The sequence below is a fragment of the Triticum urartu genome, chromosome 5 (assembly GCF_003073215.2).
Source record: "Triticum urartu cultivar G1812 chromosome 5, Tu2.1, whole genome shotgun sequence".
Taxonomy (NCBI): domain Eukaryota; kingdom Viridiplantae; phylum Streptophyta; class Magnoliopsida; order Poales; family Poaceae; genus Triticum; species Triticum urartu.
In genome coordinates, this window is record NC_053026.1 from 76281624 (window position 1) to 76353712 (window position 72089).

General features: G+C 47.2%; 1 protein-coding gene across 2 annotated transcripts; it reads right to left on the minus strand.

Annotated features, from left to right (window-relative positions):
- Window positions 1-10659: 10659 nt before the first annotated feature.
- Window positions 10660-20849, minus strand: LOC125507968 (disease resistance protein RGA5-like). 2 transcript variants are annotated; one of them, XM_048672512.1, is made up of 3 exons: window positions 19771-20849; window positions 11041-13054; window positions 10660-10910 (listed from the first exon to the last, which is right to left on the minus strand). In XM_048672512.1, exons 1-2 carry the CDS (start codon window positions 20586-20588, stop codon window positions 11080-11082), a joined length of 2793 nt encoding a protein of 930 aa, XP_048528469.1. In that variant the 5' UTR covers window positions 20589-20849; the 3' UTR covers window positions 10660-10910; window positions 11041-11079. The 2 variants fall into 2 exon arrangements, with proteins under 2 accessions (XP_048528469.1, XP_048528468.1); XM_048672511.1 differs by having other exon boundaries at window positions 10660-10913; window positions 19771-20848.
- Window positions 20850-72089: the final 51240 nt, after the last annotated feature.

Genomic DNA, 72089 nt, shown 5'->3' on the forward strand with positions numbered 1-72089 from the left:
ATGTGGTGAATAAAAATATAGCTCCAAGTAAAGTTACCGATGAACGAAGACGAAAGAGGGGATGCCTTCCGGGGCATCCCCAATCTTAGGCTCTTGGCTATCCTTGAATATTACCTTGGGGTGCCTTGGGCATCCACAAGCTTAGGCTCTTGCCACTCCTTATTCCATAGTCCATCGAATCTTTACCCAAAACTTGAAAACTTCACAACACAAAACTTAACAGAAAACTTGTAAGCTCCGTTAGTATAAGAAAATAAAACACCACCTCAAGGTACTGTAATGAACTCATTATTTATTTATATTGGTGTTAAACCTACTGTATTCCAACTTATATATGGTTTATAAACTATTTTACTAGCCATAGATTCATCCAAATAAGTAAACAACACATGAAAAACAGAATCTGTGAAAAACAGAACAGTCTGTAGTAATCTGGATCAAACGTATACTTCTGGAACTCATAAAATTCTCAATTAAATTTATGGACCTGAGTAATTTATCTATAAATCATATGCAAAAAGAATTAACTAAATAGCACTCTCCAAATAAAAATGGCAGCAATTCTCGTGAGCGCTAAAGTTTCTATTTTTTACAGCATGATCGCAAAGACTTTCCCCAAGTCTTCCCAACGGTTTTACTTGGCACAAACACTAATTAAACACATAAAACCACATCTAAACAGAGGCTAGATGGATTATTTATTATTAAACAGGAACAAAAAGTAAGGATCTAAAATAAAATTGGGTTGCCTCCCAACAAGCGCTATCGTTTAACGCCCCTAGCTAGGCATGATGATTTCAATGATGCTCACATAAAAGATAGGAATTGAAATATAAAGAGAGCATCATGAAGAATATGACTAGAACATTTAAGTCTAACCCACTTCCTATGCATAGGGATTTTGTGAGCAAACAACTTGTGGGAATAAGAATCAACTTGCATAGGAAGGTAAAACAAGCATAACTTCAAAACTTTAAGCACGTAGAGAGGAAACTTGATATTATTGCAATTCCTACAAGCATATATTCCTCCCTCATAATAATTTTCAGTAGAATCATGAATGAATTCAACAATATAACCAGCACCTAAAGCATTCTTTTCATGATCTATAAGCATAGAAATTTTATTACTCTCCACATAAGCACAATTCTTCTCATCAATAGTAGTGGGAGCAAACTCAACGAAATAACTATCATCAAATTGAAAATTGAAATCAAGATGACAAGTTTCATTGTTATCATTGTTCTTTAAAGCATACGTGTCATCACAATAATCATCATAGATAGGAGGCCTGCTTTCATCATAATAGATTTGCTCATCAAAACTTGGGGGACAAAAAATATCATCTTCATCAAACATAGCTTCCCCAAGCTTGTGGCTTTGCATATCATTAGCATCATGCATATTCAAGGAATTCATACTAACAACATTGCAATAATGCTCATCATTCAAATATTTAGTGCCAAACATTTTATAGATTTCTTCTTCTAGCACTTGAGCACAATTATCCTTTCCATCATACTCACGAAAGATATTAAAAAGGTGAAGCGTATGAGACAAACTCAATTCCATTTTTTTATAGTTTTCTTTTATAAACTAAACTAGTGATAAAACAAGAAACTAAAAGAATCAATTTCAAGATCTAAAGATATACCTTCAAGCACTCACCTCCCCGGCAACGGCGCCAGAAAAGAGCTTGATGTCTACTACACAACCTTCTTGTTGTAGACTTTGTTGGGCCTCCAAGTGCGGAGGTTTGTAGGACAATAGCAAATTTCCCTCAGGTGGATGACCTAAGGTTTATCAAACCGTAGGAGGAGTAGGATGAAGATGGTCTCTCCCAAGCAACCCTGCAACCAAATAACAAAGAGTCTCTTGTGTTCCCAACACACCCAATACAATGGTAAATTGTATAGGTGCACTAGTTCGGCGAAGAGATGGTGATACAAGTGCAATACGGATAGTAGATAAAGGTTTTTGTAATCTGAAAATACAAAAACAGCAAGGTAACTAATGATAAAAGTGAGCATAAACGGTATTGCAATGCTAGGAAACAAGGCCTAGGGTTCATACTTTCACTAGTGTAAGTCCTCTCAACAATACTAACATAATTGGATCATAAAACTATCCCTCAACATGCAACAAAGAGTCACTCCAAAGTCACTAATAGCGGAGAACGAATGAAGAGATTATGGTAGGGTACGAAACCACCTCAAAGTTATTCTTTCTAATCAATCCGTTGGGCTATTCCTATAAGTGTCACAAACAGCCCTAGAGTTCTTACTAGAATAACACCTTAAGACACAAATCAACCAAAACCCTAATGTCACCTAGATACTCCAATGTCACCTCAAGTATCCGTGGGTATGATTATACCATATGCATCACACAATCTCAGATTCATCTATTCAACCAACACAAAGGACCTCAAAGAGTGCCCCAAAGTTCTACCGGAGAATCACGACGAAAACGTGTGCCAACCCCTATGCATAGGTTCATGAACCCGCAAGTTGGTCACCTCAACATACATCAAGTGGCACGCGGTATCCCATTGTCACCACAGATATCCATGGCAAGACATACATCAAGTGTTCTCAAGTCTTTAAAGACTCAATCCGATAAGATTACTTCAAGGGGAAAACTCAATTCATTACAATAGAGAAGAGGGGGAGGAGAAACATAAGATCCAACTATAATAGCAAAGCTCGCGATACATCAAGATCATGCCAAATCAAGAACATGAGAGAGAGATCAAACACATAGCTACTGGTACATACCCTCAGCCCCGAGGGAGAACTACTCCCTCCTCGTCATGGAGAGCACCGGGATGATGAAGATGGCCACCGGAGAAGGATTCCCCCTCCGGCAGGGTGCCGAAATGGGGTCCCGATTTGTTTTTGGTGGCTACAGAGGCTTCTGGCGGCGGAACTCCCGATCTATGTTGCGTTCTGGAAGTTTTAGGTCACGTGGGTATATATGGGTGCAGGAGGTACGTCGGGGGAGCCATGAGGGCCCCACAAGACAGGGGGGCACCCCCACCCTCGTGGGCAGCTCCCATATCTTCTGACATGGGGTCCAAGTCCATCAGGTGTGTTTCCTTCCAAAAATAACTTCTCCAGTTGATTTCGTTCCGTTTCGACTCCGTTTGATATTCGTTTTCTTCAAAACATTGAAATAGGCATAAAACAACAAATCTGGGTTGGGCCTCCGGTTAATAGGTTAGTCCCAAAAATAATATAAAAGTGGATAATAAAGCCCAATATTGCCCAAAACAGTAGATAATATAGCATGGAGCAATCAAAAATTATAGATATGTTGGAGACGTATCAATGTCTCATTTGATTTTGTGCAATGTCGCACGAATGCAGATGCCTAGTTTGGGAGATGTGCGTTTTGAAGAATTAGTTAGTAGTGATAGCCATATGACAGAGTTGGGTAAGTGTTCTCGTCGGTTGCCTATTTCATTTTGTGTCTTGTCAAACCTGAGTGGTTAGCGTGTTTGTAGTACCTTTTGAGTTTGTATCATCTGGTACCTTAGTAGAATTCGAGAGACTATTGTTTATGATACTTTTGTCAGACGGGCCACATGTTTGCAACCCAGTGCTAGTTTACATTAACTCCGGTGTTGGTGTTATTTCACCTTATGTTTTATTGGCATTGTTTTCTGAGTCTCTTTCTTGTTGCTTGTTGCCACTGAATACTTGCCTGATTTCCCTGAATAGTATTGTTAAAGTAAACATTTGCTCAACACTGCAGATTCTCAGTAATCACTGAACTCTATGCTGAATGTAAATCTTACCATTAAAGTTCAACTCTTCTGATTGTTGTAATGATTTTGAATACATTTATCTAAGTAATACTTGGCACATGTATTTTTGAACTCATTATATGCTCGAGATGAGAAATCTGAAGACTTGCTGCTAAATTGGAACTTTGTTGAAAAACTGAAACAATATGCTGTAGATAGATTGCTGCTAGCAGCAGGGCTTCAGTGATTCTGAAACACTCTCAATTGCTGCTGCAGATCATCATTTGTTGCATCCTTGAGAAGAAACAAAAATTGTACCATGCACTATGTAGTGTACCGCTGTGTCATTTAAACCAGGCATGTTTATGTATGTGCCGCCGTCACACCCCTGGATATCTTCGTCCGACGCGGCGTACTTCGCTCCACCGGCAATACCCGTTTCCCCATGGGCACTGCACCCGAGGACCTCGAGGATGAGCTTCGGTCCGGTGAGCAATCGACCTTCAATCGCATGCCTGTTTCTTGACGCATCTCGCTTGGCAGCACCACGTTGCAGTTTTTGTTTCTACGACACTAGACCTAGATACCGTCCCCTCCTTGGACGAGAACGACCACGAGTCCGTGGGAGCACAATTTTCCCATAATTTATTTCACGCGTTTTGGGGTTTTTAAGATTTTGCTTACGTTGTGTTTGGATGTAGGCATTCAAGGCTGGAAGTCGGCATTGGTATATGCCATCCCGAATATGTTTGGATGGCCTAGACATTCGGCCGTGGAATTGATCCTTGATATCGAAGCGTTCTTGTTTTCAGTTGCCCTCCCCGTCTCTCCCCTCCACCAATTCGGAGCCCACGACCACAGTTTTCATCGATATTCCCCTTCCTGCGTGGCCACTGGCCTCCCTCTCCGTTGTCGACACCTCGTGGCGGCCTAGCAATGTTTCGCCAGCCCCCACCCCACTGTATTACCGCCCCATCCTTTTTGTTGAACATGTGTACATACGTAGGTCTGGGTTTTGCATGCTGCACTTGTAGTGTCTGTCTTCCTCTGTATGTACGTGTATCTTAGGAGATAAGACACCGATCGCACCCCTTGTATATATATATGTATATATATGTGCCTAGTGCACAATCAATGAGATATCGATGCACCAAATCATTCGCTACATGGTATCAGAGCAAGTCGATCCTCCCACTTCCGCGTATCCTAGCCGCCGCCGCCTCGGGCCGCCGCCGCCGCGCCACGCCCCGCCGCTACTCCCTCCCCGCACGCGCCTTCCCTCCCCACGCGCCTTCCCCTTCCCGCCGCGCCGCGCCCCTCCACCGTTGCGCCGGCCCCTTTCCCAACCCTAGCCGCCATGTCATCCAACGCCTCCTCCATCTCCAACCCTTTCGTCGGGCCGGATCCTGCTGAAATCCGCGACATCAACATCCACGAACGCGTCCCCGTCGTCCTCGATGCCTCCAACTCCACGTACTTCGCGTGGAAGACGTACTTCTCGCTGCTCTTCCGCGAGAACAACCTCGTGGATCATGTTGACGGCACCGTCGACTCCCGCGCCATGATGGACGGCTTCGAGTGGACCGAGATCGACGCCACGCTCGTCCGGTGGTTCTTCACCACCATCTCCAAGGACCTGTTTCACACGACCGTGAGTGATGGTGACGACGCCTGCGCCATGTGGGTTAAGCTAAACGGCCTCTTCACCGACAACAAGCTTTAGCGTCGTGTTTTTTGCAGCAGGATTTTTTTGACTGTCACCGGGATGTACAGTCCATCGATGACTACTGCCGCCGCCTGAAGACGTTGGCGGATGAGCTCCGTGACATTGGCACCATAGTTGATGACGACCTCCTCCTCTGCATGCTCACCGCCAGCCTCAACGAGGACTTCGGCAATGCCGCCTCCAACCTCACCTTGATGCTGGAGCCATCCTTCCCCAAGTTTGTGGCGTACTTGCGGTTGGAGGAGCGCCGGATGAAGGCGGTCAAGAAGCGTGTGCAGCATCACGCCCTCACCGCCGGTACCTCCCGTGACGCCCCATCACTAGCCGCCCCGCCCGCGCCACGCCACCAGCCGCCGCCGCCCGCGCCCCCGCGGTATTTCCCCCTATCGCATGCGCCTCTCGCTACCCCTAGCAACAGCAGTCGGGTGGCGGGCGCCGCGGCAACCGCTGCGGGGGCGTTCGCAAGCAGCAGCAACATGTGCCGGGGGCGGGAGGGCTCGTTAGCAGCAGCAGTAGGCCACCCCTCCGTGGACTTATGACACCAACTCGTGGACATGCTTCGTCCATGCATACTCGATTCCGGTCCCTTGGGCCTCGTCTTGCGAGCCACCAGGCGCTCTTCGCCGCGCAGAACGCCGCCCCCTACAGCGGCTACGGCGCCACGCCCCTGCTCGCGCCCGCCTACGGCGCCGCGCCCCCGCCGGCCTACGAAGGGTCTTACCCTCCTCAGGTGCCGCCGCCGTGAGACCCGACCCTTCTCGCCGCCCTGCACTCCGCTCCGTCACCAAGTACCTACGGTGGCAGCGGTGACTGGTACATGGACTTGGGCGCCACCGCTCACATGACTGCTCATCTCGGTAACCTCACGTCCGCCACTCCCACTCGTATCATCGTTGGTAACGGTTCCTCTCTACCCATTACACATGTCGGTCATATGTCGTTTCCTCCTACTTCTACTCCCATTAACATGTCTAATGTTCTTGTGTCTCCTAACTTAGTTACCAATCTTGTTTCTGTTCATCGCCTTGCTCGTGAGAACCCTATCACCGTGAATTTCACGATATCGGCTTTTCTGTGAAGGACGCCCATGCACGGATGGTACTCCACCGATGTGACAGCCCGGACGAGCTTTACCCGGTGCATCCCTCCGGTGCCACTACCACCCGTCCCACCGCCCTCGCCGCTAGTGTCGATCTTTGGCATGCCCGCCTCGGTCATCACAACTCCACAGTTATGGTCAGATTCTTCAGAGTTTTTCTTTGTCATGTAATAAGGTTGACGACCACTCTTGTGAGGCCTGCCGTCTTGGAAAGCACGTTCATCTCCCCTTTAGCGAGTATACAAACATTTTCACTTTTCCATTTCAGTTACTGCATAGTGATGTTTGGACGTCCCCGGTTGCGAGCAACATGGGCTATTTATACTATTTGGTGATATTGGATGATTTTCCCATTATGTGTGGACATTCCTTCTCCGCCGCAAGTCTGACGCTCTTGCCACACTCACGGCCTTTTATTCATATGTCACCACACAGTTTGGTCGTCCTATTCTTGCTTTGCAAACTGACAACGAAAAAGAGTTTGATAACGTCGACGTCCGCAATCTCCTTGCGTCCCACGACACTATCTTTCGGCTCACTTGCCCCTACACGTCACAGCAGAATGGACGCGCCGAGCGCGTCATCCGCACTCTTAATGATTGTATCCGCACGTTGCTTTTCCACTCCTACGTGCCTCCTCGGTTCTGGCCGGACGCGCTTGCAACCGCCAGCCTCCTCATTAACATTCGCTCGTGTCGTCCATGCTGGAACTACACTCCTCACCAGCTCCTCTTCGGTGTGGTTCCATCTTATGATGGTCTTCGCATTTTTGGGTGTCTCTGTTATCCTAGCACCGCGTCCATTGCTCCTCACAAACTCGCTCCCCAGTCACTTCCTTGCATCTTCTTTGGTTATCCTCCCAACACCAAAGGTTACCGGTGCTATGATCTAGTGTCCCATCGCATTTTCACTTCGCGGCATGTGTACTTTGATGAGCTGGTGTTCCGTTTCAGCAGGTACCGTCATCCCGGCGTCTCCCGCGGCGCAGTTCGCCCCTGCCTCCACCTCCAGCGAGCCGCCCAGCCACGCCACCAGGCTCGGCCTTGCCTGCACTCCCAACGCCGGCCGCCCCCGTCGCTGCGGCCCCCTCAGCCGCCTCTGTCATCGCACCCCCCGGCCGTCCCCATCTATGTGGCCCCTGGCGCCGCCGCGGGTGACCCGTCGGAGCCCTCGGAGACCGGCTCTACTTCCTCCTCGCCGGTCCCTCTCTCGGCTCCGACGGCTGCGGCCGCACCTCTCACCGGTGTGGTCACTCGGGCTCGGACTGGGACATTTCGTCCTAGCACGCGCTACACGTCCAACGAGTACGCGTGTGCTGCATCTACCTCGGCCCCGTCCCCGCTCGCCACCTCCGCTCGTGCAGTCCTTCGGGATCCGAACTGGCTAGGTGCGATGCATGAGGAGTTTGACACCTTGCTGAGCAACCGTACATGGCAGCTTGTCCCGCGGCCTCCCCGTGCTAATGTCATCATTGGGAAGTGGGCCTTCCGCCACAAGACTCGCCCCGATGGCTCTCTCGAGTGCTACAAGGCGCGTTGGGTGGTGCCCGGCTTCCGCCAGAGTGCCGGCGTGGACTTCACCGACACCTTAGCCCCAGTTGTCAAACCGGGCATGATTCACGCTGTTCTCCAGCTTGCTGTTTCTGGCGCCTAGCCGGTTCACCAGCTCGATGTTTCCAATGCTTTCTTGCATGGCCATCTCCACGAGCAGGTGTTTTGTGAGCAACCTACTGGTTTCGTCGACACCGATTATCCGGACCATGTGTGCTTGTTGTCCCGTTCTCTTTACGGGTTGAAGCAGGCGTCTCGGGCCTGGTACTAGCGAACCGCGGCCTTCCTTCAGCAGCTGGGGTTCTGGTCCACACGGTCCTATGCCTCCCTGTTTGTTTACCACCAGTGCGCCGCCACCGCATACGTCCTCCTGTATGTCGACGACATCATCCTGACTGCATCCTCGCCAAAGCTACTTCAGCAGATCATAGCTCGCGGCGGCACCGAGTTCGCCCTCAAGTACTTGGGGGCTCTTCACTACTTCCTCGGCATCGAGGTTGTCCGCCGTGCCACTGGCTTCTTCCTGCACCGGCAGAAGTATGCTTACGAGCTTCTGGAGCAAGCCGGCATGCTTAATTGCAAGCCCACTTCCACGCCTGTCGATACGAAGGCTAAGGTGTCCGCCATCGAGGGCTCTCTGGCGTCCGACGCTCCCTTCTACCGCTCCATTGTCGGTGCACTTCAGTACCTTACACTGACGCGTCCGGATATTCAGTACGCTGTCCAGCAGGTGTGCCTCCACATGCATGCTCCTCGTGATGTCCATTGGGCTCTGGTGAAACGTATTCTCCGGTATATACGTGGCACCATAGCTATGGGCCTCACCCTGACGGCATCTCCTGACACCAGCCTTGTCACCTACTCCGACGCCGACTGGGCTGGGTGTCCCGAAACTCGGCGATCTACTTCCGACTACTGCGTCTACCTCGAGCCCTTTCTGATTTCGTGGTCGTCCAAAAGACAACCCACGGTCTCACGATCGAGCGCCGAGGCCGAGTACAGGGCTGTGGCCAACGCCGTCGCGGAGTGCTCCTGGCTCCGACAGCTACTTCGGGAGTTGCTATGTGAGGTTACCAAGGCCACGCTTGTCTACTGTGACAACGTCTTCGCGGTCTACCTCGCTGCCATCCCTGTTCATCACCGATGGACGAAGCATATTGAGCTCAACATTCACTTCGTTCGGGAGCACGCCGCACTTGGTCTTGTTCGAGTTCTGCATGTGCCCACCGATCAGCAGTTCGCCGATGTCATGACAAAGGGGCTACCCACCTCGACTTTCAAGGGCTTTCGGTTCATTCTCTGCGTCACCGGCGACGCTTCGACTGCCGGGGAGGGGGGGGGGTTGAACATGTGTACATGTATGTAGATCTGGGTTTTGTATGCCGCACCTGTAGTGTATGTCTTCCTCTGTATGTACGTGTATCTTAGGAGACAAGACACCGGTCGCACCCTTTGTGTGTGTGTGTGTGTATATGTATGTATATGTGTGTGCGTAGTGCACGATCAATGAGGTATCGATGCACCAAATCATTCTCTACACTTCTGAAGCTCTCCCGCCAGCCTGCAGCTCACGGACATCACATCGCCGCCTGTCTCGGCCTGCTCTCCGCGCCTTGCTCTGTGGCAATAGTGTGTCGCTATAGTAGGGCTGCTGCCGGAGGTACTCCCGTCTTCCTGGAATTGATCGCTCTTATGCCCTGGGAGGTCTCCGTGACATGGAATCTGCCCGCATGTCGACTGGAATTTAATCCCTCTTATGCCCTGGGAGGTCACCGCGACATGGAATCTGCCCGTGTGCAACACAGTTGTGCTTTTAGTTTCTGTATTTCTTCTCGGTTTCCGTTTTTTTGGAAAAATGTTCATCCAAATCTATTCACTGTGATTTAGTTTCGAAAATCTTAACACGCGAAAAGCAACAGTGAAACGGTTCTTTATTTGGACACACGGTTTAAGGGATAAAACGTTTTGATATAATGAATCTAAAAAACTCACAGGTTGTGACAAGTGTCTATCGCATATGTAGTTCGTAACTTTGTTACCATGAGAGGAGATGGAAGTGATATTTACATAAGGTACCTCTTAAGTAGTGATTACGCAGCTTTCCCTTGAAAATGATTGAAGGAGGGAGCTTCTAAAAATAACATCCTCCATTATTCTTAGTTCCGTAGCAACATAGTGTTGGCAGTGCCTTCCCTGACACTCCGGATTCGCTGACTTGCCGTGACCAAGTGAGCCACGCTACATCACCGTTACCTTAGCCCACACAGGAGCCATCAGATTCCCATTCAACGCTCAGATCAATGATACCGTGCACCGCTACAGTACGCCATCTACAGAAGCAAACAATGAACTGCTGCGTCGGTGAACAGTGCTCGTCCATAGTGGATCGATCTGGGCCACTCTTATTCTATCGGACGCTTTACACTGGCTAAGTCAGGCTAATGTAGCTGGAACTTAGCCACACAAAGGCAGCGAATCCGAGCCCCTGCCCTGAATATGATCATACGCCAGGACTTTGCCGAGGAATAAAGAAGCATGAAACAAAGGGAAAGTTGTGTATTCTGAATGATACAATATTTAATCTTGAAAGTTGGATCACGAACACGAAACCAATTTGGTAAAGCCTAAAAAGGCAACCCCAAACTTGTGCCTGTTTTATGAAGGCATAGATGATTTTATCTGATTAGAGAGAAAAAGCTGAGAGACTGCATGGGTAAGTTGGCATAAGCGACGTCTTCTCCTTCAGTCCACGCTCCTCCTTGTCTCGGGAAATAGTTGCCAAGTAGTCTTCTGTTCATCACGGTATCGACATTTTTGGATTGCCAAAGCAAATGAGTGTGTTAGGAAACAACAAAAAGTGAACAGAAGTCATGTAGGAGATCGTTCGCTAGCGCTAATACTACTTGGATTAACATACCTTTTTCCAGCTTCTAGTCATCCTTCAGTTCTGTGATTTCTAATGCTTGGTGATTTCCAAGGTGGGTTTCTTGGGGTGGTTGGATAGCAGTTCTGTGATGGTTTTCTCTGCATCCTTGAAGGAAGAATCTCCAGCGCCTGCACAGTAGACGGTGGTGTGGACTTGGCAAAGATAAGAAACTGAGAGATGGCCGACTCCCTGAAGCCTGCTCTCCTCCCCAGCCTTGAAGTAGAGCCGAAGCTTTCGAAGCTGTGCCATCGCACCTTCTCCGAAGACAAATCCCAGGCCGCCGTCCTGGCACTCAAAGCTGAACACCTGAAGGCTGCGGAACTTGTCGGCCGTGATGGTCAGCGAGTTCTCTGTGGTCAGTAGGCAGCGAAGCTTGAGGAACACCAGAAGCGGCAGCTCGCCCAGGACCTTGAGACCCTCGTCTCCGAGTTGAGCAATGGCGATCTCTAGGTGGGTGATGCTCGAGCTGGTGTCCAGTGCCATGTTTGCTGGAACTCCACTCAAGTAGCAGTTTGGGCTCGTCATCATGAACTTCTGAAGAGCACGCGGAGGCACCCAAGACTTCACCAGAAAATCCAGGGAACTTGTACCGCCAGCAGCATCGAGGAACAAGGACTCAAAGGTGGGGATTCCAGATGAGCTCGACAGGCCAAGCTCGCCCAGGGAGGTCACGAAGCTCTTCCTCTGAGCTTCTGTGCTGCCATTATCATCCGCGAAACACCACTTCACCCCGAGAGTCCTGAGCCTCTTCAGCTTGGCAAGCTTAGCCAAGCATTCCAGTGAGTTTTGGTCCCCGATGCTGACCATGGAGAATTCCTGCAGCTCGTGCATCTTATCAACTTCTGCTGGCAACACATTGGCGTCCGTGGCGAGCAGGCTGGCTAGCTTTGGTAGCTTGTTTGCTGCAGAAAGGTTCTTCACACTGGTCCGTCTAACGTCCAAGGTTTCCATGTGTTGGAGTTCATCAACATCTTTTGGGAGCACAGTGACACCTTCTCCGCCAAGACCCAGATACTTGAGAAGGAACAGCCTGCCTAACCCAGCAGCAAGATGTTCATCTTTCAGGCCTTCCACGTCTTCCAGATCCAGCACCCGTAGCAACTGGAAATCTATGAGGTGAGGTTCCATCCACTTGGCGATCCTGAAGAGGGTAAGGGACCGGACTTGATACAGGTTCATACTGTCTGCTTCTGACTTGAGGATGTCATCGTCCTGATTGCTGCTGAGGGAGAGTCGGCGGATCGCGTCTCGCGGTGCAGCGAGAACCAATTCAGCGTCCGTCGTGACGAAGTTCTCTTTGCTCGACAGGGACGCGATGAATTCAAGGATCACGCCGTGGACAGTGCATCCCACAGGCTGGTCGTCGTTGTGGCCAAACACCGGTTGAATTAGCCTCGTGTTGATGAGGGCGTTGAAGTAGCTTTCTCCCCTTTTCCAAGCACTTGCTTCGCCTGCTGGGATGAATCCTTCGGCAGACCATCTCCATATCAGGCGTCCCTTCTTGATCTCATAATACTTGGGAAAGATACTCAGATACAGCAAGCAAGTCTTCAGTGGCAATGCAAGGTCCGAATAACTAAGGTATAGTATCTTTCTTATCCCTTGCAGCATGGAGTACTGCTTCAGCCCTGACATAACATACTCCTCAACCTTCTTCCAATCTGCCAATTCCAAAAACTTCCTGGATAATAATCCAGCCATGACAACAATGGCTAGTGGTACGCCATCGCATATTTTGGATATGTCGTTCAGAAAACCGTCCGAATCAGATGGTGGTTTTCTTTCCAAATCAAATATCCTGCTCGATAGCAGTTTTTTGGAGTCAACCTCACCAAGTTGACCCATCGGATAGATAGTATCAGTTGGACGGTTGCAACATAATTTGGCCACGTCGTGAATGCGGGTTGTTGTAATTATCTTGCTTCCATGCATACCATCAGGCAAAGCGCACTTGATAACTTTCCAGACCGATGGCATACATATATCATCAATGACAATCAAATACCTAATATGTATATTTAGCGGATATCAGTAAGATGGGTTGCAAACAAAAAGGTATACAAGGACTAATCCAATAGATGACAACTGAATGCATAGACCATGTGAACTCAAAATGTGATAAGTGAATCACGCACACATAAGTCCTCTTACAGAAGTGGAACTGAATACATAGACCATGTGAACTCAAAATGCGCAAACCTTCTGATTGCATTTTCAAAATGATTGCCATCTTACATCAGTGGAAAACATTTGAGGATGAGAATTTTAACCTCAAACCAACAGCCATCTCTTTCTTGCATGAAGTGAAACTGACTAAAGAGGCACTACAAAGACCATTTGACATGCCAATCAGCATCAATAGCTCGGCAGAACATTTGAAAGCAAAGAAATTACAGAATCTTTCATAATAAAGTTCTTAGCACTCTTTTTTTTCTAAAAAACATCTTAAAGAGAACCTCAATCTAGTTGCGCACAGGATAAAACATAAGCAATGCCATCACAGGATAAAACATACAACTCCCCATCAAGGTGCCCAGTCACGTAGGTGCCCCAAACAAATAATCAAAAGAGTTGTTTGGATATTGTGTAAGCAATGCGACAGATGATGATTTTTTTGTGTTTTACTCTGTTGCCTCTTACTTTGTTGAATTTCAGATTTAATAACCATATTACTGAGTAAGTTAATAAATGGCTACGCGCATCGAGTGCTATGGTGCTCCTTCTTTCTAAAAAATGTTTTGATCAAATGTGATATAGTAAACATGAATAAATAAACTTCTAATATGAATTTTATTAGAGATATCGTAGGAAACAGTTTGATTCGAGCATAACGGTTATTTTTCCTAAATTTCTGATATTAGCTCAATTGCTGGGACATTTGTGATCATGTGGTTCAGTTACCTATGATAAAGTTCTGAGAAGTTTAGTTACCCCTAACAAAAACACTCAGAACTATCATCTCTTAGAGGATGGCTAATAGTATAGCAAGCGGATGACTGTATCCATCAACAAGCCCCAAGACCACCCGCAAAAAAAAAAAAACAAGCCCCAAGACCGTTGCCCCTGACATCCATTGACCACTTAATCCCAACATCACCCAGTAGGCGACCTCGTCACCAATACCGTAACACACAACCACTGTGACTTTAACACCCACGAGTGCAAGGAGTGCCCGAGACGCTCACGTTGGCCAAACTTGGCCGTAAATCAATCCGACAAACACCAGAATCGCCAGAGCTAAATGATCAAGGACGGATGTGGCACAACAAGGCCGAGCAGAGGACCACAACCTTCATTTTTTTCCACCATTGCCACCGGTAAGTGGATACTTCTCTATTTTTTTTCTCGCATCACGCAGCCCCATAATAGACTTTTCTCATAAAAACTTCCCATTCTTTGAAGTTGGAGCTAGCTGGAAGTCAATCATGATCCAGTGCTCTATGGTGGAGCTGCAACTCTTGGGTGAATCCGTTCCAAAGTGAATGGGGTCAAGCTTAGCTGATTTTGGAAGGATGGAGCAATTCCAAACAGGCTCCTAGTATTATAGTTGCTGATGATTTTTTCTATAAACCTTGTCAAATTTTACACCGTTTGACTTTCTGTTTTTAGCACTGAGGGAGTATGAGTTATCGGTTTGTCTAATTCATCTCTAGATGTTTTCTAAAGATGTCATATCTAAACTCCCATAAATAACGCAACAACAAGGAACAAAAAAAAGCTAGGACAAAAAAAAATAGACCACAAACATAATGGACATCAGGTATGTCACATCTAGATGTGTCCTAAACAGACCCGTCACTTATCTTCTCTACTACCTAAAAAAACGTAGTGTTCCGTTTTTCCTCTTACGTTTCCTCCAACCTCTTCGTGACTTCGTCCCATCCCCGACGTACGCTGCCTCCCTCTCCTCGTCCGATTTTTCACCCCCACCAATCTTCAAACAGGAAGGTCTCCCTGGTCCCTGCCACAGCATAATTTCCTACAAATCAAAGGTAGATCACGACAAGACCCACACACACAATTCTCGTGGGATCCCTACCTACGCTAATATCTCTCGATCCCTTCCATCTACTCCCTCCGTCCGAAAATACTTATCATCAAAATGGATTAAAAGGGGTGTATCTAGAACTAAAATACATCTAGATACATCCCCTTTTATTCATCTTGATGACAAGTATTTCCGGACGGAGGGAGTATAACTCCTAAAATATCTCTCGATCCCTTCCATCTATACCTCCAAAAATCTCTCTTTTCCCTCAAAAGAGAAAATTTCTCTCTTCAATACTGGTGTATATATATATACACACATCCGATCAGTCGACATCCGCCGCCTTCCATTGGGCTTCCAATTGCCTATAACCCACGCACGGCCATGTGATCCGACGTGAAAAGCCTTGGATGGCCGCGTGCAAAATCGCTCATGTGCTCTATTGTTACCTGGCGGCTGTTGAGCGGGACCTGGCCCTCCGTCAGGTCGAACGCGGATTTATAAAGCACGGGTTTCTGGACACCGCTTATCTATACCCTTCAATACTGCTTTGAGATCCGTGCGACACAATTAACTTACAGCATAAATTTTTCTTTTTTTTGTTCCTTCAAAACAAGACAACATATGGACTTCAAACTTTGCAGGACAACAAAACATTCTTACTACAATGTGAGAAAAAAAATTCAGATTTTTTTGTCCGACATAAATATACAAAATGATATTTTTTGAGTAAAAAATATTATTTCTTTGTATATATGATCCACGAAAAAATCTGAAAGTTTTTTCCCACATTCTAGTTAGAATGTTTTGTTGTCCTACAAAGTTTCATGTTCATATGTTGTTCTATTTTTAGGAGAAATAAAAAAGACAAAAGTTGCTCACACGAATCGTGATGTAAAAATGAATGGCTAGATAAGGGGTATAGGAAAGCCTATGCTTTCTCAAATGTTAACCCCGTCATGATCCTTGCATCCCATCCGCCATGTTGTCCGATCTAGCCCTCAACGTCCGTCGCCGCGCCATCCGATATCCTCAGAGCCCATCCGCAGGTCCGCCTGTTCGCCGCGATCTTCCTCCGTTGACCGATAGAATTGGCACCAAGAGAGCATAAATCACGGCCCGGGCAGCCCGGCAAGTCGGGGCGGACTCGAGCATGGTGAGAGCTGACCAGTGACGCCCCGAAGGCCGAGCTGTTGCAGTAGAAGAAGTTGCATCAGACTGACGCGGTGGTGTGCATCGCCCATGATGAAGATGAACACGCCTCTGGGCGCAGGTTGAGCTGGGCGGCGTGGTGCTGACAACTAGCATGGCCAGCACCACCAGGTACTGGTGCAAGGTCCACACCATGTACGGGGACATGCTAGAAGAATACTATGCTCTGAAGCATGTCATAGGAGCTTCCTGATGCTGGTGTAATCTTCCAGATCTTGCCGGATGAGAAGGAAGTTATTTTCACGCCCAGGTGTTAAGGGCATCTCCAGCCGTTGGCCCACCAAGGGGCGCATAAAATCACCGTCTGGGGGTGAGCCGGCGTAAAAATTGAGCCTGGGCGAGTTGGTCCCCAGCCGCCGGCCCCAGGGCCGCCCCAGGCACGTTTTAAAATAAAAGAATTTCGGCGAAGTTCGGCTTAAACACGATAAAATTCGGCCAAACATGATAAATTTTAGCCAAACACGATAAATTTCGGCACATTTCGGCGAAATTTGCGGATTTTCATTACATAGCACATATACATAAACTAATCTAAAGGAAAAACTGGCTGAAGTCGCCGCCGTCGCCGCCATCGTCGTCGTCGGCCTTCTCCTCCTTGACGCGGGCGCCCCTACTGGACCCCTGCCCGGCGTCGCCATGGCGGACTGGTGGCGGCGCATCGTCGTCGTCGTCGTCGCTGTCGCAGATGACGGCGACTCCGCCTTCGTCGCGGCCGCGTCGACGCTCCGCGAAGCGAAGCAGGGCGCGCTGGCGCTCCTTCGCCTTCTCCAGGCGCTCCTTCTCCATCGCTATGGAGTCCCTGCGCGCCCATTCCAGGGCCGCGTCGTCGTCGTCGAGCTCCGTCGTCACCGGCGCGGCCCGCTCCTTCTTCACCGGCACGAGCCCCGGCTCCGTCTTCACCGGCGCGAGCCCCGGCTCCGTCTTTGGCTTGACGAAGCGCGGAGGAGGAGCCGACGAGTAGGCGCGCCGGCCGCCCTCGTTGATGACGATGCCGGCGCTGCGAGTGCGCCGGCCGAGCGGCGTCTCCGCCGCGGGCTCGGCCTTGACGCCGAGCAGGGCCGGAGTGCCGGAGGAGTGCGATGAAGATCGGGAGGAGGAAGAAGAGGAGGAGGACCAGAACCTCCTTGGCACCCATGGCCCGGCGCGTCGGTGCTGTGCCGGGGCGGCCGCCCTCGCCGGGTACGCCAACGGCGGGTCGTTGCCGCCCTCGAGTGTGCGGCCAGGGACGCCCCACCACAGGTGGCGCCCCTCGCTGTTCTGCTGGCCGCCGACCACCGGCGCGCCGTTGGTGGACGCCAAGCGCTGCTGCTGGCGGCGCTCGAAATACGCCGCCCAAGCCGCGTGGTTGTCGTCGGCGTACTGGGGGAGGGAGAGTTGGGCGTCGATGAGGGAGGCGCGCACGACCTCGACTTCCTCGGTGAAGTACTTCGGCTTCGCCACGGCGTCGGGCAACGGGGGAATGGGCACTCCCCCGGCGCTGAGCCTCCACCCCGTCGGCCCGGCGCGCATGTCCGGCGGCACCGGGATGTTCACCTGGAACAGGAGCCAGGACTCCTGTTCGCGGAGCGAACGGCGGCCGAAGCCGTTGGCCGCCGCCTCGTCTCCGGGGTAGCGTTCCGCCATGGCGACGGGCTCGGGAGAGGTAGAGAGATAGAGGGAGGGGCTGGGCGGCGGCGCTCGGGAGAGGTAGGGAGAGGGAGGAGCTGGGCGGCGGCGAGGGGCGGGGCTGGTGTGGGCACAGGCGAGTGCAGGCCACCGGCTATATAGCCGCGCCGCACCCGTGTGTACGCGTGCGAGGGAGGGGAGGCGTCGGCGCGTCGTCCCGTGACGCGCCGCCCGTGAGGAATCAATGGTAAGGCTGACCGGCGGCAGCCTTGCCATTGATTCCCCGCGGGAACCGAGGCCGTTGGGGGAAGACGAGGCGCCGTATCGCTGACGCGGCGGGCCCGCGGCTGTTTCGCGCCAAAATAGTTCGCCCCGGCGCCCCCGGGCGCCCCCCAGCTCGCCGGGTTTGGCCTGGGTCCGCCGGCGCTGTTTTCGGCCCAGGCCGGCAAAAATCGGGCTTCTGGGGGCGCGACTGGGCCATTTTCTTGGCGCCGACGCGAAAAAAATCGTCTGGAAAGGCCTTCCTGTGGGCGGCGCTGGAGATGCCCTAATGGATTTAGGCGCTCCACCCTTGATGATTCCTTTTAAGGTAGGTTGTTTTGTCCATTATTATTTTGGCCATGAATCTGTGATGTATCAATTAATTGGTTTACTATCTCCCTACAATGTGTGAGATAATAGCAAATATTTGTGCAACTTTCATTTGTCATGATGTATCGATGAATTTCTTTCTTAACCTACAGGTTGCTAAAAATGACATCAGAAAATAAGAGAATTCTACCCACTGTTCTTGCCAAATCGTACAGATCAACTAGGTGCACTGCATGATTTAATGTTAGTGTCATTTATTTTATTTGATTACTATTAACATTTATTGTGATCACTAATTAGCAAAAAAGATCAAATCATATATGAGGTCAAAGACAATTACTATTCGGACGGATAAAGAACAAAATACATCACCATTACTTGATTTAGTACTTCTAAACCCTTTAATTAGGCATCAAAGGATGAGTGCCCTTACAAATGATGACATCTAAGAACAAGCCGTATGCATAATCCAACAAAGAAGGTTAGCTATACCTTTTTTGTTGAGGAATTGGTCAGCTACATGTTGACAGGGAAAACTAGGAATATGAGCTTTAGCCAGGCATCAATTTGTATCACTCTCAAACATTTGATCAAGCGGCTAGCGCAAGTTGGTTGTCTACACTCAAAATCAGGCCAACTGTTCCCCACCATGAACTGTTCAGAAATCCCCTTCCCTACTTGCACACCCCTACACATAAAAGCTCATGCAAAAAAATGGGCATATTTAGATAATGTGGGCATTGGTTGTTGTTTTGTGTAAGCGACCTTATTGTGTATTTCAGGAATTTGTCGAAGATAATCATGGATGGTGTAGTTCACTCTTGCCATGTTAGGCTTTGCATATTGTGCATCAGTGGCCATCAGTTTGGATTCAGAAGTAAAAACACTTGATAATCATGAGAACTCTGAAGCTGCTATATGTTAAACATGATTGGTGTTGAACAACTAGAGTATGTATGCTCCCCGTTGCAACGCACGGACATTTACCTAGTATATCACAAAAGGTATTTTTTTTGTACTAATCTAGTATGGAAGACCTTTGTTTCTGCATCTTGCAAATGCAAGGAAGTTCGACCTTCGAATTTCTCATGGTTTCGGACATGCCGCCCATATTTGTAAATAAAGAAAGCAAATTTAACCTAACGCCTAGTTGGGATGGCGAGTGACTAGCTATAGCTGGTCAACCTAAATGCATCCATCGTACTAGTACGTCGAAATAGATAGCAGAGCACACTGCACGGAAGAACTAATATGACAGAAAAATGTAAACTAGCTAGGGATGCGATAAAGCAGGAAAACAACATATATAGTTGGTGGATGCGCACCTCTTGTTTTCGAGGGATTCTCTTAGTTGTTTGATGACTTGCTGCTCCTCCATTGATTCCAAGCCTGCAGGTTGCCCGTCGCTGACTTGAGACAACATTTCCAACAGAGTGGTCCGTATGTGCTGGTTACGGCCAGCATACACGAAAGCATGGCACTCAAATCTCCCCCGAAGCTCATGATACACCTCATTAGCAAGTGTGGTCTTGCCAAGACCTCCAAATCCATGGATCGATACCACCCTCAGCTGTTGCTCTTTGTCTCCCATGAGATGGTCAACAACTTCCATTGTCCGCCCATCGATAGCCACAAGGCGAGGCTCCTCCTCGTAGATCAGCTGGGTAGGGATGATGGCGCTGCTGGGTCCATGTTCATCGGCTTCAAGGGTGTCGTTGGTCCCCAGATTCTCCAGCTTGTACCTCTTGTGCCTCTCGTTGGCGTCTTTGAAACGGTCGGTGAGCTCTGTGATTTCCTCCGCGAACTCTGGCGTCTTTGCGGACGATCTCCTGTCCAGCAACCTCCGGAACAGCTTGGGGGGCTTGCTATCTGGTGCTGGCGCCGAACGCTGCTGCACGTAGATGTCGATGCAGTCTTCTGTGTCGTAGCCCACCTCGCGGACCTGCCTTGTCCACTCCTTGGCTTGCACATCTGGATCATCCCGCGTGGCAACCTTGAACAGGAGAGCTTCCATGGTGCTCAGCTCGCCCTTGAGACTGTTGGTTTCCTTCCGCACCTTCTTCTCCTCCTTCAAGTTAGCCAGCTTCACCATGAGGGAGTTCATAACTCCCGTCGAGGCGCTCACCATAGCTCCTCCAACCATGATGCTTTGGTTTCTGACCTCGCTTTCCCCTTCCCACAAAAAAAGAACAAGGAACCAGCTAGGTATTTGGATTGTATGCTAAATCGACCGGCGCACTAGAATGAATGCATGCTCCGAACAAAGGATTAACACCCTTTCTCGGCGATAGATCTGAATGAGTTAGGAGCGCGGTGGTCTTGAATAGACAAATAATGGGTCCTAGCTTCTCCCAAGTCGTGGAAGTCTCGACCCCCAACGAGCTGACTATATTGCCATACTTAAGGCTTCCATGTGCATCTTCAGTTGATTACATACCACTAGACGCTCCTTTAGACACCGACCCATATGCATTTTTTTTTCCTGATATAGGACAATATATTAATATTAAAAAGAGTGAATTCCATTTTTTCCCCTTTACTTGGATTCGTAACTAGATAAAAATTTGCAGGGGCATGCAGGGGTGCGCGAACACGCACTTGTTCAGCCCTTCCCGGCCATATGATTTTCTCGCGATGCGTAAAGTAGTTGGATCCCGCATGAGGGCATAGTTTTAATCTTTGAAACTTACCATTTCGTATCTGAAACTTATGATTTTCTCGGTCGCTCGTATCAAGTTTCAGAGTTGAAACTTTAAGCCATTTTTAAGTTGTGATTTTGCCGGTCGCTCATACTAAGTTTCAAAGGTTAAATCTTAACATATTTTTTTTAAACTCTTCAGAATGGATCTTATTTGAAAGCCCTCATCACGAGAAACACAAATACAAAAACAACATTTAATTTGTTTTTTTGTTTAAAATATATGAAAGATTGAAAATCGAAAGCCAAAATAAAAGCATGCGCGAGGGACTTTGTGCCCCTACACAGGCATGCCACAAATCCTCTTCCATAAAATGAATGGTAGATTTCAACCTGTGTACTAAAACTGTACATTAATATGTACATGTTATCTATCTTGCTAGCAAGCTAGTTTTTCTAGAAAGGATGTGGATGCCATGCCTCTCTCCCCCTCTCGCCGGCATCGACACCAACTTTGCCTCTGGCATCCACCTAACCTTCGTCGATACCGTGTAGCTTCCGTCGCCCTCCTGTCCCACTTTGATTTGCTTGCCGGTCGCCTTCGTTGCTGGAATCGACCCATGCCACCGTCACCGCAGCCTAGATCCTGTGGACGACAAAACCCATCTCGAGCTTGGTTTGGTCGACAACGGAGCTGACTGATGACCAGATGCCGTAGAGCACACGCTGAGGAGCTAGGTGGTGCCGGAAACCCGGCCACGTCGGCGAAATCGAGATCACCGCAATTTGACTTCGACGAGCTTGATCAGTGATAGAACTTTGAGTAGAATCTTCCTCCTCAGAAGACTGTGGGCCATCACGCAGCCCCACTGACGACCCGTAGCTTTCGCATCGCCTCAATGTTGCTGACCGAGGATCTCACCTCCTCCGCCCACAAAGAGTTCGACGAATTGACTAGGTGCATTTATTTCTTCATTTTTTACTCTTTTTGCAATCAAATTGAACCTATAACATGCGTAGTGTAGATGAAGAGGTTGGTGGAGATGTTCTTCGATGACTCTTCGTCGTAGTCGTTGTCGTCGTCGCCGCCGTCGTCGTCGTCATCGTCGGAAGACAATCGTGATTTCGAAATGACCATTGCGGTGATGGTTAACGAGGATTGGTTCGCAACCAATGCAACCTACCCGGAGAAGTATTTTCGCCACAAATTTGAATGCATCGAAGTCTCTTGCTCACCACTGTAAATTTTGTTGAGAAGCATGATCCATGATTCAAATTGAGAAGGTGCATCGGGAGAGATAAGTGTGAGCCCAATGATGAAGTCTGTCACGACTATTTGAGTGCTTGCTTATGGTTGTTAGGTTGACACCTTTCATGACTATATCTGCATTGGGGAAGATTCAGTCTTGGAAGCCATTCAATATTACACATGATCCATGAATGAAATATATGCCAGAGTACTTGAGGGCACCAGATGATGAAGAAACTAAGAGACTGTTGGGTTTGAGTGAAGAACAAGGATGGAAAATGATGCTTGGATCAATTGATTGCATGCACCGGACATGAAAGAATTATCTTGCAGGATGGAAAGGCCAGTACAAAGGGTATTCCAAAATCATTGTTGAGGCAGTTGCATCGGAGGTTCAATGGATTTGACATTCATATTATCGAGATCACCACTCATGGAAAGGCTTGTCGTGGGAGATGCTCCTCCTTGCAACTACATTATCAATGAGCATGCATACTCGACGGGTCCTCCATGAGCCACATTTGTGAAGACAATCTCGCTTCGTCAAGGCAACAAGAGATCCCACTTTGCAATGCATAAAGAGTCGGTGAGAAATGATGTGGAGAGAGCTTTCAGTGTGCTCCAAAAGCACTTTGCCATTTTTGTGCCCCTGCCACGCATACAAATCCACGGGCCCCACTACTAGAAAAAGGGCTATAGACGGGATTGACACTAATGGCGCACCAGACAAGCGGTGCGCCATTAGTATATACTAATGGCGCACCACCTTCTGATACGCCATTAGAGCTGAAACTACTAATGGCGCACCTGGCCCAGGATGCGCCATTAGTATCAAATTTTTTTTTGAACTAGTGCGCCTGTCCAAACATACTAATGGCGCATCCAGACACAGTGCGCCATTACTAGTTGTAACTAGTAATGGCGCACCTGTCGGAAAGTGCGCCACTAATGTTGTTTTTTTTATTATATTTTTTATTTCTTTTTTTGTAAAACTGCTAATGGCGCACTGTTCGACCGTGCGCCATTACTAGTTTTAAACTAGTAATGGCGCACTGTGGAACAGTGCGCCATTAGTATGTTTTTTTTTGCAAAACTACTAATGGCGCACCACCAGAAGGTGCGCCATTAGTAACCTGGATTACTAATGGCGCATTTAGAGTTGGTGCGCCATTAGTAAGTGGGCAGCAACAAGATATTTTGGAGAGCCTCTCCTACCCACACTCACTTTCTCCCCACTTCATTCTCTCCACCTCCTCCTTGTCTCGGGTGCCTCCTCTTTTTCACCTCATTTCCACCATAGATTCATTCAATTTAAGTGGTTGAATTTCCTTGTTTTGATAGGTAAGTAAGGGGGGAAGCTATATTTATGTTGTTCTCCCTACAACAATGTGCACATGCACTTTTTATGGCCTAGCTAGATCTATGTATGTTCGTGGTGTTGCATATGTTTGTGGTGTTGCATATGTGTTTGTGTTTGGAGGTGTACCGGTATTTGAAATGCGATAGTTGCCAATATTTTGCCGGAATGTTGATTCATTTCCGTTTCGGCGAGAATTTTGGCATTAAGCATTCTTTTTGGTCCTATTTTTAGGGAAAGTCATGCCAAATTTTTTCTTGGTTCTAAAATATCGTTTTGCTCTACCCCGCAGGCGAACATGGTCCGCACGATGACCGAAGGCATCGTGAATAGGTTTTTGAGGTCCGTGAAGGCCGAGATGCTTCAAAAGAACGAGACGGAGATAAGATGTCCGTGTCGAAGATGCAAGCTGAAGAGCCTTATTGCGGACCCGGAATCCGGGCAGGTGCGGGACCACCTGCTCTTGCGTGGTTTCATGGATGGCTATCGGTGGCAAGGTGATGAAGATGACTACGAAGTCGTCCATGGGGGCCGGGCAAGAAATGAGGAAGGGCAGCAAGACAACCACCGCGGCTCGGGCGGGCGAGAAGACGAAGAATCCCCAGGAGATGATCACGACGGTGATGCTGTACACAGTCATCATGTAGAAGATGCAGGACATGATGATGAGGAAGATGCCGGAGCAGACGACGGGCATGATCATGAAGATGATGATGCCGGCGGAGCAGACGACGCTGGACCATCGATGGGCTTGGTGCAGGACCCTCATATTCAAGAGCTGCTTCTCAAGCAGACAGATAACGCAAGAGCTGCCGCCCGAGAGAAAGCCAAGATGGATCAACTTGATTTAGACGCGGTTACTCCATTGTATGAAGGATGCAGGCCCGAGGATACCCTCCTAAAAGTAACGCTCATGGCTCTGGAGATGAAGGTAAAACACAAAATGACCGACGCATGCTTCGACGAGAACATGTCATTCTGGCACGAACGTCTTCCCAAGGGGAACAAGTGCCCGACCAGTTTGGAGGAGGCGAAGAAAATCGTGTGTCCTTTGGATTTACCGCACGTGAAATACCATGTGTGCATGAACAATTGCATCATTTATCGGGACGAGCACGCGGAGTCTACCATATGTTCGGTGTGCGGCGTCACTCGATACAAGAAGAGAAAGAAAGCTCCTTGAAAAGTGGTGTGGTACTTTCCGATCACTCCTCGTCTGCAGCGGTATTTCGCGGACCCTAAGGTAGCAAAGCTCCTGCGTTGGCACGCGGATAGGGAGGAGAAGAAGCGAGAAGATGACGCAAATGATCCAGAGATAGATAAAAAGACAAGATGTTGAGTCACCCTAAGGATGCGAGCCAGTGACAAGCGTTGAACTTCGAAGACCCAGAATTTGGGAACGATCCAAGGAACATCGTGCTGGGCACGAGCACCGATGGAGTCAATCCGTTTGGCAGCCAGAGAAGCACACATAGCACCTGGCCTGTGTTTGTGCGGATGTACAACCTTCCCCCCTGGTTGTGCATGAAGAGGAAGTACATTCACATGAGTATGCTAATTGAAGAACCGAAACAACCAGGGAACGACATCAATCTGTATCTGGGGCTGCTGAAAGAGGAGCTTGACACGCTGTGGAAAACGCCAGCCAATACGTGGGACGCCGCAGAGAAAGAATATTTCCCTATGAGAGCCGCGCTGCTCACGACGATGCACGACTATCTCGGTTACGGATATGTCGCAGGGCAGGTGGTCCACGGATTTTCTGGATGCGTCAGGTGCATGGATGACACAACGTATCGCCAGCTAGATAGAGATCCCGGGTCTTCGAAAACCGCGTTCATGGGACATCGAAGGTGGCTTCGCGACGATGACCCGTGGAGAAAACGCAAGGATCTATTCGATGGTGAAACCGAACCCCGAGGACGCCCGCGTACGAGGAGCGGCGAGGAAATAGACGAGCTGTTGAAAAATTGGAAAGACTGCCCACTGCCGGGAAAGAAGAAAAAGGCGCCAGAGCCGGGAAAGAAGCGAAAGGCGCCAGAGCCGCTGCTGAAGGTATGGAAAACGAGGTCTGTTTTCTGGGACTTGCCGTACTGGAAGATCCACCGTGTGCCTCACAGCCTTGATGTCATGCATATCACGAAGAACGTGTGCGAGAGTCTGCTTGGTACCCTACTCAACATGCCAGAGAGGACCAAAGATGGGCCAAAAGCAAGGGCAGACTTGAAATCAATGGGCATCAGGCAGGAGCTTCACGCTATATATGATGATGATGATGATGAGGCGAAGCAGGACACGGAAAGTCGTCGCAAAGGCAAAAAGGCCAAGAAGACCGGAAATGACTACCCTCCCGCGTGCTTCACTCTAAGTCAGGAGGAGATCGAGCAGTTTTTCACCTGCCTCGTAGGAGTAAAACTTCTTTACGGTTACGCGGGGAAGATAAGCAGATACCTAGACCCAGCGAAGCTGAAGTTCAGCGGGATAAAGTCTCACGACTGTCACGTGCTGATGACGCAGATACTTCCAGTTGCAATCCGTGGGATCATGGACGCGCACGTCCGTGAAACCCTATTTGGCCTATGCAACTTTTTCGACATCATCTCTTGGAAGTCTGTTGGCGTGAGGCAACTCAGAAGGCTACAGGAAGAGATCGTGGTGATACTATGCGAGCTTGAGATGTACTTCCCGCCCGCATTCTTCGACGTTATGGTGCATCTGCTGGTCCATATCGTGGACGATATCATCCAACTCGGGCCGACGTTCCTGCACAGCATGATGCCGTTCGAAAGGATGAATGGTGTCATCAAAGGATACGTTCGCAACATGTCACGTCCAGAGGGAAGCATAGCCAGGGGCTTTCTGACCGAAGAGTGCATCTCCTACTGCACGAATTATTTAGGCATCGAGAACCCCGTTGGTCTGCCCGTCAACAGGCACCTCGGCAGGCTCGCTGGATGGGGTCACCGTGAGGGTCGCCGCGAAATGCATGTCGACTTCGAGGGTCGACTCGCCGACTTTGAAAGAGCAAACCTAGTCGCGCTACAACACATAGACGTGGTCGATCCTTGGGTGGTAGAGAACAAAACCTTTATTAAGAAGACGTACAATGACCGAGGCCAACAGAGGACGGACGGAGATATACTCAAAGAGCACAACTCATGTTTCACGCGTTGGTTCAAGCAGAAGCTTCTGTCGTACCCTTTATATGAGGATTCTTCCGCGGAAGAACAACTCATATTCGCCTTGTCACAGGGCGCCGAGCACAACCTGATGACCTATGAGGCGTACGATATCAACGGCTACACATTCTACACCGAGGCCAAGGACATGAAGAGCGATGGTTATCAGAACTCCGGGGTAACGATGGAATCCTACACCGGTAACGACAAGGACAGATACTACGGAAGGATCGAGGAGATCTGGGAGCTGAGCTACGCTGGAGAGAAGGTCCCGATGTTCCGTGTCAGATGGGCCAAGAGCGTCCTAAAAGAAGGCCGGTATTTCACCACCATGGTTATACCCGAAGCCAAATCCAAGACCGCGGGCGCAAACGTCACCGCGAAAAATGAGCCATGGGTACTGGCTTCCCAAGTGGACCAATGCTTCTTCATTACCGACCCGTCAAAGCCCAGTCGTGTTGTCGTGAGGAGAGGCAAAAGGAAGATCATCGGAATGGATGGAGTAGCCAATGAGCAAGACTTCGACAAGTACGGCGACCCGAGGATCGAACATGACGACGATGATGAAGTAGCAGCATACACCACAAGAAGAAGCAGGACCACCCTACCTAAAGGACGTTCGTTCCACAGAAGAACTCCATTTGCGAAAAAGAAGGGCAAGAAGATTGTGAACAAATAGCTAGCTAAGATCGATTGTATTTAAATCGTAGCCTTCATTTCTCGATTGTATTTCATGGGCACCTTTTGAACTATCATGAATATTTTTAAATTTCATGGACACTCGATCTCGATCCCCCTCCATCTCGATCGCTATCCCACCTCGCCAGATCCGGTCCCCCTCGCCGCCGAGCACCCCCCGGTCCACCGGCCGCCGCCGACCCCCGCACCCTCGATTCCCCTACTCAACCGCCGCCCCGACCCCCCGCACCCCTCCCCTGCTCAACCGCCGCCGCCGACCCCCCGCACCCCGCGCACCCTCCCCCGCTCCACCGGCATTACTATTTGATGATATTTTTTAAAAAATATTACTTTCTTATAAAAAAATATTACTGTTATGATTTAAACAAGTTTGAACATATTTAAACACAAATAAGTATCAAACAGCATTTTAAATGCATAAAAAAAATTTATGGAGCCTGGGAATCGAACCCAGGACCTCCTGGTGTGAGAACTGGCTGCTGACCAGTCGAGCTAGTAGAGGGAACTTGGTGTGGATCAGGTCAGGTGGAAGATAACCTGTTGGCTCGAGCAGAAATCAAAAAAATACTAATGGCGCACCACGGTGAGGTGCGCCATTAGTATGGATGTACTTATGGCGCACCGAGGGGTGGTGCGCCATTAGTATTGTGCCATTGCTATAAGAAAAAAAAACTACTAATGGCGCACCACGAGGTGGTGCGCCATTGCTATAGGATACCCCTTCGCCCGATCCCCCCTTCCCTCTCCCCCTCGCCAGTTCCCTCTCCCTCGATCCACCGCGCCGCTCCTTCCCTCGTCCCTCCCTCCACCGCGCCGCCACTGCCCCAAACCACTACGCCGCAGCCGCCCACGCGCCCCCGCCGCCTCCCTCTCCCCTTCCTCCCCCTTGAGCCCGCGACCTCCTCGGACGGACAGCGGCGCGAGCCTCCCCGCGCTCCTCGACGGACAGGCTCCTCGACGGACGGACGGACGGCGGCTAGCCTCGTCGGACGCGCTCCTCGACGGCGGCGCGAGCCTCCCCGCGCGGCTGCTGCTCATCGACGACGGTTAGTCTATGTCCCTCCCTCCCTCTCTCTCCCACTCATCCCCATGCCCCCACGGGGCGGTGACCTAGGGTTAGGAGCAGGAGCTCGCCACCGCCGCCTCGTCGTGCCGCTGCTACTGCTTCTTGATCGGTTTTATTAGTTGGGGAAAGCGCATTAGGTTCTTATTAGTTCTCCGTTTCTTCTTGGGTGGTCTCGAAGTGATTTCAGCGAGGTAATTTAGTTCCCGATCCTCGGGTCGGTGCCTCTTGGTGGTTCCTTGGCCCTTTGCAACCAATGTGGTTGGGGAGATTAGGCTCTGACATTGTAGGTGGTGTTCATTACGACCAACGGCACCACACCATGTGTGTTCTTTGGTCCTTGAACCAGTACATAGTTTCACCGGCATTAATGCCTTTAATTGAACTAATTTGTGAATGCTGAGTTTCCCTTGACTTGTCAAGTTGGGACAGTTTGAGATTCAAAGGTTTCAGTGAGTAGACTGGATATTTTGTGTGTAGTAATGTTTTGGTGCTTATTGCTTTGGATACTTTTTGTGTATGCTTTGCTGATACTTGTCTTAGGAAAGCTGACACTGCTTTATCTAATTAAGTTCTTCGTGTCTTCCTTTTAATCTTAGAATGGCACAGTCATATGTGTTTGTCAGTTAAATTCAGTCACCATTCTAAATTTTGACAGTACTCTAGACCTGCTTGTAAATTATTCCAGTTTGAAACTGAGATCTGCATGTACACCATCGAGTAAAGCTATTTCAGACACAATAAAGTTGCAAAATTCAGATACTTCATAGACATGTGTGTGTTGCTTTTGTTTCTGCTAAACTGTCTATGGTAGATAAACTGAGCGTTGTGGCCATGCTTGATGCAGGAGCTCAAGAACCTGCAGCCGCAGCTCTAATCCGCCTCCGAGTACTGCGAGAAGTCCTACCTCAGCACCCACCAGAAGTAGATGTGAGTAGCCACCTCAGCTGTTCCTCCTCTCCTCCATTAGAACAGTTGATCAGTGTAAAGTAGTCTGAGTTAGAGAAATATTGATCAGTGTTATGAGTGTTAGCCAAAAAGCTCTGTCAGTAGCTAACTGCCTCATGTTCTGCTCTGTGAACTGCTATGTGGTCCTGCTCATGGATGATGGTAGGAATTTATGCAAATATTCAGAGACACAAAATATTGAAGTTGCTGTAACTGATTACTTTCCCAAGTGAGAAAAATACATTCTATTCTACCTATTTCAAACTCAGTGATTGCTGCAGCCAAGAAATGCCTAGCCAATGTTAAATGGTCCTATAAATGACAGTACCCTAACAACTATTCTGCTCATGATCTTATTTTTATTTCTTTGATGAAAGTTGGTTCTTTTCTTCCCAAGTTCACAAAAAATCTTTTACATTTCTAGTGGTTGCCAAAAGCATAATATGACCAGGACAAACATAAACTTTGAGGCTGAAAGGAAATCAAGTAATGAACCACATAGGAATAGAAGGTAAACAAACTATGCTAGTTGAGAATGTACCTCAGGAGTCGATCAGAAGTGCGACGTCTCAATATTTCCTGAAAACCCATATTGGCAAGGATAATTTGCTTTTATTACCTTATTTACACCAAGTTTTAGTTAAGCAATGATACTTGAATAATTTTGTGCTATTTCTGTTATGGTTTTGTGGACAGTATTTGACCTTATGGTAACTAGTTGGGGTCAGGTTTTGGGGTTTTGATTATTGGTATGAAGTACTGACAGAGGATCTTATTCACACCAAGTTTTAGTTAAACACTGGTACTTGAATGATTTTGTGCTACTTCTGTTGACAGAGAATGGCATGTTAATACCATATAGGTACCCAAATAATGTTGCTATGATGTATTGGGGGAGAAATGGTCCAGTATTGCTTGTAGTGGTTTGTCCAAAATGTTGAATGATACTGCTTGGAGATGCATATATTGTTTCACCTCTTCACATGCCAATGTATTTTCCATGTTGTGATGGAGGCCTTTTTTGCCTTGTCCACCCGAGAGGCCCTTGAGTTTGCTGGAATGTCGATTAACTTCCGTTCCGGCAAATTCGGGTACTCCATATGTCCTATTTTCAGCAAAGGTCATGCTGAAATTTTCCATGAATTTTAGCATGACTTTGCTAAAAATAGGACATATGGGGTACTTGTGACTAATGCATGGGCCGGGGTATCTTAGTAGTTAATTAAGTAGGATCAAGTGCCCCGGCGTACTTGTGACTAATGCATGGCTTTTAGGGTGCCTCGGTGTCGATAAAAACCAAAATGATGAAAGCTTAGGCTTTTAGGGTGCCTCGGCGTCGAAAAACCCTCAATGATAAAAGCTTAGCTTTTAGGATGCCTCGGTGTCGACAAACCCTAAATGATGAGACCATGATCTTGTTCCTTGACAATAACCAACTTTTTGACCAAACTTTGTTCCTATTTAGAGAGAAACATGGCCAACAATGATGAGGCCGGGGGTTCGGGGGTCAAGGCATTCTGGGAGCTGTCCCAGGAGATGGAGGAACAACCTCACTTGTATGAGGATGCCGCCTTCCCCACCGATCCTGAGACCACCGATGGTACCGCCGAGGATGACCCCACTGATGCCACCACTGATGGTGCCGCCGAGGATGCCACCACTGATGATGGCGGCGCACGCACAGATGGCAGCCAACCGAAGAGGCAACGGAAGGACCGGCGCCTGACCGTGCTCCGCACCCTCAAGGAGGACGTTACTGAAGTGGACTCCGACGGGAATCCAACGGCGCCCGAACGAATAGTCAAGGGGTACTCGCTTCAGCTCGGGTGCATTCTCCGGAGCACCGTCTCGATCAACACCGAGAACCTGAGGCATCCTGACCGAGGGAATTTGCGCAACCTCCTCTTCACGAAGATGCACGAACGATACAAGTTCCCCGCTGAATTTGAAAACACAAGCCTCAAAGGGAATAAAGTGAACAATGCTGCCCTCACGAAGATGAGCAAGGCCCTGTCTACTTGGAAAAGCAATGTGAAGAGAATGATCGAGAAAGGTGAGAGTTATGAGAAGATCAAGGAGAAAAATCCTTCGATCACCGAAGATGACTACAACGACTTCAAGATCAATTGCTCGAGCACCGCAAACTCCGAATCAAGTAAGTGGGGGAAAGAAATGCGGGAGCTGAACTTAGGGGAACACACACTCGGTCCTGGCAGTTACAGAGTGGCGGAGCCTATATGGGACAAGGAGGAGGCGGACCGTGCCAAGCAAGACCTACCGCCCCTCTTCGATAAATATGGTGACAAGCAGACCAGGAACTTTGTCAGGGCCCGGTACAAGAAGGACCCGAAAACAAAGGAGCTTACCACGGATCCGAAGACCAGGGCGCTTGAGCTTGTTCTGGTAAGGAATACACCCCCGTGTAATTAGCTCCATATGGTTGCATTCTAATTAATGAAGCCAAATTTCTAAATGGTTCACATTCCTTCCGCAGGCGACTGAAAGCAGTAGCGCGGGGTCGACTAAGAGCAACCCTTGGGACACCACTCTAAATAGGGCGTTGAATGTAATGAAGAAGAAGGATAAGCTCAGTAAGCCGATGTCAGCTGGTCGTGTGGCCGGCAAAGGCTTGTCGACAAAATGGTCGTCATACTATAACACTGGTGGGAGAAAGGAGAAAAAGACCAGCTCGGAAAGCCAGGCGCGCGAGGTTCAAGAACTCAGGGCACAGGTGGCGCGGATTCCGGAGATTGTCCAAGAGCAAGTGGAACAACAACTCGGAAGGACGATCACCGCCATTGTGCCTACCTTAATCCAGGGGATTAGTGCGTGGATTGCGGGCGGCCAACAGGGGCCGCCCCCGATTCCTAGCTTCACGGCCAGCAACTCGCAGAACGCGATGGCGGGGCCATTGGTGTCTCCGACGCCGGCACAGGAGCTTAATGCACCCGGGTGTACGTCGGCCGGCACCTCTACAGCAAGCGACCCCTCCGTCAACTGCACGCCCGCCGTTGGCGGTGCCTCGACATTAGCCGAGCTCGACGCCATCATCACGATAACTAATTAAGCCTCTCTCGGCCGAGGACTTCATCTCCTTGCCTTTGACTGGGCATCCCTGACGCCCTACATGTTTTCGCAGGGCGCCGCCGACGTTCCGTGCACTCTCCTGCACTTCGTGAACAACGAGTTGGTCGATGTCGCCAAGGGCAAAATCGTTCAACCGGGCAACCCCTTGTTCCACGGTACCCAGATGCCACCCAACTTGTTTAGGGTTCAACTGGTTCGGGTGCTGCCAGGCTGCGACGAGTTGTTACCTCCGATTCGACCCGTCGGGGCCGACGATGATGACGTGATGACCCTCAGCGCCTGCCTGAGCTGGCCCCTGCTTTGGCCGAAGAGCCAGATTCGTTTGGGGGCGGGGGACACCACCCCAAAGACAACACGCCAGTCGTGCCGGTGCCAAGTCGGCCCCATGGCAAGACCGCCACAACGGTACCGGACATTCCTATGCCACTGGATCCAAACATGCATGTGGCACAGGATCAGAAAGACGACGACGACGATACATTTGCCAACGTCGATCAGTACTTTGCCGATCATGGGTACGGTGGCGACTTCATGGGGCCTCCTTCTCAAGAACCCAACCCAACAAAAGACGTGCGCGATCTAGCTGGTACCGCGGAGAAGCCAAGTTGCAACAGGCGTCGTCTGCCGTTCAGCTCTCAGGAGACGCCTCCAGCTGCCGACTTCACCGAGCCTCAGATAGGCGAGGTGCGAAATATTATCAGCCCCAACACACTCAAGAAGGCGGTCTGTGAGAAGAACTCGGTCCCATTACAGGAGAAGAAGAAGGCACGCAAAAGAAAGACTAACAAGGATGCGGGCCAGCCGGCACCGAGTACGATCCGTGCTCAGGACGGGCCACCTTCACCTGAGGATATCTCGAGGAGGGTGCATGTGGCGGGTAGGCCGATGCTACCGAGAAATATGCTCGATGCTGCAACCGGTGCTATGCGGAGTCTGCATGACAGTGTTCTTTCTTTGGAGAAGCGGCGTCTCGGAGAGAAGGATGTGGCATACCCAGTTTTCGCGACCAAGGTGCTAGAGGGCAAGGGCTTTGTGGATAACTCCATCGGGGGTACGATCGTCCTACGGTTTGATGACATCCACGCTATGTTGAACCTTCATCCGCTGCACTACACCTTCGTTCGGCTATTTTCGCTGAGTATGGAGATGCGGATCATTCGTGACAAGACCCCGGACATCGTGATAGTCGACCCCTTCTACATGCGTGCCAAGATCTTGGGCAGCGCTGGGGACCGGCAAGTCGCGACTTCTTACCTCGAAGGCGTCATTCTGGCAAACCAAGATAAGGATAACTTCCTCGTGCCTTACTTTCCCGAGTAAGTCCTCCCCTCAACCGCCCCGTAACATATGAATTCTTAGATTTTGATCGTTTTTCTTTTAACATTCCGTGTTTTCTGCAGTGACACACATTGCACGCTCATCCTCCTAAGCCCCAAATATTCCATGGCCACGTATTTCGACCCGGACCGTCAGTCGAACGTAGACTACACAAATGTCAAGAAGGTTCTTGATGATGTTCTCCTCGGCTACGTCAAATCTGGAGGCACCTTCACCAGGCCTATTCGTAAGTACGGCAAGCACGTGTTCTCCCACAATACGACATTCTGCTGCGTCAAGCAGCCGCCTGGCGGTCAGAAGGGTGCCTACTACACCATCCATCACATGCGGGCGATCGTACGGGACCATCATCAACTTCTGCTACCGAGTAAACTCAAAGATTGGGCCGCGAGCGTGTCGGCAATCCAGGACGCGGACATCAGACAATAATTCTTTCGCATCCAGTCGGAGTTTGCGGAAATCATCCATCAAGATGTCCTTCGTACCTCGGGGCAGTTCTACCTCAGAAATCAACCGTCCAACAGTGACATCGACACAATGCTACAAATGCAGGCTGACAACGACCGTTATTTCATGACTCCCACGATAGACGGTGGCTTCATCCATGCTCCGGTCCCTTGAGTCGAGTCGAAAGCAGTGATGCTATGTCTAGTTCTGAAACATCAATTGGCTCATATTGTAATTAAACTTTAATGAACTTGTAGTATGTCTCTTTGGTTTCGAGAGTCGTTCAACTTAGATGTAATCGATGCTATTAATGTCTTGCTTTTCTCTTCCGATTGTTCTGTTGCATACTTATATATTGCTTATGTATTGTCTGTGAATTGGTACTAACGTTTCGTTTGGCTACTGCATAGCAATGCCGTCGTATGTCGTGTACAAGGGTAAGGTTCCCGGAGTCTACGACGACTGGGAGGAGTGTCGGAGACAGGTTCACCGATTCAGCGGTAACAGTTACAAAGGGTACACCACTAGGGCCGAGGCCGAATCTAGATACGCCTGCTATCTAGCGGGAGAGGGGAGGGAGCGCTGGAGAAACCGGATGAAGACGAGTTTCATCGTGATGATGCTCATCGTGATGACCGCAGCTCTCTTCTATGTGATGGTAGTTTAGATGATCGATATTGACTTGTAATGTGAAGACAAACTCGCTACTTGCGGTCTCGAGACTTGTAATATAATGTTCTATCTTTGTTCGGTCTTTTCAATTCGGAGACTAATATGATGAATTGTATTCGGAGACTAATATGATGAATTGTATTCAGAGACTAATCTTCTATTGTATTTGGTGAATCTGTTGTTGATGTGTGCTGTCTATATTTTGTCCAATTATACATTTTGTAACCTGTGCAAAAAACAGAAAATAAAAAAATAAAAAAAACTGATATTCATACTAATGGCGCATCACATCACAGTGCACCATTAGTATGCCAAAGGATACTAATGGCGCATCATTAAACAGTGCGCCATTAGTATGCCGAAGTTACTGATGGCGCATCTTGTTGTTGTGCGCCATTAGTATGCCAAAGCACCTGGATATACATGGCCCCCTGGGAGGCATACTAATAGCGCACTGTTGTATATACTAATGGCGCATCTGAGGTGCACCATTAGTATACCAGATACTAATGGCACACCTGTGGTGCGCCATTAGTAAAATACACTAATGGCGCACCACTAATGCGCCATTAATGACCAAATTAGGTGCGCCATTAGTAGGCCTTTTCCTAGTAGTGCCCTATGAAAAATAATGACATGTTGCATCATCTTGCATAAAATGATCATTGAAGATGAGAAAGGCATGCCATAAAATTTTGAGTACATCTTCAATGGGGATCTTGTTGAGCTGGAACACAATATAAACATGATGCAAAGATTCCTCGTGGTGCATTGACATCTAAAAAATGGAAAGTTTATACCTAGCTCCAAGATTATATTGTTGTGCATCAGTGGGCACTTCCCATAGCACTTGATTGTTGTGCTTCTACCATGCTCTTTATTTACTTAATTTGAAACCTTTCGTCTATTTGAATTTGAAAATTTTCATTTGTAAAAATTTTCATTTGTAATATTCGTGAATTGTGTGAACCTTCATTATGAAGTTTGGATTCAATATGTGTGCAAATATGTAGTTAAAATGCAGCACGTAAACGAAAACTTAGAAGAATTGCTGAAGAAAATTTGTAGGAAGTGAAGTTTTAGGGGCTCGGCTAAAAATTATTTCTATTTAAATCCTTAAATTTGGGAAAATAAGCTTTGATGGACTAAATTATAAGTGTTCATCTAGAGATACTCGTAGAATGAGATCCTAAAGATTTACAAGCCAGATTCAAATGCTTAAACAAAGCGGATGTCTAAAGGAACAAAAATAGAACAATATTACACGGCCCTAGCCAAACTTAATAAAATATCTAAAAACAAAGAAGGAGCCTTCCCGCTTGCAATGGTCAGGATCTATCACGCCTCCATGGTCGTACAGAAGATCGATGCGGATCAGCGATGGTGCAGCGGAAGACAGAGAAACCTTAGACACGTCCGAGGAGTTCCTCGTTTACTGTGTTTTGTGGGAGAAAAGTACGAGTTGTCGTAGTTTTGGTGCTAAAACTATATCTAGATTAAGATGCAATACTTCTTTTTTCTTATTCAAATTGGTGTGACGTCAGATTTTTGCTTATATTAGATGTCAATGTCAAAAAACAGTACCAGTACGTGGTGGAGCATTCATACTGATCTGACGCCAAGCCCATGCGGCTGTGCCAGACTGCCGGGGCTCGTCCTCTCCGTCGGTTGGTGCGACTGGGCTGCTGTGGTACCTAGCTTCATTCAAGGAGGTGCTCCTCCCCGCTCCATCCGCCTAGGTGACCAGGTCTTGATGGCAGACGCGTCTGGCGGGTCAGATCGCGTCTCAGGCTCAGCAGGTTTGTCATTACTGTGTCGGCTAGTAACTCCGTCATTGCTGGTTTATGAGCGGGGACGCTGGCCTGTGCAGACATTGAAGGTGGTTGTTGGCACTTGGCAGCAGGTTGGCCGGCGTGGGCCACCTCCCGTAGGCAGCGAAGGACTGCTATCGCTGCCGTAGTTAATTTAATTACTAGGTCGATATTATCAAGAGAACTGAGACGTGGCCCTATGAATGCCGACTCACGCGCTCGGCAGATGGAAATTGTTCTGCTCATTGGGAACCTCAAGAGGAAAATTTCTGCCTGGAAAGAGGACGAGCAAATTGGTTGAGATTGGCCACAATGAACGAAAGTACATTTCTACACCTGAGCTCATATACTCCTGCTATGAACAGTAAAATAAATAAAATAGAAAAACATTTTAAACTTTTTTGAATTTTTTGCCATACTTTAAAAAATGTTTGTTGTGCATGCAAAATTTCATCACGAAATCACATTGGTGGAGGTCGTCGCAAAAAAAAAATCAGAACTCCAAAATGCGTTTGAAAATAACATTTTCAGAGTATCGATTTTGTTTTTTTACCATGCCTTCCACCAATGTCATTTCATGACGAAATTTTGCATGCACAACAAACAATTTTTAAAGTATGCCACAAAAAAAATTCAGAATTTTTTAAAATGTTTTTGTATTTTATTTATGTTACTGTTCATAGCAGGAGCATATGAGCTCAGATGTAGAAACTCCACGTCCCACAATGAAGAGTAACACACACATATCTCTACACTATAGTATTACTAACTTCATAGTGGGTACTAGTAACATAAGGCTGGTCGTAATGACAGTGTCATGCATGCCAACTAGACAATTTTGATGAGGTGTCATAGCATTAAATGAAAAAAAAGATGGTGAAGTATCATATCATGATACTGTATCATAATAAATGCTATGCTACTTTGTGTCATGCATGACAATAAATAGAGTACTATATGATACTAATATATGATACTATGCATTAGGGAGGTAGTATTATACACTAGTATCATATGCATGATACTACTATATGATACTCCTCATTACAACCAGCCTAAGTGTGGTATCATGCAAAACCTCATTTATTATTATAGACTCATATTGCATTGGGACATGTGATGTTACAGTAACTAGCTAAATTACTCAAATTACCTCTCTCCTCATTAACTCATTGCCACATAAGCAAATTTGCTGAGTTGAACTTGATGTTACTACTGAAGTTACTCCCATTGTGACTAGTCTGATGAATGGGACCGAAGTACTTCTTTCTTCCATAATGCAACCACGCCAGGAAAGCAAGAAACAATATTTAGAAACTTCTTGATCATTGGAGGGTTTGTGGCAAATACATGGATTTGAAGGATCATATTACACATCAGAAATTGAGTAGGCGAGTCAGGAGGTTTTATCTCTTGTTCGAAGAAGAGTGTCTACTAGAGTCAACAATGCCCTTCTCGCCCCGTACATTCGATATTGGGGATTTAAAAGCCCTAATGCCTTCACGCTATCTTCTATAAATTTTTTTGGCCCATATTAGGGAACGACCCGATTGAGGTCTTGCAAGCGGTTAATACCTGTACTATTCCATCTGTCTGGAATGACACTGCGATTGTGATGATCCCGAAAGTCAACTCCCAGAAAAGGTAACTTGGTTTAGACCAATCAGTTTGTGGAATGTGATGTGTAAAATAATTTCAAAAGTGGTAGCCTCTCGCTTGAAGGTTTCCCTACCTAATATTATTAGCCCGACTTAGAGTGTGTTTGTGCCTTGAAGATTGATTACTTATGATGTTTTGATGGGTATGACTGTTTCCACACTATTATGAAAAAGAAAGAAGGCAAAGATGGGTTGTGTGATAAAATATGCACATATCTTACGGACGGGTTGAGTGGCCTTTCTTGAAGGAGATTATGCGCAAGCTAGGATTTCGTGAGAATTGGATAAATTTTATTATGCAATGTGTCTCCACCATTGAATACCAAGTTCGGTTCAATGCGGAGGAAACTGAGAGTTATAAACCTATTAGGGGTTTGAGGCTAGGAGATCCGTTGTCTCCTTATCTTTTCCTATTATGTACAGAGGGTCCAATTGCCCTATTAACACACACGGAGGATAATGGAAATATCTCAGGAGTGGAGGTTTGTAGAGACGCCCCACCTGCCACGAATCTTCTCTTTATTGATGACTCGTTGATCCTTATGAAAGCAAATTTGCAAAGTGCGGATGCACTGAAATTAGTTCTATATTCGTATTGCGCGACCTCGAGGCAGATGGTCAGTGTTTATAAGTCTAGCATCTTTTTAGCCCTAATACGAGTGTGGAGATTAGGGAACAAATGTGTAGAATTCTGAATATTATGACTGAGACGCTCAACGATAGGTATTTAGGCCTGCCCACCATTGTGGGTTTAGATTAAACCAATTATTTTCAATATTTAACTGATTGTATTATTAAGAAAATCAGTGATTGGAAGGAAAAACTTCTATGGCTCGAGGAAAGGAGATTCTTCTCAAATCAGTTATTCAAGCCATACCCACCTATGCAATGTGGCTCTTTAAAATTCCTAATTTTTTTGTAAAGAAACTATTGGTGCGATGCGCATTTTTGGTGGGAGACGAGGATAACTAGAGGAGGATGCATTGGGTGGCTGTTGGGGAACACAGTAATTTCAAAAAAAATTCCTACACACACGCAAGATCATGGTGATGCATAGCAACGAGAGGGGAGAGTGTTGTCCACGTACCCTCGTAGAACGTAAGCGGAAGTGTTATGACAACGCGATTTATGTAGTCGTACGTCTTCACGATTAACCGATCCTAGTACCGAAGGTACGACACCTCCGCGATCTGCACACGTTCATCTCGGTGACGTCCCATGAACTCACGATCCAGTAGAGTGTCGAGGGAGAGATTCGTCAGCACGACGGCGTGATAACGGTGATGATGTTGCTACCGTAACAGGGCTTCGCCTAAGCACCGCTACGATATCAATGATCAATGGTGGAGGGGGGCACCGCACACGGCTAAAAGATCAATGATCAACTTGTGTGTCTACGGGGTGCCCCTCTCCCCCGTATATAAAGGAGTGGAGGAGGGGGAGGGCCGGCCCTCCTATGGCGCGCCCCATGGGGAGTCCTACTCCCACCGGGAGTAGGATTCCCCCCTTTCCTAGTTGGACTAGGAGTGTAAGGAAGGGGGAGAGAGGGGGAAGGAAAGGAGGGGCCGGCCCCCCACCAAATTCGGATTGGGCTTGAGGGGGGCGCCCCCCTCCTAGGCCTCCCTCTCTTCTCTCCCACTATGGCTCAATAAGGCCCATATACCTCCCGAGGGGTTCCGGTAACCTCCCGGTGCTTCGGTATATGCCCGAACTCTTCCGGAACCATTCCGACGTCCAAATATACTCATCCAATATATCGATCTTTATGTCTCGACCATTTTGAGACTCCTCATCATGTTCGTGATCATATCCGGGACTCCAAACTACCTTCGGTACATCAAAACACATAAACTCATAATACCGATCGTCACCGGACATTAAGCGGCGGACCCTACGGGTTCGAGAACTATGTAGATATGACCGAGACACGTCTCTGATCAATAACCAATAGCGGAACCTGGATGCTCATATTGGTTCCTACATATTCTACGAAGATCTTTATTGGTCAAACCGCATAACGATATACGTTGTTCCCTTTGTCATCAGTATATTACTTGACCGAGATTCGATCGTCGGTATCTCAATACCTAGTTCAATCTCGTTACCGGCAAGTCTCTTTACTCGTTCTGTAATGCTACATCCCGTAACTAACTCATTAGCTATGTTGCTTGCAAGGCTTATAGTGATGTACCGAGAGGGCCCAGAGATACCTCTCCGACAATCGGAGTGACAAATCCTAATCTCGATATATGCCAACTCAACAAATACCATTGGAGACACCTGTAGAGCACCTTTATAATCACCCAGTTACGTTGTGACGTTTGGTAGCACACAAAGTGTTCCTCCGGTATTCGGGAGTTGCATGATCTCATAGTCATAGGAACATGTATAAATTATGGAGAAAGCAATAGCAACAAACTAAACGATCATCGTGCTAAGCTAACGGATGGGTCAAGTCAATCACATTATTATCTAATGATGTGATCCCGTTAATCAAATGACAACTCATGTCTATGGTTAGGAAACATAACCATCATTGATTCAACGAGCTATTCAAGTAGAGGCAAACTAGTGACACTTTGTTTGTCTATGTATTCACACATGCACTAAGTTTCTGGTTAATACAATTCTAGCATGAATAATAAACATTTATCATGATATAAGGAAATATAAATAACAACTTTATTATTTCCTCTAGGGCATATTTCCTTCAGTCTCCCACTTGCACTAGAGTCAATAATCTAGATTACATTGTAATGATTCTAACACCCATGGAGTCTTGGTGCTGATCATGTTTTTCTCGTGAGAGAGGCATAGTCAATGGGTCTGCAACATTCAGATCCATATGTATCTTGCAAATCTCTATGTCTCCCTCCTTGACTTGATCGCAGATGGAATTGAAGCGTCTCTTGATGTGCTTGGTTCTCTTGTGAAATCTGGATTCCTTTGCCAAGGCAATTGCACCAGTATTGTCACAAAAGATTTTCATTGGACCCGATGCACCAAGTATGACACCTAGACCGGATATGAAATCCTTCATTTGCTGCTTCCGCAGCAGCTATGTATTCCGCTTCACACGTGGATCCCGCCATGACGATCTGCTTGGAACTGCACCAACTGATAGCTCCACCATTTAATAAAAACACGTATCCGGTTTGTGACTTAGAGTCATCCTGATCAGTGTCAAAGCTTGCATCGACGTAACCATTTACGACGAGCTCTTTGTCACCTCCATATACGAGAAACATATCCATAGTCCTTTTCAGGTATTTCTAGATATTCTTGACCGCTATCCAATGATCCACTCCTGGATTACTTTGGTACCTCCCTGCTAAACTGATAGCAAGGCACACATCAGGTCTGGTACACAACATTGCATACATGATAGAGCCGATGGCTGAAGCATAGGGAACACCTTTCATTTTCTCTCTATCTTCTGCAGTGTTCGGGCATTGAGTCTGACTCAACTTCACACCTTGTAATAAAGGCAAGAACGCTTTCTTGGCCCGATCCATTTTGAACTTCTTCAAAACTTTTTCAAGGTATGTGCTTTGTGAAAGTCCAATTAAGTGTCTTGATCTATCTCTATAGATCTTGATGCCCAATATATAAGCAGCTTCACCGAGGTCTTTCATTGAAAAATTCTTATTTAAGTATCCTTTTATGCTATTCAGAAATTCAGTATCATTTCCGATCAATAATATGTCATCCACATATAATATCAGAAATGCTACGGAGCTCTGACTCACTTTCTTGTAAATACATGCTTCTCCAAAAGTCTGTATAAAACCATATGCTTTGATCACACTATCAAAGCGTATATTCCAACTCCGAGAGGCTTGCACCAGTCCATAAATGGATCGCTGGAGCTTGCACACTTTGTTAGCACCTTTTGGATCGACAAAACCTTCTGGTTGCATCGACAAAACCTTCTTTAAGAAAACCTTCTGGTCAGGAAACTTAACCATCTTTGATTAACGAGCTAGTATAGTAGAGGCATACTAGGGACACTCTGTTTGTCTATGTATTCACACATGTACTAAGTTTCCGGTTAATACAATTCTAGCATGAATAATAAACATTTATCATGATATAAGGAAATATAAATAACAACTTTATTATTGCATCTAGGGCATATTTCATTCAGTGGCTTGGTGGAAAATGTGTGTTCCAAAAAATCAAGGAGGGATGGGATTTCGTGATATTCATTGTATCAATTTGGCGATACTAGCGAAACAGGCTTGGTGTCTCATCAAGAACCCAAATTCTCTATGTCCTACTATCCTAAGAGTCAAGTATCAACCCCATGGTGATTTGTTGAATACTAACTTAAAAAATGGTTCATCTTTCACTTGGAAAAGTATTATGGCCGGTGTGAATTCTTTGATACATGGTCATATTTAGCATGTTGGGAATGGTCAGAACATTAATATTTGGGAAGATGCTTGGATTCCAAACTGCGCAAATAGGAAAATCATTACTCCGAAGGGGGGTTAGCTGCTATATATCTAAGGTATCAGATTTGATTGACCATGTTCTAAATAATTGGGACAAAGACCTGCAGAGACAAACATTGTGGCACATTGATGTACAACGAGTCCTTGTGAACCCAATCTCGCAACATGATATGCCAGATTTTGTTGTTGAAATTTCACAAAAATGGTATGTTTTCGGTTCGGTCTGCTTAGCTTGTCAAATGGGACTATCAATATGGAGATAAATTGTGACATACAAATGGTATGGGACTAACCGCAGTTAATCCTATTTGGTGTAAGATATGGAAACTTTCATTCCCGACAAAGATTTAAAAAAATTATTTGGCATACACTACATAACACCCTGCCGTACCATGCTACGCTCACCAATAGACATATGAAGGTCTCGCCCAATTGCTCTGTTTGCTTGTCTAGGCAAGAAGATATGAAGGATATGATTTTTCTATGCAATAGAGCAAGGGAAGTTTGGATAAGACTGGGGATGGATGATATTATTGATAAAGCTTGTCAAGTAGATCATGCGGGTGAGGCGGTGTTGCAATGCTTACTTCTATCGGGATTTGTGTATTATGGGCAATCAGAATGTGCGTGAAATTATTGCCATATCAGCATGGTATTTGCGGTGGAAAAGGCGTAAATTAGTCATCAAGGAGACTACTGGTGACTCAGAAGTATAGGGGATAAATCGTAATCCTTTCGATAAGTAAGAGTGTCAAACCCAACAAGGAGCAGCCGAAATCACTAAGCGGTTTTCAGCAAGGTATTCTCCGCAAGTGCTGTAAGATAGTTGTGATAGCAAGATAATTAGTAACAAGTGACAAGTAACAAAAGTAACAATGTGCAAAAAGGTGGCCCAATCCTTATTATTGCTAGGGACAAGTCGAAAGTATTTCTTATAATGATTAAAACGTTCTCGAGTACACACAGGAAGTTCACCTAGTTACTCTCACCACGATTTGTTGACTCTCCTTCATTGCTTTGATAATTTATTATGTGGGTGGGCCAGAGCTAAAGTGTTGTTCTTACTTGAAAAAACAACCTACTTATGATTACCTCCTCTCGCAAGCATCCAAAAATACAAGAGAAGAATTAAGAAAAATCTAACCATATCATTAACCAAAAGGATCCAAGACAACCCCTTACAAAACAACTCACAAACCGGGGTTTAGGTATTGGTCACACACGCAACCCATCATCTACAAACTAATCCCAAAATGCCTCCCCCTAGGCCCAAACATGGTGAAGTGTCATGTAGTTGATGTTCACACGACACCACTAAAGGAAGAAAAACATAACATATAATCAAAACATTGAACAAAACCAACTTCACATGATTACTTATGACAAGACATCTCCCTTGTCCTCCAGAACAAAATAAAATACTCACAAAGCATAATTGTGTTCATGATCAGAGAATGTAAATATGTGATTATAAATCCAAACATATAATCTTCCACCAAGTAAACCAACTAGCATCAACTACAAGATGTAATGAACACTACTAGCACCCCTAGATACCAATCTGTGGTTTGATACAAAGATTGTATACAAGAGATGAACTAGCTTTTGGAGATGAGATGGTGCTGGTGAAGATGTTGATGGACATGAGTCCCCATGATGAGAGGAGTGTTGGTGATGACGATGGTTTCGATTTCCCCTCTCGGAGGGAAGTATCCCTGGTGGAATCGCTCCGCTTGAGAGCAAAAGTGCTCAACTATTGGTTCCGCCTCGAGACGGCAATGATTGGTCCCGAAAGTCTTCTCTTGATTTTTTCTAGGGCAAATGGCCTTATATAGCAGAAGTTTGGCATAGGTGGGCATTGGTGGAGCCCACAAGCTCAGGTGGCGCGTCCCGGATCATCTAATTACTACTCCACAATGCATTCCCTTAGGCCCAAATATGGTGAAGTGTCATGTAGTCAACATTCACTACTGCAAGGTGGTACAAACGTGACACTACGATCAGAGACATCAACTGTGTGCAATGCCATAATCGCAAACGGGGGTGTAAAAAAGCGTCAAAAAGGTGCAAAACGTTTGCGATGACGGATGCATCAAACACGATTCAGATTTTAGTTGCATGTGCAATGCAGGGCATACGGTTCAGTTCAATTAACTGTTTGGGATGAGGAGGAACAAAAGAAACGGGCAACCAGATGAAGGCGTGTGTGATATATAGCATACGGTTCACTAGGATGAACTGTGTGTGATTAGGCAACATAATGGAAACGGTTCAACTGAATAAGATGTGTGTGATACGCGACAAACAGGTCCGTAATCAGAAATGTGTGCGAAGACCAATAATAACATTGACGATTGCTGCTAATAAGCCGTGTGATTTTCTCTATCTATAGTAGAATAACATGTGTATATATAACTAAAATAAACATCCAATTACATAAGTGACTATACAGATCATTCGCACACACCTCAATAAACAATTGCGTGCATTCTAAAGTAGGAGAAATGATCGTCTAGTTATCTACTTCTTGTGATGCTCCCACCACTGCTATGTGGCTCGATCCCTCGTCTGGGTCAGGAAGAAGACAGTTCCTCATGTCAACGATCCGCCTGTATAGGCCGCGTACTTGACATATTGTTCATCCAGTCTCTTATGCCACACACTGTGCCAGGTGTTCCTGTCCTTATTGCTCTCATTCTTCATCTTCATGTAGTAGGGGTCGATGATGGCCGAGGCGAGGTCAACCAGGGAGTTCAGTTTGTTTTTGTCACTGCCCCGGACCTTGTAGTGGCTTTGGATGTTGACAAGATTTGGGCATTTCAAGCATGAAACCTTGAGCGCCTTTAGATCGTTGGTGGTGTCCACCGCAACGAAACTGTAGTCGGAGCTGTTGATAAACCTAGAGAAATGCTCGCAAGGCGTTGTGGCCAGGTGGTAGTGGTAGACGGGGACGTCATGTCGCACGCACAACTGGGCGATGACGACCTTCTGATCGTGCCTGGCACGACCCATGGTGTACTCAAGATCGAAGCCGACCACTTGGTACTTATCCTCGGTAAGGAACTGCTCCATAGTTTGGATGGAGCTCTCCACCGAGACCGGATCGTTCGTGTACACCACCGAGAGAGCCTTCCCCCTCATGTGGGTGTCCACGACGTGTTGCGTGGTGAACTGCCACCCATTGGAGCCACGGGGAGCGCCATTGGAACTACTGGATGTCCTCTCTGTATGTGTCCTCGTGGGTGTGCTTATTGTGTCGTGTGAGACGAGAGATGAAGGTAAATGGCCGCAGGATAAAAAGGGGGATGGGCGGCATGGATTCTCGGCACGTCCGTATGTCAGTTCTTGCAGCGGGTAACTGCATCGTCGCGCCGCGCCTGGCGCAGCCGCATGCACACAAACGTGCGTGATCGTGCGCTGGCCCCAAACACTGGCAGCACGCGTGGAGGGGCAAGGGCAAAGAACCCGGAGTGACGTGAGAGCAGAGCGCACGCGGTGGGACACGAGCAGAGCACGCCGCGACCGCCTGAACCGCAAGCAACCACATGCATAGAGCAGTTGAACACGCAGGAAATGGTCGCCTACAAGCCGGCCGACAGTTGCGTCGCTGCGTAGAGAGCGGCCGTGTGCTACCACCTTTGTCTAGTCTATAGTCCCCTTTATATTCTGTGCCATACTTTGCCCTCAAATTTAACCAAAAAAATCTTAATGCATGTTATAAAAATTATATAATTGGAAACTATGTTCAAATACGAATCCAACTATATAATCTTTGGCGACATGCATTCGTATTTTATTAGGTAAATCATACTTATAAACCAGGACCGGGGTATAGTAGGTAATTAAATCGCAAACGTTTTTTTATTAACCGTATGTGTACATGGCCTTTCGTCCTCCTCTTGCACGTCTTGTCACCCCGCTGCCGCAGTCGGCTTATAGCACAAGCTTGCGCAGCGCGCGGGGGCGTTCTTTTGGCCAAACGGTGGAGCCAATGAATCGTCGGTGAGCCCGTTCCCGCACAACCTCGCAGGTTCCCGCGAAGCTTCCCACCCGACTCGGTGAAATCCCCCAAAATCCCAATGCTTACCGTCCTGCTATAAAAACCCTCATGGCCGGCGAGTCATGCGTCGCATTTTCCGCTCCCTTCCTGTAGCTTATCTCGTCTGCTTCTCCCACAACTACCAATGTCACCGGTCCGTCGTCGTCGCTCAGCCACTCCATCGTCATCAGAGGACAACTCCAGCTGGGAGGCTACACCGCGGCGGCGGTGCAGTCCCCGGCGTAGTGTAGTGCGTGTGGCTTCCGTGTTGGGTGTGTGCGGAACACCCACCACACGCTCCGCCGCCGGTGCCCGTCGGCAGCTATTGCCGGTGGCCATTCCCTCCACACCACCATTGAAAGCCACGACCATCGCCTGCTCTGCTGCCGCGGCCTGAAGGCGGGAGGTGGCCGGCGTGGCCGCCACCCCACTGCCGACCACCGTGGCCATCACCCGCTCCGCCACCGCGGCCCGAAGGCGGGTGGTGGTGGTCATGGCCGCCACCCCGTCGTCGGCCGCCGTGGACGCCAGCCCACCGTCGACCGCCGGGGTCATCACCCACTCCGCCACTGTCGCCCGAAGGCGGGAGGTGCAGGTGGATGCCCGCACGTGCGTCAGCGACCTTGCGTGCTACACCGAGTTCCTGCGGGAGGAGGAGGAGTGCCTCGTCGAGCACGCAAAGAGCCTTACCGCTGCTGTGGCCGCGACACACGCCACCTCAGAGGCGAGGAATCAGGAGATCTACGAGTAGAACCACCGCTTCGAGAGGGGTCGTCTAGAGCGGCAGAGGGCATTCGAGGTGAGCGTCGCTCAAGCTGCAACAGCGGCATGCACCGTATTGCAGTTGTCCAGCTCATCGGTAGGCTCCTCCTCCTCCGCCTCTTACTGAGCGCGCTCGGCAGAGGAGAGGCAACCGGAAGTAGTACAAAGCCCCTCCGCAGTAGTAGTAGTACTTAGGGGCTATTTTGTTCAGTTCATCTGACTATAGATGTGGTGGAACTGTACAACATACTTAAAATTAGCTAATATACATAGTTGAACTAGCTATTTCAGTACGTGGCTGGCAACAATTGGGGAAAAGATTGATCGGTTCAGCTGTCGAGTTGAATTGTTTGTATAAATTAAGAATGAATGCTTAATCTATGAATGAAATCTATGCTTAATTACTGTTTTAGTTGCAAAAATTAGATACTTCTAGTGATTTTTAGCTTCATATTTTGACAAATCGCAGTGTTACAAAGTTGACAAATGGCAATGTTACTAGATCAACAAATGTCAATCTTTCCAGTTTGACAAATGGTAACATACTCAATATGATAGATTGAAATCGCACCAAATTGTTTGTAAGTGGTTGCACATGGGTCATGCAAAAGAACCGTTTGCATTGAAGAGATGCACAAATCCTGCTCTCACTTTGCATCATGTCATCCCGGGGTGGACGGGCGGGAGGACGGCAGCTGGCGGCGCTGAGAGGTAGCGTTCGACGACGACGTCCCATGCCGCTGAAGGGGCGCGCGCACAGAGAGGTAGGTGGGCGGCCATGGAAGTCAAAGGGCTTGCTTCCTAGTGAGCCTGCGCAGCGTACAGCTCGCACGCTTCCTGGTGAGCCTGCGTATTCGAGGACAGCTTGCACTCCTCTCGGCCAGCCAGTGCACCGGACTGCGCTTGCACGCCTCCCGTTCAGTCATGGTCAAGCAGTTGTCCGCATGGCACCTCCTACAGCCATTAAAACCAAGACATGTGGCATCACGTGAATGGTTAAGAGAACGCACATGGTTTGTATTATACAAACGTTTGAGATATTAAAGTGGCAGTGATACGTCTCTGTCGTATCTATAATTTTTGATTATTCCATGCCAATATTATACAACTTTCATAAACTTTTGGCAAATTTTAATACTATTTTTGGGGACTAACATATTGATCCAGTGCCCAGTGCCAATTCCTGTTTGTTGCATGTTTTTTGTTTCACAGAAAATCCATATAAAATGGAGTCCAAACGGGATAAAAACTGATGAAGATTTTTTTGGAATATATGTGATTTTTGGGAAGAAGAATCAACGCGAGATGATGCTCGAGGGGGCCATGAGGCAAGGGGGCGCGCCCCTGGCCTCTTGGCCACCCCATAAGGTGGTTGGTGCCCTTCTTTTGTCGCAAGAAAGCCAATATCCGGATAGAAATCGTGTTAAAATTTCAGCCTAATCGGAGTTACGGATCTCCGGGAATATAAGAAACGGTGAAAGGCTAGAATCTGTAACGTAGAAACAGAAGGAAACAGAGAGACAAATCCAATCTCGAAGGGGCTCTCTACCCTCCGCCACCATGGAGGCCATGGAATAGAGGGGAAACCCTTCTCCCATCTACGGAGAAGTCAAGGTAGAAGAAGAAGAAGGGGGGCCCTCTCCCCCTCTCTTCTGGTGGCGCCGGAACGCCGCCGGGGCCATCATCGTCACCGTAATCTACACCAACACCTCCGTCATCTTCACCAACATCTTCATCACCTTCCCCCATCTATCTACAGCAGTACACTCCCCCGCAACCCGCTGTACCCTATACTTGAACATGGTGCTTTATGCTTCACATTATTATCCAATGATGGGTTGCCATCCTATGGTGTCTGAGTAGATTTTCGTTGTCCCATCGATAATTGGTGAATTGCTATGTTTGGTTTAATTTACTTGTGGTTATGTTGCTGTCCTTTGGTGTCCATCATATGAGCGCACACGTGGATCACACCATAGGGTTAGTTGTATGTTGATAGGACTATGTATTGGAGGGCAAGAGTGACAGAAGCTTCAACCTAGCATAGAAATTGATGCATACGCGATTGAAGGGGGACCAACACTACAAAAAAAAACACTTCCGTGATGATACGTGTTTGTCACAGTAGGTTACGTTTTCTTTCATGCATGTACATCCATGAAAAATTTATGACAGAATCAAGATAGTCATACCTGTGCTGTCGTAGAAGTGTTCCTTGACATTACCAAAATTATCATCACGGAAGTGCCCACTTCCATGACGATAAATCGCGCGTCACAGAAGTGCTTTCATCAAGGGTGACCGACACGTGGCATCCACCATAACGGAACACCGTTAAGCTATCGGGTCTGGTTTTGGATCCGATAACCCGTTAAAAGCCCCGACCAATGGGGATTTTCCACATGTAAAATCATCATTGGCTGGAGGAAATACGTGTCGGCTCACCGTTGGGACAGATGTCATCCACTCATTGGACCCAAAGCGCCTATCATACGTCGACATGTGGCACGGACCAATAGAGGCCCTTTCCTGTGAAAAGGCCGGCCCGTTTGACTTGGTCAAAAGGTGGCGGGTCGGCCCACGGCAAGCCTGTTAACGGCCTGTTTTCATATAGCCATTTACAGCCCGCTAACCCAGGGCCCGTTTATGGCCTATCCGAATTAGGCCCAGTAGCATCATCTAGGCCATCCAATATAATTCCAGCCCATTTTAACTTCCAGCCCATGTATGGCCCATGACGTCTTTCGGCCCATATGAGGCCCTTAGTAACCCTTGGCCCATTAACGGCCCGTGGTAAAACTGGCCCGTAATGAACAGTGTATCACTTTATACCCATTAACGGCCCATTATTCCGTTGGGCCGTTTCCAGCCCATGTTATCTTTCAGCCTTCTCGGGCCCATTTATTCTTGGGCTCATTTCCAGCATTCGTTTACTTTTGGCCCATTACTGTCATTTTCTGCTTGTGGGCCAAATTCAGCCCATGGTTATAGTCGGCCCGTTTGTGGCCCATTAATACATTGGGCTGTTTTCATAGCGTCATCAAATACAGCCGATTAACGACGGCCCGTTATGGTCGGCCCATGAACGGACGATTTCAACTCTAGCCCATTTACGGCCATAATGTGGTCTGTTATTAGCCCATGTTTGGCCAATACAAGCTAGACATCCGGCTGGAGTGGTGAGCATGATCATCTAGGACCTGAGAGCCTGGTGGGAGGCGGGCTGCTTCCCACCATCGCGGCTTTTAGTTGGCTTCCAGGTGATGCCTGTATTTGCTGGGCTTGTCACTGGCTCGACCAGTGCCCTGACCAGCTATTTATGTTCTGGTGCTCACAGGATGGTGGTTCATGTAAAAATTATCTTTCCTTATCTTAATAAAGACTGACTTCCGCCTTTCGAATACAAGCTAGACACCATATGGAACATGCAACCACATATGACACCACGAAGTTAAAGCAAGCACCTGGGATGGTGGTTCATTGCGAGCGAGGTCATCAACTCCAGAGCTACGTTTACCATCTCCATCTGCTGACACTGCACCCTTTATAGCCCTGTAACGTGCCGTGCTTACCCGCGTAGAAAGCTGGAGCAACTTCTCTCTTTTCTTTTCTGCTTCTCTTGAGGCAGACTTTGAAATACCCTTGCACAAAAACACAATAGTGAGAGTATGGGTGAAGTGTGTGCAGAACTAGTGCACTATAAAAGTAGCAGATAGTAGGTGGCTGAAAAATAAATGACATGAGACATATGATAGCTCTACAACATTGCATGGCAAACAAAATTTGATTCTACTCCGTATGATTTTGTAATATATGAGCACATGAAATGCAGGTACTCCTCCAGCACACCACCACATGTGGTCATATCAAGATAACAGTCGACTGAAAATAAATAGGTCAGTCGATTTTTTAATGAACCGTCTGATCTATAAAGAACGTGCAGATGGCCTTCATCTACCTCCCGCTAGTCACTGTTGACGATCTTTCTCGAACCGCCAGCGACCACCGGCCCAGACCCCTGCCTCTACCGCCCCGCCCTCCCCTCGACCTCACACCACCGCCGTGCTTGGCAGCGCCACCAGGCCATCGCTTTAATCCCGGACGACCTCCAGATCGGGCGCCAGTAGCTCTAGGCCCCCCACACCCCTAAGATAAATACCGAGGCGCTGCTTCCCTGGCGTAATAGGCGGACTAGCGCTTGTTACGCCAGGGAATGCTTCCGTTAATTGGGAATCAACTGACCAGGAATTGAAATTCAGGGGGGCGATGGACCTCGATCTAAGGTGAAATAGTATATGAGGATAAACCTTGTGCATCGCGAGTTACTAGGAACATCTAGTATCAAGAAGCGGTCAACTAGTGTCTTTTGTGGGATGAATACCATGCAAGCAGACACATAAGATTTGCACGAATAAGGGAAGAGGAGTACCCTTATCGGTTGCCAGTGTGGTCTCCTCCATATGTCACGGCGATCTTCTTTTTTCTCCCGGGGGAATCGATGTTTTGGAGAACCATGGATCATTGGACAAACCCATGGCCAAATTGTTGACTGTGTTGCTGTGGCCGTATATCGGTGTAGGGGAAGCAGATCCGAGGCGGTGAAGGACAGCGTAGTAGGGACATCTCCGGTGCGGTGGAGGGTGGTGAAGTTGGAGCGGCAGCGGTGAGGCGCAGGATGGCATGGTTAAACTGGCTTTGGTACGGATGGCTCGGCCTCGGCTTCAACTATTAGCCATGGAGGGCGTTGCGGTTGAGGTTACGGTGCACGACAACGTCGGGGTATCGGCTCCGGCATGATGGAGGAGGGCGGCGGTTGATGGGTGGGATGGGGTGGCGGACGGAGGACGCCGGGGTTTCGTGGATGGTGGAGAGGTAGTTTTTGCGTCCACGGAGTACGAATTGGGAATCGGACGGGTGTGCGGGGGGGGGGGGGGGGGGGGGGGGGGGGGGGGGGGGGGGGGGGGGGGGGGGGGGGGGGGGGGGAGAACTATGTTTTGGTCTGGGACGTGCTTGTTTTTGGCTTTTTTGAACAGAAGATGGGACGCGCTTGTTTGAAATTTGGGGAAAGTACAAACTTTGCCCTCCTCTTAAATTTCGGACCTACTGCGGGTCGGGGGTAGGATGGTAATCCCAAGTGTCCCAAATAGTGGGCGGGAGCGATTTCAGCCGCGCGCATGTGTGCTTAGGCGTCCATTGTGTATGAATGTTTTTCGGAGGCGGTTGCGTGGCCTCTAGATGAAGCTACAAACCTACCCCGGTTTAGACCTTTGGACGTTGGGTCGGTAGGTTTCACGGGTCGGAGTTATTAGAAAAGTAATTTCCTTGTACTACTGAACATTGGTCTCACGTGGTTTCGGGCGAGTAGAGGCTCTTTTGGCGCTTCGTTCGAAATTTTGAAACACAAGCATTCACGTTTATAGTACTCTTGAACTTTGAGGATTGACCTAAATAGACAACGTTAAATTTGACCTTGTATGTTTGAAAACCTCATTAAATTATCCGCTTCTTTTTGAAATTTCGACACTTGAAAATCCTATAACTACGATTATTTTGGAATGGAGGAGCTAAATTTGAATCTATTTTGTACACGACTACATAGGCTATTATGTACAAAATCAGAGCAAAGATTGGTGCCCCCATAATTTAGGTATGATATACAAATGCCATGATATCAAATTCAAATAATTGAATGGACTTCATGTTGAATTCAATTTTTTAAACCACCTTAAGTTGAATTCAAATGTATGCTAGTTCATAGGTAGCTATTTATAATGTTCATTGTGTAATTTTCGTATGTATAATGTGCTTTACACACACAACACGAACTATACTCAGTTTATATTTGATTGCTAAAGCAATGCATTGTCTGGAGTTGAAAATACTAACTATGTGGATCAATTGTGTCGAATAATAACATAGACATGCTCAAATTTTATAGAATCTAGATGTCTAATGGATCAATGACCGTTCCTTACGCGAATTGCAAATATCATGATCCCATCCTAATATTTGGATACTATTTATATCTTTAATCAATGTGTACAACAATCTTTTACGTGTAGTTTCACTCTCCATCGATGGTATCTCACACATGCTCGCACACTCTCTCCCGAGGTGTCTTTCTCACACACATGCTCTCGATATAACCCTCCCTCCCTATTGTAACCATTTACGACTGTTTTCACTAACTTTTATCACAAGCACTCTTCCTCTCGCAAGCATACACACGCACAATCCCCATCGACCCTTTCTATATACATAGACCTGCCTATGTGTCTCTTGTACGCACATTATCTTTAGGCCTGTCTCTCATGCATTGTCTCAGACCTCTCTTCCTAATCGACGAGTATGATTCTAGCAGAGAATTATGTAGGATGCCCCTCAAAGTTAGGTTGGATGAATAGTGATATCAGAGATAAAGGGGTTACCTTAGTCCGAGAACCTAGGGTTACAAATCCTAGCCGACTTTGTCAGTGGACACAGAGTCCTTCACAATTATGCTATCTTTGTCTTGTACGACTAGTCATCCATGGGTCTCCATAAATGCATCACGGGCCGACCAATGTCACTACAGAAAAAGACACATCCGTGACATTCTGGGCCGAACGAATTTTTTTTCTGTCATACATATGACACTTCTATGACGATAATTGTGATAAAACCCGGTATCATCATAGATGTGGTGGGCTCCTACTTCTATGACAAAAAATCATGACAGAAAATGGGCTTTTCGTCCTGGGCGGGCCGGAGACGTAGCTGCATGACATTCTTTGGGCCGTCCATGACGGAAAAAACCATGGTATAAGCGAGGGGGAGGAAAATTTTGGGGAGTTCCCGGTTACGGTGGGAGGTCGGGGGCCAAGCGATGCACGTTTCTCTCGTACACGTACGCGTGTGTGTGCGAGGCGTTGGCTCTAACTGAACCCGAGCGAGGCGTTGGGCTCTAACTGAACCCGAGCGATTGCACTGCAGGCTACATGTTACTGAACCCGAGCGATCGATCGATGGCTGTTAACTGAACCCGATCAAGTGATTCCTTCACTACCGCTGCTAACTGAAGCCGATCGATGCTGCCTCTGGATGAACAGTGAGCGTTGCGGGGGGGGGGGGGGGGGGGGGGGGGGGGAGGGATTTGGATGAACAGTTCTCAGTGGGGGTGGATGAACAGGACCCAGTGGTGTTGCCTCTGGATGAATAGGACCCCGATCGATCGAGCCGGTTGGGGCTGGATGAACAGAACCCCGTGGAGGGCTGGATGAACAGGACCACCCCATGGAGGGCAGGATGAATAGTAGACAGTGGAGGGCAGGATGAATAGTAGCTCGTGGAGGGGTGGTTGAACAGGAGCCCGTGGAGAGGGCTGGTTGAACAGTAGCCGGTGGAGTAGCGCGCGGTGGAGGCTGGATGAACAGGACCCGTGGATGAACAGTCACAGGTGGAGGCTGGAGGAGGTCGACGGTGGATGAACAGTAGCTCGTGGAGGCCGGAGGGGGTCGACGGTGGAGATGAACAGTATCCCGTGGAGTCCCGTTTTGCGGTACGCCACACTCCTCCCGATGAACAGGACCCCCGTTTCGACCGTAGCGCTCGAACACAAGTCCGTTTCGTCCGTTTTGCGGTACGCCACACCCGTCCCGATCAACAGGACCCCCGTTTCGACTGTAGGAGGTCCGTTTCCTCCGTTTTCTGGTACGCCAGACCCGTCCCGATGAACAGGATCCCGTTTCGAACATGGCCGGTCGAACACAAGGCCGTTTCCCCCGTTCTGCGGTACGCCAGGCCTCGTTTCCATCGCCTGTTCCGTCCAAGCCCTCCCGACGAACACGACGCATTCCGTTGCCTCCCCATGAACACGACGCATTCCGTTGCCTCCCCATGAACACGATGATGATGCTGTTTCTCCGTTCTGACCTAGCCATGTACACAAGCCCTGGCCGTACGTATGCGCGAGTAGGCGTTCGAGACCCCGCCCGTATGTACACATACGTGGCCGTATTTTCTTTCTTACACCCTGGCCGATGTACATACGTGTAAATGCTACGTGCGCGCCTCTACTATGACACGTGCACGCCTCTACTATGACACACGCGTGCCTTTACATCGACCAGTATGTACGTACACGTCCGCGACCAGAATGACAACGCTATGTACGCTTCGACCAGGTGGGTCCCGACTATCAGGCACTTCCTTGCCTGCGAAGATGTAGCTGCTGGGTCCCAGCAGTCAGGGGGCGAATGGTTTTTTGGCCCGGACGCACTTCCTTGCGTGCGAAGAAGTAGCTGGTGGGTCCCAGCAGTCAGGGGGAAACGTTTTTTTCGCAAAATACGGTGGCCCGTCCGGTGGGTCCTGTTGTCAGGTGGAGGAATAATTATTTTGCACATAATAAGGAGGCACTTCCTTGCTGTGGCCGTGAACCCAGCTGTCAGCCTCTCCACGTATAGTCCACGTCCGAAGGAAGCCGTTCCTTGACCATGTTGACCAAGCCGCGCCGAGAGCACCAGGGCGGTGGACGACGGCGAGGCCTTGGAAGGGGACGACACGGAGCCGGGGAAGACACGGCAGTGGATGCCCACGCGTAGAGGAGTACGAGGGTTCACTAGTTCGCTGCGGTGTGAGGCTGCCATTGCCGCAGAATAACAGGGGGTGTGGGTGAGTAGAGGGATGGCCTGGCCAGCGGTGGGAGTAGTAGGGGGCGGTGAGGCCTCCACCGCATCGCAGCCGGCCACGGGAGGCAGGAGCACGAGGCACGACCGGTGCTGGTTTGGGCGGCTGGAGCAAGAAGACCAGAGGTTGAAGAAGCACTATGGTCGTTGGATGGACATCGTACGGTCACTGGAGCTAGAATCGTGCATATTAACTAAGTTGACAAAGCCCTCCGTCCCCGTCAACTTAGTAGGCCCACAAGTCAGCCTGCCACTATACTGGGTCCCAGCTAACAGGGGGAGTATTCATTTTTTTGTGCGTAATAAGGAGGCACTTCCTTGCGTGCGAAGATATAGCTGGTGGGTCCGAGCTGTCAGCGGCGGTAACGTTTTTTTCGCGAATTACAGAGGCCCTTTCGGTGGGTCCCTGATGTCAGGTGGAGGAATCATTATTTTGCGTGTAATAAGGAGGCATTTCCTTGCGTGCGGCCGTGGACCCAGCTGTCGGCCTCTCCATGTACAGTCCACTTCAGATGCATGTCGGTCGTTGACCACGTTGACCAGGCCGCGCCGAGAGCACCAGGGCGGTGGACGACGGCGAGGCCTAGGAAGGGAACGACACGGAGGTAGGGAAGACTCGACAGTTGTTTCCCACGCGGAGGGGAGTACGACTGTACGAGGGTTTACTGGTTTGTCTGCCGTCGCCGGAGAATAACAACAGGTGTGGGTGAGTAGAGGGATGGCTAGGCCAGCGATGGATGTACGGTGGGGCGGTGAGGCCTGCGCGGCAGCACAGCCGGTCGCGGGGAGGAGGGAGCAGGCAGTCCCGCCGACGCTTGTTTGAGCGGCTGGAGCAGGAAGAGCAGAGATTGAAGAAGCACGACGGCCGTTGGATGGACATCCAATAGTCACTGCTTGTGCGTCAACCTTTTTTTAGGAAAGCCTCAAATCTGTGGAAAACAGCATACAACCCATCTGCCATTATTTCTAATAATTTTCAGCCCATTTGCTAATTCTTAAGGTTTTTTGGGGCCCATATTCTTTTTGTTAGCATTACAGCCCAAATTGTGGCCACGGTTAAAAAATTATACGAAATTTTGCATATTTTGGTGCGGTCCGAACTGTTTTTAATCCCGAAATTTTGACTCACATTCAAACTGATTTTAAAAATAAATGTATATCAATATAAAATCCAACAAATTTTCCACACATAAAAATTAATGTAATTTAAAATCTTGAAATGAAAAAAAAGATATTTGAAACTAATTGCCGGTTTGATGTGTTTTAAAAATGTACAGCCCATTTCTCACTACTGATGGGCCATTTTCTCGTCTAGCCGAATGAAAGCTCTCCTCGTCTTGAAAGATTTGCAGCCCAACAGGCCTGACAAAGCTACTTACTTGGAAAATCACAAAAAAACTGGGCTGTGGCCGTGGACCTAGCTATCAGTCTATTTGTTTTTTAGTCCATTTGGTGGGCTGGGTGAAACAATGATGTAGCATCTATGCAGCCCATTAAATCCCATTTGCATTTTTCTCGAAAGCCGCGGACTTGCTGGGCTGGGTGAAAATATCATGTTGGGCTAGACAGAGAAATGTTGTAAAAACATAAACACATGATTGCACGTCAGTAAAATCTTTGCAAGCTTATGTACGCAATCACTAGGAGTTAACTTGCCAAGTTATATATAAACAATTATTATTATTATTTTGTAAGAACTTTCAACTTACGAAATAAAATATCATTTTAATTTGATGAGTTAATAGTACATGGTGTATTATTATTTTTTAGGCTAGATGTGGGACAGTTGAGTTGGTTCTAGGGGAAAGTACTGGGAGAAAACTCAGTTTACATCGAAAAAGAAAGTGGGAGAAAATTCAGAGACCTGCTGGGTCCACCTGAGGAGGGGAATATGTTGGGAGGAAGGAGATTCAAAGCACGGCAGCCGAGTGAACTAGTTTTTTTTACGGACAAGTGAACTAGTTTACATACATAAGCAAATTGCCACTAAAAAAGCAATCAGGTTAATGGGTTCTTAAAAGAAATATTTCGGACAAAACAGATAATTACGACACATAGGCTAATGCATGAAACACTCACATGATAAAGGTGCTTATAAACAGATAAAGTACAACATCTAGACCTTCCTGGCACGCTTGATCATGACGCTGCGGCTGTCCGTGTACTCGTCGGTTACGGGAAGCAGACACGCCCTCATGTCCAAGATCTGCATGTACATGCCGTAGCATGCGTATGCACCCTTGGCTGCGTAGGTTATGTAGGCTAGATTGAGAGGTACCTCCCACGTGTTCAGGTCGTCTTCTTTCATGTTGGCGTATCAGGGGTCGATGATGGTCTCAGCGAGGTCAACCACGGAGTCCTTCTCCTTCCCGTTGCTGATGATCTTGTATTGCTTCTGGATGTCGACAAGCTTGTTGCACCAGATGGCCAAATCGTCGCATTCTTCCTTCTCTCCACCGCAGCGAAGGTGCAGTCGGCGCTGCCGATGAAATGGGAGAATGCTCCAGAACCTGGTGCAGCCATAGGACTGAGGCGAGGCAGAGCTTCACCGAGTCCGTATCGTTGGTGTACATCACATTCAACTTGGTGCAGCCATAGGACTGAACGGCGAACTCAAAGGGGAACTCCTTGCTGAAGTCCATATCCAGCAGGCTCACCCCTCGGATCGCCATTGGAGTCTCTTCGAGTGAACGAGTGTGTAGGCGGCGGCAGGAGTTCGTTTTTCAGCTCTTGGGGAACTGGATTCAACAGTAAGCTGAGTGTGTACAGGCGACAACAGTTACTACCCCTCCCTCGTCCGCTGCACGCCCGGCAGAAGATGCACCCTCGGCCACGCGTCAGTTCATGAGCGGGTCTGTATTGGTACTGTAATAACAAGAGTTAGTGGTCACTTTACTTAAATTTAATTAGCTTTAATAGAAATTTGTACTTAAAACAAGGAATGCATTCGCTCGTTCTATCGGTGCCACATGATCAACATGCACAACAATTAGAATTATTATTCTCAGGACGCACACGATCATCACATTTGTCGCACTTTCACAAAGATAATACTATCGAGTTTGAACTATTTGTTATGGTTGTTGTCCTCTACATCATCATGCCGTGTTTCCCAGCTTGCAAGATTCAGAACCAATAAATAATATCCAAATAATAAGTACAACAAAGATGCCTACACATCGCATTGATTCCCAACTTGCAAGATTCAGAACCAACAAATAAGATCCAAATAATAAGTACAACAAAGATGCCTACACATCTCACTGATTCCCAGCTTGCAAGATTCAGAACCAACCCATTAGAGCCTTTTGATAAAGTGAATATCGGGATTAAATCCATCTTGGCTAGCCATGTCATACAATCAAAGAACTTGGAGAATGCTCTTGACCGTCACAACATTTGTAGTTGAGTATTCCTGTTTGCACAACATGTTTGTACAACACAAACAAGGAGACAGCAGAGCATGATTTCGCTTTAATAGCGGCCTCCTTGAACTCAACCTCCAGCTCTACTTGGATGAGGTCTGCCTGGAGTTCCATGATTCAATTCATGTGCCTTTTTCTGTAGTTCACCTGAAATGAAGCAAAGATTGGATCATTCAGCTAGCAAGAAGTACTTGCTCTTGTGAGCTGGCAGGTTCTTCTTTAGTAGTTGCACTAAAATTGAGGAACATTAAGGTTGGCTGTCCGGCTCATGTAAGGTGCAATTTTCTTATCCTTTTGTGCAGTTCCACTAAAATAAAGTGGCATTGTGGTGACAGTGACGGCTCCATCTTGCAAAGGCTAATAAAATGTTGCACGAGATTACTAGCAGAACTTGACAGAGATTTTGGAAACTCCAATCACCATTTTGTGCAGTTCCACCAAAATTGAGAGATGTTGCCCACGTGACATTTTAGTTCAACCGCACAAGACACTCATTCCAAAAAAGTGTTTTCTGTAGTTCACCAAAAGGTCACAATAGCAACAAGGTGAAATGGATATCCCTATCTGCACAAAAAGATAGAAAATAAACAGTTGCTGGTCAATAAGAATATACGAAACATATACAAAATGAAAAGAAGCATCTTAATTATGTTCTTGGCAATCATGCAAGGACAATAGAAATTTTAAAACGTCAGCGATGCTTCATGTTACCAGAAGCATTACGATCAACAATGAGATTCCTCAAATATGGGATTACTTTAATGGTGGCATTGCTTGTTTACCAGACACAATAATTCAAGAGCAGCTAAAGAGTTGGTTTAAGGGCATGGGACCGTGGGGACACCAGGACACTCAGCAACGTAGAGGAGCAACTTACTTATCATACTGGGGAAAACAGCAGGAGTGCCATTGTACTATGTGAGGGCAGCAAATCTAATCCTGGAGACCTTTTACTATGTGAGGGCAGCAAATCTAATCCTGGAGACCTTTTACTATGTGAGGGCAGCAAATCTAATCCCGAGACCTTTTACTATGTGAGGGCAGCAAATCTAATCCTGGAGACCTTTTACTATGTGATGGCAGCAAATCTAATCCTAGGACATACTCTATTAACTTGTCCACCAGCCGCCACTTTCTATCCTTTTTTCAACCAATAATAGATATGTTCCTTATCTAGTTTGTATTGCGTTTTCCCATTATTTCCCTTTTCAACCAAGAGACCGGTTGGGTATCCGGTCTCTACTACTTTCACCATATTATTTCCTCTTTGAATCAAGTCCTAGATTCATGCTAAAACTTTCCCCCCTTTCTTCGTTGTTTGAACAAAGCCCTAGAGTCGAATGCATGAAGTAGCTTTACCTCTAATAATACTAAAAATTTAGGTGGCTTTGGAAGAGCTGATGGGAGTAGAAAAAGATGGACATGCAGACACGTGGGGAGCTGGGGCAGTAGAGCAAGGCCGCTTTCAAAGAACTTATACCTGAGGGTCGCCGGGATGTCGGCGGTGGCAGGTCGGATCTGCAGACAATATGACAGGGAGGAAGAAGGGTTGGAGGACCTCCCGAGCCGGCCATGTGTCAGAGAGAACGACACTGGCAGAGGATTGGGCCCCTCCGGTAGCTGTGGATTTCCTCCCTCGGTGTCGATGACCGCGTGAACGATGCACCTTTTAGTCCTCTACGCACACCGGCCGAAGGGATCCGACCGGATCTGTGACCCGCGGTGAGCAGAGAGAAAATGTTGCTACCGCTGTCTTGTTTATATCTGGAGAGGATGAGAGAATGAAGAGAGCAACCCTAGTAAAGCAAGCGCTCAGGCCCCTGCGTCCATATATAGTGGACTGATTATCTTTTATCTCTCCACAACAAGCGTTTCAATTTGTGTACATGGCATTAAAGAAAAGAAACTCTCTATTTAAGGTGACTACTGTACAACTCCTACTTACTACTAGTAGTACTACAGTATTGTTCACTTGTGCTCCCCGCCCCTCCATTCATTGAACAACCCCACGGGTGAATAAACATACAGTAAGTACTGTATTTATATAGAACGAACAAGCTCGAACTGTTTTCGCGTAGTTAAAAGTTGAGGGTGGGGCTTTTCCCGGGCAGTACGGGCGGCAGTTTTCGGGTAGGACCAGAAGACTATTTTTTTTAAAAAAAAAACTTCGAGACGGCCACATAGCATGGAGCCGACCCCAACGATTTTAAGCTTACAGGCACGGTACACGCTATCCTAGACTACTATACACATGAAACTACCACATGAGTGTCCGGGCTGGCTCTTCACCTCTTCGGGAAGTCGAACAATGATGGAATACTACTGCACTGGAGGAGTACTACAGTATGCTTCTGGCCATCTGACACCGATTAAACTGCTGCATGTCCACCGTGTGCGGGAGGGAGAGCGTGTAGCGAAAGCTTCTCCTAGTCTTGCCAGCCACCACACTCATGGGCGAGGGAGGGACGCTCCTGCCTTTGCGTGTATGACAGGTGGGCCCTACAGGTGTGTGGCCAACCTGTCATACAGCCAAAGGCATGTGCAGTTAAGTCTGCGAGTGAGAGGATAATCAAACTTCTCATTGATGTACGAGTTGACGCGACACATCAAAGCACTGCACTCGATATATTTCAATAATTTACGTGTGTGACTCCCAGATGCAGAGGCCGGGGGTCATCATCTTCCTTTTCGAGAAAAAATAGACGCGTGTGTGAGAGGACGAGTGCGTGCGTGCACCTCTTCTCTTCATGTATAACGTACTACTAAAGTTAGAGTACAAGTTTTTGTGGGTGGCACGATGGTGCGTGCGAGAAGTCCCGAGAGATAGGTTTAATGCATTAATTGCAATGCATGCATGCATAAAGTACATGCATTGGTCAATTTTCTCTTGATACTTGCATGCAATGATTTAATGCACCTTGGAATCTGAACATGTGTTGGGGACAACCAAATTGAGCCTTATAAAATGGAAAAACTAAAATTTTGAGATAAGCCCTATAAAACCGGAAAGGAGGGAGTAGAAAAAGAAGTACTCCATCCGGGAATAGTGCCACACTTCGAAACTAGAACCGTCAATAAATTTTGAGCTTGCGTCTCGTCACATTCCAAATTACTCCATGATGTATTGAATTGAAACCTGTTCACACCGATCACAACCTAAACGGTTTCCCACTTAGGAGCGTGTTAGTACTCGGTTATAAATACTAGTATGCCAAGATGACTGCACATTCCTCCTCAACTCCTCATCCACAAAAACAAACAAGTCATTCAGCATCCTTCCCTTGCATCTGCCATGGCCAGCGTGAGTTCTGGGTCGAGAGATTGCCACCAGGGAGAGGCGAGCATGGAAGCGGAAGCACGAGAGATGTCCCGCCTCACTGCGAGAGAAGCCGACATGTCTCGCCGCGCGGAAGTAGCAGCACAGAGGTCCCGCCATGCCGTTGAAGCAGCACGGAGGTCCCACCGCGCCGTCGATGCAGTAGACTGGTTCGGCCGCGCCACGGAAGCAGCAGAGATGTCCCGCCGCGCCACGAATGCAGTAGAGATGTCCCACCGCACCGCGACGGCCTGGGAAAATTTCTCGCGGGCACACGACGACTGTTACAGGCGCATGCATGCGATCGTCCATAGCCAGATGGATCAGATCTCCGGCTCGGCGAGGTTGCAGGAAGACATGATAGCCTCGTTTGAACAAGCTACCGGCGTCATCCGGCAACTAAGGGAGGGTAATGAGAGGCTTCGGGCCGAGCGCGACCTGCTGAGGGAGAAGATCGTCCGAAGTGCATACCTGCAGGAGGAGACTAGTGCCTTGTTGAAGAAACTTATTGACGAGAATGACATGCTCCACAACGAGCGCCAAAGGTTGGTGGAGGAATCCGTGGATGTTCTCAAGCAGTGTCTTGAGGACATGAAAGAGCTCATTGCTGCTCGCCGCAGAGACTAGTTTCCTGGTTTCTTTTGATGTAATAATCGGTTTAGGATGTGGATTGTGTCGTCGGTTGTGAAATGTTGGGTTCTAGCGCGGATGTTTGGCCTTTGTTGGCCTCTTGGGATGTTGCGATTTCAATCTGGTAGCTTTTAGTCCTTTGTGTTAGGCTGGAGTTGTGCTGAACTTCTTGTGAATTGTGGTGGTTTTCAGTAATGAAAATCGGAAGGGGCAAGCCCTTCTTTGATCAAAAAAAAATTTTAATCGTCCTTATATATTCATCAGTCTTGCTATAAGTCGCAGTATATGCTATATAGGTCAGTCAGATCTTACATCAAGATCCGTGCTTTCATATTTTCTTTTTTCTCTCTTAAATCTCAGTCGAGTGAGACATAGCCATTCCATTAAACAGAGGCTCGGGCACCATTAATGGAGACCTTGGGAGAGAGGTGGACGACAGATGGAGGTCAAAGGGCTCTCCTCCCGATAAGCACGCGCAGGGGTCTGATCGCACGCCTATCGTACTCAAATAGCTACCCTGCACGTTGCCTCCTAGCTAATAAAAAAGGGAACGCATGGCGGCACGTAAATGGTACTAGTAAGTAGAACGTCCACGGTTTCAATAATACTTGTGTTTCCGATTGTAACGTGACAACACTTCTTCCAAAATGACTTTGTTGATTGTTAATGTGTGCGCCTTCGCAAATCGGACTGCAAATTTACCACAGCATGTTGGTGCCATGTCATGGCACCAAGCCAAGTTTCATTATTTTCATGTGTGTTTTGGATTTACAGGAATTAAAAAACTAAGTTTCTCAATGTTTCCAACCCAGCCACGATGCCCAGAATTTTGAATTTCATTCCCATTTCTTGCATGGAACCTAGAAATTTACCCGAGGACACACATGTAATTTTTCAACCAACTTTGGTGCACTGGAACATGTGCTTGTATTTCAAATTTGAATTATGCACACAAAGGTGACACGTTCCCTCCCAGAACCACGAGCCTTCTTGAGAGAAGCTCCGATTTGCATGAAGCTTATACCAAAATTTGTTCCTATTCGGCCAATTTTTTTACCACGGCATGGTACTACCATGACATGACACCATGCCAAGTTTCATGATTTTAAAACCAAGTTTCTCAATGTTATCAACCGAGCCACGATGCCGAGATGTTTGAATTTTATTCTCATTTTTTGCATGGGACCTACTCCCTCCTTCCATCTATATAGGGCCTAATGTGTTTTTCAAGACAACCTTTGACTATTGACAAGATTAATAGCACATGAGATCTATACTATGCAAATTATATTATTGGAAGCTCCTTTGACATACAAAGTTGAAGGTATGCTTTGTGTAAGTTGCATGTCATATATTATTGCTCTAATGTTTGGTCAAATTTAGCCTCGAAAAACGCATTAGGACCTATATGCATGAGAGGAGTCGACTTCGAGAGAATGTGTTTGTTTGAGAGACACCGAGGAAGACTACTATATATCGATGGTGCATGTAGGCGGGAATTAAACTAAGGGATGGTCTTATTGGTTTCGGGGATATAGGGGAAGAGTGAGAGGCGGGGGGGGGGGGTAGCTAGAAGGAGATTTTTAAGTGTGAGTGTGTGTTTTACCCATCCAGGCGGAAGTTATGTGCACAAAAGAGGAGAACGATTCGATGTGGAGTTAGGATTGAGGGTAATTAACTACGTATGGAGACATAGATACCTTGAACGTGCATGTGTGAGAGGTATACATATATACGTGGGATGTGTGTGTGTGTGTGCGCACGCATGATAGAGATAAAAGAAAGAAGACATAAGTCATAAGATCAACGACATGGGACAGACGGATCGGTATGACAATATGCATGCATGTGAGAATGCATGGAAGAAGTCTCGACAATTGAGCATGTGTTTTTGTCTTTAAGAGATAGTGGCGTGGGCTGGAGCATGCATCTATGGCGAGCAGAGGGAGTGATGCGCAACGATTGTGCAAAAGAGACCAACCTATAAATGCATATGTATGGAGAGACATATATAGTGTGGGTGATAGGAAGCAAGACTCCGTGCGAGAAAGAAATGTTGACGGAGAAACTACAGATAGATACAGAGATGGAGATGCTAGCTAGAGGGACATCCACTAGTTTGGGTGTTGGAGATGACCGTCGGGTGGTTCAAAGGGTGAAGTTATATATGTGTGTGAGAGGGCACTTGAATGCATGTAGAGAGAAACATAGGTAGTGTGCGTGATAGGAATCAAGAGTGAGGGCGAGAAAGAAGGTTGATGGAGAAACAGATAAATAGAAAGATAAATATGCTATCTAGTGTGCGTTAGAGATAGGAGTCGAGTGGATCAGAAGGCTGTGTTATGTGTGTGGGTGTGAGAGAGATAGAGAGAGGGTGCGTGTGAGTCACATACAAACAGATATCAGAGAGAAATGAGATCAAGAGAGATGGAGTTTTGTGTCTGCGAGAGAGACAGATATTTCACAAGAAGAGTGATAGCTAGAGAGACATACGAGGGAACGCAAGCTATCTCTAGGGAGAGAGGGTGTGTGTGAGCAACATACAAGAGAACAATGGAGAAATATGAGACCCTGCGAGACAGAGTTTGTGTTTGTGTGTGAGAAAGATATACTGAAGAGGAAGAGTCGTAGGTTCTCATATCTAAGGAGCGAAAGACATCTCTGCATGAGGGGTGTGCGAGTGGCACACATGGGAATAGTAGAGAGAAATGAGACCCCGGGAGACAAAGTTTTGTGTTTGTGTGAGAGAAAGAGATTCCACATGGAGAATCATAGTTAGAGACACATAGGAGGGAGCAAGATATACTTAGAGAGAGATAGAGTGATGAAGGTCGAGGGAGAGAGTACCATCAGTGTGTTACGAAGAAAAAGATCATTGTCGACATAGAGGTAGCACGAGAGATACCTGAGAGACGATGAACGCGTATAGGTCCAGAGAGATAGTCCTATATAAGCATGAGTGATAGCTATATGAGACAAATATCTGGATTAAAGGGGATTCAAATATTTAAACTGGAGATCACGACATCGATAATATCATAACGCAAATTGGTGTATCAAACATGCATATTCATTAGAATTTGGGCACACGTGTAATGTTATATAGATTATCAATATTGGTGATCCATAGATTCTTCAATTACAAACAATGCATGGTTTATATGCAATTAATGTCTAAAAGGGATTACACTATATGTTGCGTGTGTGAAACACATTATACATGTTTGAGAAGTAAAAAAAACCCGCATGAAACACACATTAATTGGAGACAGTTAGCGAGGAATGCATACATTGGATTTCAACATAAAGTGGTTTCAAATATTTGAAAATCCAAATTGATGGATACAACCTTATGAATCTGAGATCATGCCATTTGTAAACCATATTTATGTATAAATGGTTTTGTGCTTTTGAAAGTATATATAAAAAATGATGTATATAGAATGTAATTCCAATAGAAAATGGATCCCGCCCCAAAAAAATAGAATACAAACGGGATTCGAATTGAGTTGGCACGGTAAACGTGCACTCTGCAAAATTTGAACGAAGCGGGGAAAGTCGCAGTAACCGCCCGAAACCAAAATCTGCGAGATGGAAATCACTACTGCCTGTCCCTGCCACGCAAAGCCTATATGGTGGATTTCTATAGGTTTCGATAGGGGTAGGTTTGTAATTTCACCCAAACGTGACGTAACCGCCTCTCACCCGGATTCATACACGGTGGGCGCCAAAACACAGTGTGTCCTCGGCCGAAATCGACTCCCTCCCCGATTCATATTCATACACGGTGGGCGCTAAAAACAAACTCTCGTCGGCAAATATTCGGTGTATGCGAGATTACCGTCCTATCCCCGACCGACTAGTGTTGCTGTGATGTAGTAGAAATTTGAAACGGGGGCTAAGTTTGTAAATTTCCTCGCATTTGAGACAAGCGCGCCCTGAATACATGGTTCCCCCCTTCCTCTCTACCTCCCTTTTCCCCATTCGTACTCCGTGGGCGCCAAAACACCCTCTCCACCCCACCCTCCTCCGTCCGCCGCCGTCCGCCACCCCATCCACCGCCGTCCTCCTCCACCATGCCGGAGCTGATACCCCGACGCCGTCGTCCATTACAAGAGATCGACCTCTCTCATCCACGGCTTCAGACCGGGATCCTTGCATCCCGTCATCTCGCTTCATCCCCGCCGTCGTCCACCTTGCCGGTGCCGCTCCTACGACCGTCTCGTCCACCGCGCCCCGCCGCCACCGTCTACCCTCCTAGATCTGCTTCCATGCCACCGATAGCCATCGCTACCGCAGCACCGTCAAATTCTCAGCAGATGCGTACATGGCAGTGCACCAGAGGCGGTACTCTTTCGTATCTGCTCAACTTATTTATCGCAGCAAGAAAATAGATCGCCATTGCTTTACTCTTATTTCTTGTCTTGGTTGGGAAGTTGCCTTTGTCCGGTTTGCACCTTCAGATCCGCCATGGCACGCTCAACACCATACTCGCAATGCTTATGGTTTTCCCCTTTTATATTCCACACTAGTTAAATCACAGTAGACTAAATTTCAAAATTGGGTCAGTCAATTTTTTAGAGCTCGCTGGAGTTCGCCCGTGCGATCGAAGGGGCTCGGGTGGTTGTGGGGCCTCGCCGAACAAAGAGAACTCGACGTGGGTGGGGGTGGGGGTGGCGGAGGAACACAAGCGGTGGGGGCCGGTGGTCCGGCCGGCGGCCCGTGCGGTGTTCTGTATGGGCAGAATCAAAGACAGGGAAGAAGAAGGGTTAGGAGACATAGGATCTTCATCCAACCGCCTGAAATGGTCGAGAGAGAGCTAGGAGTTGCATTCTTAATGCGCTCTGGTTCATCATGTGTGGGCACTGCGCAACCAACATTTTATTATCAAAAATCTCCTTGCTCTTCTTTACCATGTTCCTCTTCCGTTCTTCTTTAATATGTACTCTCTCCGTTCCTAAATACAAGTCTTTGTATAGATTCCACCATGGACTACATGGAGCAAAATGAGTGAATCTACACTCTAAAATGTACCTGGATACATCTGTATGTGATCCATAGTGGAAAACTCTACCAAGACTTATATTTTGGAACGGAGGGAGTATGATAGTAGTACAGTATGTTCCTTGTACTGAAGATGAGCAGGGACATTTGTAGTGTAGAGGTCTATACGGTCGGTTGTGATGGACACTTTGAGCCTCTTTGATTCGTAGGATCTTGTAAACATAGGAATAGGATTTGTAGTGGCCTGCCCACTTGAATCCTATAAGAATAGCAAGGAAATGCGGGGAGCTGTGTCGCCTTTGAGAGTTACATTGATATTAATAGTACTGCACCTTCACTTGAAGAGAGCTGGTATCCGAAGCCTTTCTAGCCGTAACAGCAATACTAGCACATATATTTCAGCAAGTTCCACTTTGCTGATTTTACTCTGATGCTTAAGGTTTTCCCGTTATATCTACACTATGATCTGTGTAGCTTCTTTGTGTTGCACTAGCAGCAGTCCACTTTTGAAGCTAAACACTGCAATGACTGACTTACAAAATTGGCGCCAAGGTATTGAGTGCCATTCTAGATGCAATGAAACTCATACGCTCCCCACCTGTTGATTCTTGTTCAGAATATGATCCTAATGACTATTCTAACCTCGAGGAGTCAAAGGCAGATGGCCTATCCTGTTCACCCATCAAGGTGCCTGTTCTAATTTGGCAATGTTTTATTGATTGCAGTATCTTGCATATGTTGTCTTGCATTTCTTCTACTTTGTTGCACCGCCATCTGCTTAGTTTACTCATCATATATGTTGAGATGCCATGCCCATCCATTATCAATACATATTCCATCTGTCATCATACCATGTTTTTCCACTCAAATGCTGTTCTTGTGTATCAGACATCAAAAAGGAAGAGTGTGATTGCCAAACCTGAAGGAGCACCGGCAAAGTCCTTGAAAAACGTGGTGGTGCTGGAGAAATCAGATAGCACCCCACTTATATTGGTTGTACAACCAGTGGCACAAAACGTAGGACCGACCCCAGCAGACTGTACCCATACTTCACTGGCCACACCACTAGCCCCACCACACAGGACCTACACTCCAGCAAAAGGTATACCGATTTCATTTTCCATAGCACTAGCTGTACCATAGAAAAATCCCACTCCAGCAAAAAGTACAGCAAGTCCACTGGCCGAAGACCTATCCCAACTACAGAGACGACCAATTCCTGCAGATTGGAACCCCATTCCATTTATTCCTAGTTTAAAAGACAATGCTTTCAATGTTGTTAGGGACTACATGCATATATTCCCATCATGGGAAGATTATTGTGAAGACAAACACCATTTTCACATCTTCCCGTCCAACTTACGTGTAAGTGCTATTATTCATGTTTATTATTTTCCTGTTTTCTGCTGATTGAACACATAAATGATTTACATTACATTGTTGTAACTAGGCGAGGGTCAATCTGGATAGTCATGACGAGCAAAGCTTGCTTGTGCTTTTCAAGGAAGCATTGCAGCAGTATCGGTGTTACCTGAGGAAATCACACTTTGATGGCAAGTCTATAAACGAATTTCCGCTGAAGTCTCCTGTGCTTAATTTAGAAGACATTGAATGGAAAACCTTTTTATGCACTGGTCTCGTTCCCAGGATAAGGTACTATCTATGAAATCACATGACAATTTGAACTTCTACTTTTCCGCATGTGCCTTACGGATCTTTTTTGCAGGAAATCTGCTCGAAGAAGAATTCCGGTTTGACAAGAACGACATGATATCGCAAATATGCTGCTCGCTGCTTTGCTCTTGTTAGTACCTGTTGTCCTGTATCACTGTACTTGCATACATACCTGGTTCATTATGTGACAGCAGTATGCATGATAGCTTGCTTATCAATTGTTCGCTCCAAATTATCTGATCTGTATGAATGATTGCATTAGTGTAGAATATATCCAATGGCAATGTTTTTTTAGCTCTGCATTGTTCTTGTAAGTACATGCTGTCCTTTATCAGTGTACTTATAATGACAAGTAGTTGTTCATGTACCATCACTCTGCAGCTTATTTTCCTTTGCCCTCCATTTTCTACACATCAGATCTATATTTACTCTTACCATAAGGTTGGTACTGAAGAAGTTTAGCTGTGCATTGCTCTTGGCTATACCTTTTTCCTGTATCGCTGCACTTACATTTATAGCTACTTGGTTATGTAGCATCACTCTTCATCTTATCTTAAATATTCTCCATTTTTTCGTATATTATCACATCTATATTTACTCTTAACAAAATGTAGAATAAAGGCAATGCTTTTGAAGAAGATTCTATGGTAAACTTCTTGAATTGCCCCCTCATCAGCATGGGCAAGGCCTTTATAGAGCCTGTCTTCACCAATAATGTAAGTTTGTCCATCTCAAGCCTTCAAACTTTGTTGTATATATTTGGTTAGGCATGACTGCAACAGCTGTTTATTTTTGGTGTTTGCATCAAATTGCTTGTTTAAAGTTTATTATGTAGTTCATAAACAAAAGTTTGTCCTTTCTCAATTTAAGTTTTCAGTTGTACAACCAACCTCCTTCTTCATACCATGTAAATTAAACTATACAGAGCAAGTGATCTTCTTTTGCACTGCATGTATGCTTCTGTTCTTCATCCGTAATCCAGTGGTATGGTGAACCTACCCACTACAGCACAATGTCATATTCTGCAATGTCTTAACTATGAACAATGTCATATCATTCTACTATTATTTAAACCATCTCTTTATTTGCCAATCTGAAATGGTATAAATTGACAGCACACTAACCATTGATACTTATGAGTTCTTGATCTGTAATCCAGTGGTGTCGTGAAGCTGCCAACTCCTTCACAATGTCATTTCCTGCCATGTCTTGACCTGAACAATACCATATTGTGTTAATGCAAATTTAAACTATGTCACTTTATTTGTCAGTAAGAAATGCGATGAATTGTCAGCACTGATACTTTTATGTGCAAAACCTGTCATCTATCTGCTTGTTTATCTTTCAGAGTGAGGAAGATATAAGTGTTGAACAAGCGCAGTCCCATCATCTTGCTCAGCTGCTTGCGCTGCAGCTCCCTAGCAGGGCTAACCTTTCTTGAAATCTATTGAAGTGCTGTCGGTTTTGTATATTATTTTGTCGACGTGTTTATTTGCACTAGTGGCGATCTTTGATGCCCAGTGTATGT

Bases quoted from the DNA above. Each gene is read 5' to 3' on its own strand.
- LOC125507968 (XM_048672512.1), bottom strand. From the start codon at position 20,588: ATGGTTGGAGGAGCTATGGTGAGCGCCTCGACGGGAGTTATGAACTCC. The intron at 13,055-19,770 runs GTGCGCATCCAC...TATACATATTAG, and splicing joins GAATCCCTCGAAAACAAGAG to GTATTTGATTGTCATTGATG.